General features: G+C 43.3%; 1 protein-coding gene and 1 pseudogene across 1 annotated transcript in view; both read right to left on the minus strand.

Moving 5' to 3' along the window:
* Positions 1 to 26,126: 26,126 nt before the first annotated feature.
* LOC136551378 (uncharacterized) lies at positions 26,127 to 52,950 on the minus strand (annotated as a pseudogene).
* A 13,372-nt stretch (positions 52,951 to 66,322) lies between these two features.
* Positions 66,323 to 72,089, minus strand: part of LOC136549631 (COP1-interacting protein 7-like) — a 12,349-nt gene continuing 6,582 nt past the window's right edge. Inside the window, 3 exon segments of the mRNA XM_066540991.1 lie at positions 66,323 to 67,013; positions 67,561 to 69,038; positions 71,620 to 71,828. Of these exon segments, the coding sequence (XP_066397088.1) occupies positions 66,720 to 67,013; positions 67,561 to 69,038; positions 71,620 to 71,828 (1,981 nt within the window). The 3' untranslated portion in view covers positions 66,323 to 66,719.

Below are 72,089 nucleotides of genomic sequence, written 5' to 3' on the forward strand. Positions count from 1 at the left end.
GTCTCGGTTGGAGACACCAACCGGGACTAAAGGCCTTCTAGTCCCGGAGGCAAAAAAATGCCGAGGCTAATGTCAAATTGGGACATCGTTCTAAAGTATGTTCTCTAGTAGTGTTTGTGGACCCATCACTGATGGCGAAAAACAATAACAGGTAACGGCTATCGACTATTAGTTTTTCCTTTTTTTCTCGACAAAACAAGTATTATATTAGATAATAGGGAATACATCAACACGTTACAAGTAGGGCTGAACAAAATACTCACGGCTCGCCAACTCGCTCGATTCATGTCCGGCACGGCTCGGCTCGGCTCGTTTTAATATTTTCACGAGCTGAGCTGGAAGTCTAGCTCGCTGTTTCAACGAGCCAGCTCGAGCTAGCTCGAGAGCTGCTCACGAGCTCAAACGAGCTGAGGCCTATCAGCCCACGACCATGAATCCAAAAGATGATGATGCTGACATATAAGTGTACTCCTATTCCATTGATACGTAATCCTTATTTTCGGCTGTTTTATATGAATTTTGATTTTATAATTGTTGTGGTACTTAAATGTTGATTTATGGATTGTTTCCCAGGGAGAAGATGATGATGCTGACATTGAATTTGTGGACTTTTCTAAGTCTGTGGTGGCAAGTAACTAGTAAGTATGTTGTAACTGCATGGATCATAGATGGACCAGCTATGTTGCATGGTTCATACTTTTGATGAATCTGATATAGATTAATCATGTATGGTTGCATAATGGTAGACGTCACCTTCTGAAATTATTGTGGCATGAACATTATAAACATGTGTGTCCAATTTTTTAGTAGCTCGCGAGCTAAACGAGTCAGCTCGCGCTCGCTAACGAGCCGAGCTGAGCTGCCCCTCTAGCTCGTAATATTAACGAGCCGAGCCAAGATTGCTCGTTAGCCTAACGAGCCAGCTCGTGCTGGACCGAGCCGTGCCGAGCTGGCTCGATATCCAGCCCTAGTTACAAGCACTCTAGATTACACAAATGTCTAAAAACTGATTTTTATCTAAATTATACCCACGCTGTGAATAGCTCTAGATCTTAAAACGAAACTTTCATGACTCTTTGCAGTATGGATGATCACACAGGCAAACACTCGGCAAAAGGCATACCAACAGATACCCAACAAACGACGACTATCAACATTCATATAGGTGGAGTTGAGAAACTTCTTTTTTCTAGTGTCTTCCTTCTTCTTCTTTCTACCACCGAAGAATGAGGAAGACTGATCTAAAACTTATTCTCCTAGTCCTTCATCGTGGCCAGATCTAACCACAATAAAACGGAGAAGAGACTGGAGAAAATTATTCCACGGCGCGATACCATCTCTGCCTTGATGTCACTGTCCGAAAATAAAAGTCTCCATGTCATCATACTGGTGAGGATACTACGTAGTTGTTGCCCCCATCTTCAGCAGAGCCACCATGGAGAAAATGATTCCATCCTACCCTCTGGCCATCGTCGGAGAGGAGGAGATAAATCCCCCAAACCTAAAAGCTTAGCATGGAGAGACCTAAACCCTAAGAACTCGATCTACTGGCAAAACGTATTAAAAATGATGGATCCCTGTCGACAGAATATCGTCGGCAGTCCTCCGAGGGGTATCCCATGAAGGTAGATTGATCGGCAGAGAGCGTGAGATCAAGAACAAGAAGGCAACAGAGACACACAAGTTAGACAGGTTCAGGCCATCAGTATGACGTAATACCTTACTCCCGTGGTCTGTTGGTTTGTATTAGCTACCGTATGATATGCCGTGATTTTAGAGGGGGTCCCTGCCCGCCTTATATAGTCCGGGAGGCAAGGTTACAAGTCGGTTAGATCTGAGAGATAACCAGAAAGTAATAACTGATTACAGGAATCTTGAGATCATACATATCCTAACAGATCTCGTAGTATCTTCAGAATATCTTCCCGATGTCTTGCGGAAGGCGTCGAGCAGAGTCGTGCCCCACAAGGCTTCTTCTTGTGGGCTAGGCCACCCCTGGGGGCGCAGCCCATGTGGTCTGCCGTGGGTATCCGGGGTCGTACACCCCACAGCTAGTCCCCGAGCGCCTTGTACCCATTGTGCAACATCGTCTTAAGCTTTGTCCGAGCAGGTGCGAACAACGCCGAGCAGTCAAGCTTATGGTCCAACCACCATGCTGAACTGCTGAGCTGCGTGAGTCGTTGCTGAGCAGTGTGAACCGTTGCCGAGCAGCATAACCTGTCGCCGAGCAGCACGACATGTCGCCGAGCACCGTGAACCATCGTCGAGCAGGATGACCAAAGTATGGCTTGCCATAAGGGTGTAAGGAGCTCATGTTTAGAATCAAAAATTTATCCGCAGTGGACCAAGTGTGCCCACTTAGAGTCCGAACAAAGTTGTAGGAGTCAATCTTCCTCTATAGGCGTGTAGTCTACTAGAAAAAACCCCGCACACTCACCGCGAGGTGAAGTGTGCCCACTTAGTCCCCAAGCCTGACAGCAGATGATGTAGTCATATGGTGCTAGGGTCAGAAATTTGAAGAATAGTAGAAAACCAGCCGAGCAGGAAGCCAATCCCCAGGCGTGCCCCAGAAAGAGACAACGCACATTCATCGCAAGGTGAAGTGTGCCCACTTAGTCCCCGAGCCTGATAGTAGGTGATGCAGTCATGTGGTGCCAGGGTCAGAAACATAAAAACAAATAAAGACCAACGGAGCAGGCCGCTAGTCCCCATGCTGCAGGCAGAGTTATCGGAGGAACCGAATCATGGAGAAAAAACCAGAGTAACGGTTGTACAGTGTCAGTTACTGAACCTTAATAAATGGCGGAGTATTCGGCGATATTTCAGCGAGGAAACAACTGACAGTAGCAACAAACTAGCGACGTGGGCTGAGGTTGTGCGAAAATCCTAGAATGGCCCATTAAGCCACAGCGGAGAATTCGGAGCAGCGTAGATCGCGGGAACGGTTTCCCAAAAACCCTTTAGTCGTAAAAGTGGGGAAGACCCTATATAATAGTGCCTCCACAGACCCCTTTCCCACCTTTTCCACTTTGTCTTCCTCCTCATCTCTCGTGTCGCCGAATCCGCAACCATAGTTTCCTCCGCCACCGAAAACCTAACCGGATCTGAGAGATGGCGCCGAAGAGAGGAGCTACGAAACCAAAGAAGACGAGTCCCAAGAAGGCCGATGCCATGGCCCGACGCGATGAGGAGTGGGTGCTGTCATGAATGGGAGAAGCTGAGCTGAACCAATTGGTGGAAGCCGGCGTTCTCCCCGACCGTGCGACCACCGGATGGCGGCCAGCTTCCGGTGAGTCCTTTCCCACGCCTCACACTGACGAAGCAGTAGTATTCGAAGACTATTTATGGCACGGGTTAGGGTTTTCTGTGCACCCATTTCTGAGGGATCTATTGGAGCTCTGGGGGGTTACTCTGTGCAATCTCCACCCCAATACCATTCTGCACATCTCTATCTTCATCCACTTTTGTGAGGCATACCTTGGCATCCTACCCCACTTCAATCTTTTCCGTCACCTATTCTGGCTGAAGAAGAGAGGCGGCGCTGGTTCCAAGGTGGTCGGCAGGGTGTATCTCCAACTTTGGGATGGGATGGCGAGTGAATATCTTACCATAATGTTGAACACATCGCTGAAGGGGTGGAACACCATATGGCTCTACATGAGACAAAGCCACCCAGCGATGCGTTGTAACGCCGACCACATCCCAAAAAGCCAGAGGAGTTGGTCGAAGCTACTGAGCAAGGATGACATGGAGCAAGTGAATGAACTCCTCGGCTTGATAAAGGGTGTGAAGACCAATGGCGAATTGGTAGCGGCGAGTTTCATAGTGCGCCGCATACAACCCTATAAAGAGAGGGTGCACCCAGGCTTTGAATTCAAAGGCGAGACCGACGGGACTCGAGAGAGGACAGAAATACTATCCAGGAGCGACGTCGAAGAGCGAACTGCTGAGCTGTTCGCTCTGCTATCCTCCTTCAGGCTATCAGGGTATACGAAGCCCTTCAATTGCAAGAATTTGCCTCCTCATGTGAATGTCCCGACTATATGTTTCCCAGTAGTTTATTTATACTGCCAAGCAATAAATTGATCCTACTCATGTGAAGACTCATTCGCAGGACAGGGCGGTGTATTTCTCAGGCGTGCCGAGAAATGATTGGCCACCGTCAGTAGATGTACGGTGACCTATTCAAATTGAAGAAAGCTCCGTCGGTGTCTCCTCGGAATCTAGAGGAATGGACACTGGTCGGACGGAGAGTCCTCCCCCGGTGTCGGTGAAAACTAGGGGGAAGAGGCTGGCGGAAGATGAGCTGGCCCAGAAGAAGAGGAAAACAGCCGCGACTGCTCCCCGCAAATCAGGTGGGATCTCTCTGGATGATGACTAGACCAATCGAACACGAAGGACTACAGTGTTCGATTGGTCTGACGACGACGAGATTCTCATGAACCCTCTCCCGAGCATGAAAGAGCCTCCGTGCAACCCACGCGCTGAACAACAAACCGGGGTAGGCGAAGAAGTCCGTGAGGTGCCAACAAGGAGAGTCCCCGAGCATCGAGCGGAGGGAGTTGCTGTGTAGCAGACGTCGGAAATCCCTATAGAGCAGGCAACGGAGATCCCAGAGCAACAAAAAGCAGCAGCCCCAGAGGAGCAGGTGGAACCAAGGTTGACCGAGGAAGAGCCAAGAATTCCCCCGCCGAGCACAGGAGTCGACCCCGCAGTTGCGCCCGAAGGCTCAGGCCGGCACCATCGGTTCAAGAAATTGAACCGTTAGACCAAACCGTAAGTGTCCTTGTGCTGACGTTACTTCGCTGTATTTCCCTTACTTCTATTATGACTGAATAACTGATTTGGTACAGTGCAAAGCCAACAACTGATCTAGCCCCACCTGCTCAGACTGAGCAACAACCAGTAACTAGCCTTGGAGCGGTGGAGATGCCAGTAGACCACATCTAGGAGTCCCTGAGTGTTCAGGAGCCAATTGCTACCCCTGGTGGGCTTGATAACCGTGAGCGAATGCCTACTACGGCGAACGAGTCAGCGACAGCGCCTTCGGCCACTAAGGAATCAATAGCAGAAGAGCATTCGACACCGAAGGAGCAAACGGCAATCCTTGATACTTCGGAGGGTGTGGTCGGACCTGCTATCCGACCACCGAGCCCCAAGGTGGTCCCCCGGCTACAATGGAAGAAGACGAGGTGGAAGAGATCGTGCGTGACGAACCTCGACCCCAAGCAGTCCGGATTCTTCGAAAGCGTGGCAATGAAATAGTTGTTGTCGAAGAGGAGGACACCACCAAGGAGTTCATGAGACTATAGACTTCTCTTAGTGGTGTGATGAAACAGATTAAGGTGAATACTTTGTCTAGAAAGATCCTGGTTGTTTATTGGAATTGGTTAACTATATTGTCATCATTCATTTTGCAGGAGATATCTTGAGTTGCTGAGCAGCGCCGCCAGCTGATAAAACGAATGGAGCCCCTTGCTGCGAAGAACGAAAAACTCAAAGAGGCTAGGAACCTCTTGGAGAAAAATATCCAGAGGGCCCAACGCGAATGAGATCTTGTAGAGTCAAACGTGTAGGACCTAGAATACCAGAAGGGGGTCCTTACCAAAAAGCTGGCGGCTATGTCTGAGCAAGTGCGGAGCCAGTCCGAGCAGCTTGCCGCTATCTCCGACTAACTAAGAAGTGCTTCCGAGCAGCTGGAGAGGAAAAGCGAATAGCTCAACATTATATCCAAACAGAAAGTAGGTACGGTGCATCAACGAATGTACTTTGGTATTGCTGAACAGCTGCATGTCCATTAACAACTGTTGTTCTTATAGAGCAAGACGTTGAGCTCGGACAGATGCGCCAGGCCGTCGATCAAATTCACCAGGAGAAAGCAAAAGAAGTAGAGCGGGCGGACAAACTTGCTGAGGAGCTGAAAGGTGAATTCCTCCTGGTCGGAATTATTGTTGGAGTAGCTTCCTTGTATAATGGATCATTGTAACTCTCACAGGCTATCGTCATAAAGCCAAAGCGTAGTTCGACGTGCTGGTGCAGGAGGCCAAGGTGCAAAAGGAGAATTATGATGCTGTAATCGCTGCAATTAAGCCAGTGCTTGATTGCGTCGATCTAGAAACGGCTACTCAGCACGACGACAGGCGTCAACGTCCCAACACCATAATCCAGAGGTGTAAGGCAGCATGGGAGAACTTCAAGACTTTCAACCACGACGCCATTACAACCGTCGTGACCCATGTCCTTGTGGTTGTTTGGTCCCATTACCCTACCATCGACCTTCAGTCGATAGGGGGTGGGTTTGTCGAAGGACTGGACAACGCGGGGACACAGCAGCTAGAGGATGAAGTGGAGGACGCAGCGAAGATGCTGGCCAGCGATATAGACCTGTTTGGTGAAATGGATGGTAACAGCGAAGCTCAGTGATCAACTCATAAATTATCATCTGTAAAGGCCTGATAGTGTAATTAGAAAGCGCGAAAGCATAAGAAACAATTATTCATCAAATAAATGCTTTAAGGTGCATGTATATGTAATATATGCAGTTTGCTTGTAGTTCGGCGAAATAATCTTCGAAGTTTCAAACCTGACGCGATTATGCGTAGTTCAATTAACATCCGACTAGTTGGTCTGCTATTGATCCCTATGGCCTTGGCCAGCCCATAGTCCATAACGTCGAGCGCGGAGCCCATGCATGTGTAGGAGTAACAGACATGACCCAGGAACCGCAGCCGATCACCCATGACATAGAGCGCAGAGCCCGTGGCACGTGTAGGGAAAAATTGGTGGCTGAGTCTTTTTCCATAAAAAACAGCGCTGAACGTGTTCTGGTCGGCAGTTGTTATACGAACTTGGAGATAAAGGCAACATAGGCGGCGTTCGAGCAATGTATTCTATGTTCAACTCTCGGCCTTGGCTGACCCATAATCCATAACATCGAGCGCGGAGCCTGTAGACATGTAGGAAAAATAGGTGTGACCAAGGAACCACAGCCGACCACCCATAATGCAGAGCGCGGAGCCCATAGCACATGTAGGGAGAAATCGAAGACTGGGTCGTCTTCGAAGAGAACAGAAAAGAAAGAATGTTGCTCTCTGATCAAAGAATGTTTTCACTATATGGGGAAATCGTGTTCGGCGATTTAGAGAAATCGTGTTTGGTGATTTGGAGAAATCGTGTTTGACGATTTAGAGAAATTGTGTTCGGCGATTTGGAAAAATCGTGTTCGGTGATTTGGAGAAACGTGTTTGGTGATTTGGAGAAATCGTGTTTGGCGATTTGGAGAAACGTGGTCGGCGCAGTTACGGCGAGTACGTATTGGAGTTCGTCATGAAATAACATATAGTTCGGCGACCACAAAAGGATGTTAAACCACAAAAGAGACAAAACGGTGACACGTTATGGAGACCAAAAACATATTTGAATATAAAATTGTAAAGTAAATATCTGTAGTGTTTCAAGGATAGAAACGTATAAGGTGTTTGATGTGCCATGAGTTGGGAACATCGAGTCCTTCTAAGTCACTTAGGCGATAAGAACCTGGTCGAGTAACTTCTTTGACGACATAAGGCCCTTCCTAGGGGGAAGAGAGCTTGTGCAACCCTTCAGTCTTTTGTTTTCTACGAAGAACGAGATCGCCAACAACGAATGAACGTCCTTTGACGTTTCGGTTGTAGTACCTCCGCAAGCCTTCTAGATATTTAGCTGTACGGACATAGGTGATTAGGCGCTCTTCCTCGGCTCTATCGACGTCCTCAGACCGAACAGCCTCGGCCTGCTTTTCATCATAGTTTTCCACTCTAGGTGCTCAGAAAGTAACATCTGCTGGTAGTATGGCTTCTAGGCCATAGACCAGAAAGTATGGAGTTACGCTAGTGCTGCGTCTAGCTTGAGTACGCAGTCCCCAGACTACAGCTGGAAGCTCCTTGAGCCATCTGCCCGGGTGTTTTTCTTCTTTCTAATACAATTGCTTTTTTAGGGCATCAAGGATCATACCGTTCGCCCGTTTGACTTGGCCATTGGCTCTTGGATGGGCAACGAAAACATATTTGATGGAGATGCAACGGTCTTCGCAGAAGTCCTAGAAGTGATGTCCAGTAAACATAGTTTCGAGATCGGTGATGATGCTATTTGGTAGACCAAATCTGTGGATGATATCTTCAAAGAGCTCTACTGCCTTCTTTGCAGTAGCCGAGACGAGCGGTTTATATTCAATCCACTTGGAGAACTTGTCAATGGCGACATACATGTACCAGAAACCACCTGGTGCTAGCTTGAAAGGCCTGATCATGTCCAGTCCCTAGCATGCAAAGGGCCAGGAAGCTAGAATGGTTTGCAGCTCTTGCGCCGGCATGTGTATTTGCTTAGCGAAGAATTGGCATCCTTCACAATGTCGGACAAGATCTTCTGCATCAGTGATGGCTATGGGCCAATAAAAACTAGCCCGGAAAGCCTTGCCAACCAATGTTCTCGAGGCCACATGGTTGCCTCAGGAACCAGAGCTTCACTCCCTCCTCTTGGGTGATGCATTTCTACAGTATCCTTTCCTTGGCACTTTTCCTCATCAAGTTGTTGTCCACCAGCACGTAAAGCTTGCTCCGACAAACTAGGCGTTCAGTTTCAGTCTTGTCTACGGGTACCTCGGTGCTGGTGAGGTACTTGATGAATTGCTCCCTCCAATCGGCGACCGGCGAAGGTACCGCAAGCACCAACTGCTTGGTAGGGGGAACTTCTTCAACTTCCTTATCTTCTTTGATGGATGGCGCCAGGAGATCTTGAACAAAGACCCCTAGTGGGATCATTGCGCGAGAAGAACCTAGTTTGGATAAGTGGTCGGCGAGTTGATTTTGGTCACATACCACATGGTGATACTCGATGCCATAGAATTTTCCTCCAAGCTTTCTAATTTCAGCGCAGTAAGCATCCATCTTCTCATTGGAACAGGACCAGTCTTTGTTGAGCTGGTTGATAACCAGTGTGGAGTCCCCATACACCATGAGGCGTTTGACGCCGAGCTCGACGGCTATATGAAGACCATGAAGACATGCTTTGTATTCCATAGCGTTGTTGGAGGCCAGGATGTGTATCCGCAAAACATAATGTAGCTTATCCTTGGTCGACGTAATGAACAGAATGCCTGCACCAGCACCATTGATGTTAAGGGTGCTGTCAAAGTACATCACCCAGTGTTTGGGGCAAGCAGTGGCGATTGGCTCTTAAATCTCGGTCCATTCAGCGATGAAGTCGGTGAGCGCCTGTGACTTAATGGTAGGTCTGCTTCTAAATTCGATGGAATAGGTGCCGAGCTCAACAGCCCATTTAATGATGCGGCCATTGGCCTCTTTGTTGCGAAGAATGTCCCCCAAAGGGAACTCAGTGACCACGGCGATCTTGTAGTATTCGAAGTAGTGCAGGAGTTTGCATGATGTAATAAGAATGGTGTACAACAGCTTTTGTACCTGAGGGTAACGAGTTTTGGGCTCATTAAGTACCTCGCTGATGAAGTAAACCGGACGTTGTACTTTATAGGCATGCCCAACCTCTTCACGTTCGACCACAATAGCTGTGCTCACGACGCGGGAAGTGGTGGTGATGTATATTAACAGTGTCTCATCTGGCCTTGGCGCTGTCATGATCGGCGACTTTGTTAACAACAACTTGAGCTGCTCGAAAGCTGAGTCTGCCTCCTCTGACCAGGAAAAGCGCTCGAAGGCCTTGAGGAGCTTGAAGAAAGGCAACCCTTTTTCACCGAGGCGTGATATGAAGCGGCTTAAAGTAGCCATGCAATCTGTAAGCTTCTATATATCCTTGACGCATGTTGGCTGTTTCATATTGGTGATGGCGGAGACCTTGTCAGGATTAGGCTTGATTCCTCGAGCACTGATGATGTAGCCCAGCAGTATACCGGATGGAACTCCAAAGATGCACTTTGAAGGGTTCAGCTTCCATCGGTACTTGTTTAGGTTGGCAAAGGTTTCTTCGAGGTCGGTAATAAGGTTGTCGGTTGTCTTGGTCTTGACGACCACATCATCGATTTAGGCTTCGATGTTGCAGCCGATCTGTTGGTCGAGGCACATCTGAATGGCCCTTTGATAGGTAGCCCCGACGTTCTTGAGTCCGAAGGACATAGTTTTGTAGCAGTATGCACCGAAAGGTGTAATGAACGATGTCTTTATCTGATCTTCTTCCTTGATGGAGATCTGATGATAGCTGGAGTAACAGTCAAGGAAGGATAGTAGTTTGTAGCCGACAGTAGAGTCCACAACCTTGTCTATCCGAGGCAAGCTGAAGGGGTCTTTAGGGCAGTGTTTGTTAAGATCAGTATAATCAATGCACATTCTCCATTCTTTATTCTTTTTTCGAACGAGAACAGCGTTTGCTAACCAATCTGGATGATACACTTCTTTTATAAACCCGACAGCTAAGAGCCATTTTATTTCTACCCTAATAGCCTCCTTCTTGTCTGGCGCGAATCGGCGGAGTTTCTGCTTGATCGGTTTGGCGGTCGGCGAGACATTCAAGGAGTGCTCGATCTTCTCCCGTGGTACCCCCAGCATGTCTGCAGGTTTCCAAGCAAACACATCGGCGTTGGCACATAGGAAGGAGACGAGTGCGCTTTCCTATTTGGGGTCAAGGTGAGCCCCAATCTTCATGGTCTTGGAGGCGTCGTTGAGGCCGAGGCCGACCTCCTTGACTTCCTTGGACTTGGTGGAGGCACAGGGAAGCTCTAGCTCCAGAATCTCCATGTCATCGGCTGGTGCTATCTTGGCTTCGGCGACCACGCTAGCCATCTGGATGGAGAGGTTGGTGGCTTCGGTGAGAGCGAGACTCTCTGTCTCGCAGGCGTAGGCAACGGAGAGGTTGGCCCGTAGAGACAGGACTCCTATAGGCAAAGGCATCTTCAACACCAGATACGTGTAGTGTGGTACGGCCATGAATTTGGCCAGAGCTAGCCGACCAAGTATGGCGTGGTAGGCGGTGTCGAAGTCGGCGACATAGAAGTTGATATGCTCAACGCGGTAGTTGCTTGCCGTGCCGAACTATACTGGCAGGGTGATCTCTCCAAGTGGTCTAGATGCCCTTCCAGGTACCACACCCTAGAAGGAGGAGTCCGAGGGTGTGAGATCTGATATCGCAAGGCCCAACTCCCTTAGGGCCCCGGCGAAGAGTAGGTTCAAAGCACTGCCACCATCAACAAGGACTTTTCTGAAGAGCACCTTCTGGATGATTGCGTCGAGGATGAGGGGGAAACGCCCTATGTAGGGTATGTTTGTCCACTGGTCGGCCCTACTAAAGGTGATGGGGACCTCGGACCATGGGCGATAGCTAGGGTCGGTGGTGGTTTCTTCTGAAGCGACGGTGAGCACTCATCGGGCGGCAAGCTTCCATTCCCTTCTACTCTCAGTGGAGGCAAGGCCCCCAAAGATGGTGGCAACCACCTTATCATGGTCCTAAAAGGCGTTGTTGTTGTTCCTAGGTGGTCGGCGACCTCCGGCCCCATTGTTGGCGTCGTCATCGTTCCTCTTGTCCTAGAACTCCCTGGCCAGACCAATGCAGTCCTTCATCTTGTGTTTAGCGTTCCTGTGAAGAGGGCATGGGCCATCGAGGATCTTTCGGTACTGCTTGTCGTAGTTACGCTTGGCGCGAGGGTGACTAACAGTGGTGAAGATGTGTTCTGGCCGGCGGTGGCGATTTTGGCTAGGCCTGTGTCCTCCTGTTCGATCACGGCCACTATCACGATGATAGCTGTGGTCGTCGGGGCGGCGGTCGCTATGACGTCGGTCATCAGGACGATCATCGTAGCGGTGAAGCGGTCGCTGAGTGCCTGCATCCTCGTTGAGGCGCACCTCGGCATCGGCGTACTGGTTGGCGGTAGTTATCATTTCGTCGATACCGGTCGGCGGCTTACGGTTGAATTTGGAGCGAAGCTCATGATGGTGGAGTCCTCGGATAAAGGTGGTGATGACTTCAGCTTCCGTGATGTTGGGGATAGAATTCCTCATCTCAGAGAAACGCCAGATATAGCTGTGGAGGAGCTCGGATGGCTTCTGGTTGATGCGGCTGAGATCATGCTTTGTGCCGGGTCAAGTACACGTGGCCATATAGTTGTCGGTGAAAACTTTCTTCAACTCTTCCCATGAGCCGATGGAGTCCGGCGCAAGGCTAGTGAACCAGCTCATGGCAGGTGGCGTGAGCATGATGGGGAGATAATTTACCATGATGCTGGTGTCTCCTCCCGCAGCACAGACGGCAGTGGCGTAAGCCTACAGCCACTGAGTTGGGTTCATTCTTCCTTCATAGGGCTCGACCCCGGTGATCTTAAAACCACGGGGCCATCGAAGCATTCGGAGTGCCCTTGTGAAAGCCGAAGGCCCCTCAGGGTTGTCGACACCATCGTCTGTGGCGTTGTGGTCGGGGATAGGCTCGAGGGTTGAGTCCGGATTGTCGTACTCCTTTTCATAGTCCTAGCGACGACGCACTTCGTCTTTGTGGCGACTAAAACGACGTTGCTCGATACGCCGCCGCGCATCTCGGAGGTTGCTAAGGTGTACTCTGGCATCCTATTTGACCTCCTAGTCGTGCTGGCAATGGTGTTTGGCGCGATGCCCCCCGGGTCCCCCCTGGAGATGTAGTGACTGGTCAACGAAACGGCTTTGACTGGGACGGCGAATGGACCTTGGTGCAGCTGATCGGTGAATCATGCTCATAGAGCACGAAGGTCTCTGATCCTTGTGGATCTCATTAACCTGACAGTGAGCCGCTTTAAGCATGGCGGCGATCTTGGTGAGCTCGGGCATTTGAGGGAAACGAACGAGCTCGTTGGCGGCTATTGCTAAATTGGTGCTTAGAGTCTTGAAGACGTCGTGGCCATCGACGCGGAGAAATTCTTCATCGAGGTCGTGGTGGAGCAGGAGCGGTCTTCCTTGGGAGTCAAGCTGATTATTCCGAGCAGCCTCGGCCCTCGCGATGGCTGCCTTGTTTTCTCGCCACTGCGCGCGGTTGACGTTCTGGTTCTCCCGAGCAACGCGCTACTCCTCAGTTTTGCCATTCCGAGGAGGGTTGTCGATGCTGACATTGAAGATCGCTCCACCTCGGAAGGGTGGAAGGAGGAATTGATCGAAGAAAGTTTCGGCGAGGGTCTCCGTAGAGCCCTAAGACTCGGAGCCCGAAGTTTCTTCCGGGATGGTCTGGAGGTGCGCCCCGGGGCTCCGGCCTAAGTGTAGCGTGTTGATGGCTGGCGAAAGCTGGATGGCGACATGGTCGGTGAGTTTGCTCCTTAGGGCATGTTGGTAAGTGGCGGCGGTGTTGGAGAATCCGAAGGGTAGGGCCGTAACCCCTACAGTTTCTCGAGCAGCCTCTGATAGATCTAGATCGGAGGGTGGTCGGCGCTGAACCAGAGTGTCTAGTGCTGATTCGGCGACGGAGAGACAATCGGCGAGCTTCAGTCCAACCCAGTCGATGGATTCGATCAGATCGTCGTTGTTGATCGGCCTCCTCTAGTAGCGAGGAAGTGGACGGCGAGTCGTCACTGAGGGAGACCTCAGAATCGGCTCTGAGATCAGATCTGCGGTTGTAGGTGTGGGGGTGACCAGCGCAGAACCGATCTGCCCTGGCTCGAGGAGCTCTCTGACTCCGTCAGCGTTGATGACCCACGAGATGGATCCAACCATGAAGATCTAGCCGGGCTACAGAAGGGATGAAGAGCCTGTGGAAAAAGCCATCTTGTTCAATAAGGAAACAGCACGTACACCCCTACCTGGTGCGTCAACTGTCGACAGAATATCATCGGCAGTCCTCCGAGGGGTATCCCACGAAAGTAGATTGATCGGTAGAGGAGCGTGAGATCAAGAACAAGAAGGCAACAGAGACACACGAGTTAGACAGGTTTAGGCCATCAGTATGACATAATACCTTACTCCTGTGGTCTGTTGGTTTGTATTAGCTATCGTACGATATGCCATGATTTTAGAGGGGGTCCCTGTTCGCCTTATATAGTCTGGGAAGCAGGGTAACAAGTCGGTTAGGTCTGAGAGATAATCAGAAAGTAATAACTGATTACAGGAATCTTGAGATCATACATATCCTAACAGATCTTGTAGTATCTTCAGGATATCTTCCCGATGTCTTGCGAAAGGCGCTGAGCAGAGTCATGCCCTATAAGGCTTCTTCTTGTGGGCTGGGCCACCCCTGGGGGCGTAGCCCATGTGGTCTATCGTGGGTATCCGGGGTCGTACACCCCACAATCCCCACTCCCTCCGGCCAACGGCGATATGCTGGAGGGGGAGGGACGGGGCCAGTGGTGGTGGAGGTGGTGAGTGGTGGCGGCGCTCTAAGTCACGAGTCACCTGGGGCTAGCGGGCGCTGCAGTGCATCGAGCAATCTAGATCTACTATTGTCTTAGTGTTTGCCTCTGACTGACAATTGTTACTTTAAAAATATTATAAGTCTCTGTTTGGATCTAGGGTTTTGGGGCACCCAGGGCGGCGTTTTATAGCCGTGTCGACAATGGCGATGGTGGTGAATAGTGTACGATGGAAGCAGGGTACATGTAGGGCGATGAGAAGGTCTAGGCTAGGGTTCCAAGGCCTCTGCATGCCAACGAGAATTCCGCTAGGGCAGATTAGAGCGGCGCCTGGTCAAAAGAGGCGGGAGTGTTTTGATGATGGTGTCAATAGGGTAGGGCCACGACCAAGGTGTACTCCTAAACCTTGCTTGCGCGGGCGCATCTACACCACGGATCATGGATTTGGTGGGCTAAGTTTGACAAGATCTCTATGAATGGGGTCGATTCAGAATGATTCTTGGGTCTCCTCTGAGCTATATAGTGCTCAGTTTGGCAAGTGTGCACCACACCTAACACATTAGACTCACCTAGGTCAAGCTACTAGTTCATACCCCCCTTCATAGTATGGCCAAAGGAAAAGCATAGTCCTAAACTACCCTAAGTATATCTCAACACCAAATGACACTTAGAACTAGTTCGTCCTTAACCTTGTCCTCCATCCTTTGAAAACCAAAACGATTTCCATCGATAGGGGCATGAAAACCATTGACTGCCTAGAAAATCACCATTATTATGACCTAACTCAAATTGCCTCTATAAAACACACGTTAATCATAATAATCTTATGTCGTTATTAATCATAGAAACCAACTAGGGGCCTAGATGCTTTCAACCATCGTCATCCCCACCATAGCCATCGCCACCGCCACCACCACCTTCTGCAACATCATCTTTTGTACCATCATACATCATGACAAGATGGGCATCGCTATGTTCCCTTACTTCTGGTGTGCAATCACTTCCTGGTTGCTTGCTTCTGTACATCTCTCACCACAATGATCCCAAATCATGTAGTTCTCCATGAAACCCCTTCTTACTAAGTGTGCTTTTATCGTATTTGGATCGTGACATACTATACGGTTCCGACGGTCACAACAAGAATAATATATATCTTTTGTCTGCTTAATCAAAGCATGTCTTTTAGCGGTTTCCATAAAACCATTCACATCTTATACGTAGGAAGCTTCATGTCTTCATTTTGTGTACATCCATGACCTATCCATATGTGGTCTTTGAAAAGAAAAGGTATATTTTCATCAAGATATTATTTCGCATATAAATCTTGAAGGAATTGTCTAATTTTTTGTACAAATATTATATTATTCTAGACCTAGAGCTTAAAAATAATATAAAAAATCTATGAACCAAAAATGACAAAGTAAATATACAAATTAACCAGAGTTCATGTGAGCCAAGTAAGTTGGGCAAAAAATCAATCTAAATTGCTATGAAAAATAAAAAAAAATCAAACATCATGCATATCTCTCTAGATCTACATGAGAACAGAAAATCTGTGAAAGAAATGTATAAGTAAAGTTTGAAAAGAGTTTAGGGATGCCACAAACTCACCTCTCAAACCCAACTCCTTTAATGGTTCAAAGGGCAAAACCTCCCCCTCTATTTTTGCTATTTCTCGCCTCCAAGTAAGCTCAATAATGATGCTCAACAGCACTGTCGCAAGGAGGAAGAAGCATATTTAAGGGGGTTCTTTTTAAGGGCGGTTGACTAAGAGCACCGCCCCTATTTTTGAATTTGAGACGCGGTTCTCTTAAGAGAACCGTCTTAATTTGATAATCTCTTTTAGAGATGGTTTTGTAAAGAGGGGCGGTTTTCTTAACAGAACTGCACATAGAAATGGATACATTTCTAGAGCTGGTTTTTTTCCTAAGTCGGCCGCCTCTATTAGAAAAGGGAGATGTCTATAAAAATCATTAGGAGAATTATGTGTTTAGCACCGAAACAAATCGGTCTTCCGCATTTGGCACTAAAAATTTTGAACTTTCTTATTTGGTACCAGGTTGAAATTTCCTTCCCTAGATAGCACTACCCATTTGGGCTAGTAAGGGCGTCAAGTGGCTGGTAAAATAACATGAATGCCCTTCTTTGTAGCAGAGATACATGATGCTAAATAGGGAAATAATAGATGGACAGGCTGTCAAATAAGAAAATTATAAATATCATAAATATATTGTGAACTAAAACATGGGATTTTGATAATCGAAGTCTGCAAATAAATAAATAATAAATTTCAAATTCTAAGGCAAGAGCAGGTCCCGCTAGGGTAGGCTTAGCATGGGAGGGATTTGCCCTGTCTAGTTAGCTTGGTCAGAATTTTTTTGATATAGTTTAGCAGCTCGCTCATCTCAGTTTGGTCAGTCCAATATTCTTGACAGATCATCGCAAGACATTAAGACAACAGCAAATAGATATTTCTCCATAAATACTTAGAATAGTACAGGTTTGAGCATCTGGTGTCAAAGCTAGCCAATCATCTAGAGTTCTCCACAGTTGAACATCAGAAGTATACAAGTACTCATATTTCTCGCTCAATCACCGAAACTACGATTACTCGTCCCTAAATGTTTGTCGTCATGATTTGCGTGCCGATAACTTTGACTCGATTTATAAAAATACATATAATATTTCTATCTCCAAATATATTTATTAAAAAACTAAATTTAAATATCTATCCAATGATACTAATTATGTATCATAACTATTAATGTTTTTTAATATATATTTAGCCAAAGTTGTTTTTTGAGAAGCGAAAACGACTGACATTTAGGGACGGAGGGAGTATTCAATAAAGGATTTCGCTGGGGGCACTGCTTGTCTTCCCAAGCTTTTGGATATGTAGCCGGGGTTAGCACAAAAAAAGCATTGCAAATCTTAGAAATAACAAGTGCAAGAAAACTCTATCATGTTCCATATCCAAGAACATGCTGTTAGCAACCTGTAGCTGGACTGTAGAGAATAGAGGGGAATTAGAAGAACAGCAGTAGGAGCTCAGGGATTTGGGAGGAAGATGAACAGTGGAGAGAGGACTCGAGAGGAAGGAAACATGTTTGTATTCTGTTGTTTGATGATCTTTCCAGTTGGTGCTCCTGCGCTCTTGTAGGTGACGGCCTGTGGTCCAGGCCAATGCTCGACTATGCCAAGGCCAAGGCCCATTACCCATATGACGGACTATCCATGAGTAATCCCTGACATTCCCCTTCTTAAGCTTTGGCTTGCCCCCAAGCCGATGGAGAAGATCGGAACCACCGGGATCCCAAGGAAACTAGACGATCATGTGTTTCTTCAATTCCTTCTAATGAACAGTGGAGTACCAAAAAGATCATGATACAAACACTCGACAACTCTGCTCATGTGTATGTTCCAAATCAAGCAGCCAAGCCCCACCTCCTTATCAAAAGTTACAGGCCAGTACAAGCTGAATAATGCCAGAATGCACTGCAAGTTCCGGTACCCATAGACAGAAGCAATAGCCAAAAAGAGAACCCATGGAATTCCATGGCCTGATGATCGATCAACCAACTCCCATATTCTCACTAGAGTCCCATCGATCAATTTTACTATGATGAGTTCAGTAGCACGAAGAAGACGAGGAACATGTTCAGAAGATTGATCGACTAGTTTCAATGTTGTCATCATCGTGACATGAACAGAAATCTCATTCTAGGGCTTGAATCCTTGCCCTGCCACTACTTTAGTTTGGTAGGAATAGAACAATTTCCTTGTTACTACTCCCAGATCACCACCACCACTGATTAGCCGTCGAACTGAAGGTAAGCATTGGGGTGTCCAAGTCCATGGGGGCTTCCAAGGAAAACAGAAATACCAAATCATCCAATAACCATCAACCATACTGAAGAACAACCAAGGCAGTAGAGACAAAATATGCATGTCGTTCAATAGCAGAAGTAGCAGAGGTGGAGGCCCTGGTTGACGCTAGAAAAGCACTAGACATCCAAAAGCTTCATCAATATCCCTTAGCCAATTACCTTCAAGCAAGAAACACCGACACTTGCCACCACACTTCCGCTGTACTAGCTCTGGAATCAGTGCATAGCCAACCATACTCATTGATAGCACCAATATACATGTCAGAAGCTCCTTGTTGAACTTGTCTACTTGCCCTACAGGTTTGAGTAATTCAGGGCAATGTTGCCCACATTGGACCACACGCTCAATAATTTTCCATTTAAAATACTTGTGTGGTAAAGATGGCTCTGTGAGCTGCCAAAATTGACTGAAACACAACTGATGAGTATTCAACAAGAGCCCCCCTAATACTGTGTTACTGACACTCAACTCAAACACCACCAAAAAATTAGCTGCACATGAGGAATGTTGTATTGCCTTACCAAACAGTTGGAACCAGGTACTTTCCATAACAGGGGCAAGCAGTATACTAGCACCATTATGTAAGAGAAAATTCATGTTATGTACAGTCCCACAAACACATGCATGTAGTGGCCAATGGACCTTGAACCAGATACAGTCCCAGTTCATCACCAGCATACTAACTCTTCTAGCTGTAATGAGATGCAAACGAAAGAGAGGTCCTGCAACTGTGCACTCTGAATTGTAGCAAAGCCACTTGATAAGGTCTGCCACTTGAACTGTATTACCAATGAAACATGGCCAGGGTGTTAGCCTAAGTTGAACTCCATTGCCCTGCATCCCAAACTGCTACAGTGGCAGCCATGGTTGCCTATGCGGCACTGCATCCCGGCTACGACAGGATAGAGGCGAGAAACAGCTCTGTATGCTCTTGTCAACTAAGGATTGAGCTGAGGGTACACAGTCAGTACATAGCATGTTTGACATATGCACCTAATCTGGCCTGGGGAGGCTGCCTTGTGGCCTGTGCGCCGGGAGCCGCCGCCGCGCTGCCTCTGCCATGCTGCTAGCTGGCCGGAGGGGCCGCGCCGCCTCCACCATGCCGAGGGCTGGCCGGAGCGTCGGCCCCGCCGCCACGACCGCGCCATGACCTGGCTCCACCGGGTGAGGTCACCCTGCCAGAGGGCACGCGCAGCTGGTGCTGGGCGTCGCCGGCCACAACATCCTCTGCTCCATCATCCTCTCCTCCTCCTTCCATCAATCTAGGGTTTGGTGTTTTTTCGGGGAAGAAGGTCACGGACTCACGGGAGACAGGAGCGCTCGGTCGCTCGGGAAGTCCAGGGAGAAATTGGATGCGTGAGCAACAGAGGGTATGTTGGTCACACTAAGAAAAAACTGACACGGTCAAAATAGTCAACTAACAGATGAATGGATGAAATGGACGGTAGTGCCATATAGAGAAGAAAATTTTAACTTGGTGTCAGATAAGAAAGTTTAAATTTTAAGTGTCAAATACGAAAGACTGATTTGTTTCAGTGCCAAATACATAATTCTCTCAAAATTATTTCTGTGCTAAGTAAATGGGGCCCTGATTTAGGGTGTACTGTTTGGGACTGGAGTTGAGAAATTGAACCTGCAAAAGACAGCTTCTTATTAACATCCAACCTAGTCAGTAAAGCTATCATGAGTTAAGTCGTTTTGCACCCGCCATGTCCTTCAATTCACAACAGTAGTAATAACTTTCGCCCTGTTCGTTTGGGTTTGTTTGGCTGATAAATCATGGCTGAAAGTACTGTTGGCTGATTTGGTATAAGAGAAAAATACTGTTTGTTGACTGAAAAAGTACGACTTATAAGCCAAACAAGCCCAAACGAACAGGATGAACAGGGCGTTTGCCCTCCCATTAACATCCAACTTAGTCACTAAATCTATCAAGCTGTCCGGTGTTTCAGATTAAACTAGATTTGTATTATACAATTCAGAAAATATAAAATAACCTTTAACATGAGCTAGACGGTCAAGCTTGCCTAGTTTTCACAGTTTTGATGATCAATGATATCTGATTGAGTTTTTTTTTTTTTTTGACAACAAACGATTTTATTTCAACAGCATCTTGCTTGTACAGATTTTGAGTTGAGGGCTAGTTGGAAGGTCAAATATATATGAAGACTTAAAAAATTATTGAGGAAGCCTAGTTGAAAACAAGTTCAACGTTTTATGTGTTTTTTTTTAAGTTGCATCTCAAGACAGCGGTTACGAAAGATAAAACCGACAACCACTAGTGAATCCGCAAAATATTATTATAATAGGATTTCGTATATGGAAACTTGCAAGTCATAAGATTAAGATTTTACAAAACGTCAGCCTAGTAAAGGTATTTTCCCTGGCTGTGGTACTACTAGTACAGGGAACACAGAGTGGGCACAATCTGCTTTATAAATTCAAAGAAATAACACTTCAATACAGTCGACGCTGCAATTACCTGAATAAACTGCACGATATTGTGCACAGGTATAATAATAAAAGTGAGAGGCAACGCTGCAATTACCCGAGAGTCAGAAACTTGGGGAATTCCGATGGAAGGAAGTGTCCGAAGTATTTCAGTTTTGTCTTGACCAGGTCAGCATCATGAGTTGAAAGATCATTCTTCGACTTTGGCTCCGTTCGCTTCGCTGAAAAAATAAGCCAAAATACTGTTGTAACTAAAAAAATACGATTATAAGACAAACGAACAACCGATACGTGCACTTGATTGTCAGAAGTCAACCGCAACTAGCGAGATGCTGCAAATCACCCAATCGAACAACACGAGGTGCACAACATTGGGCATATCCAAACTCAGCAGCGGGACCATCATAACCTCGTGTGGGAGACGACACACATGGGGGTTTGCAGCATCCTCGATCTGTCGTCGTTCTGGGTTGCCGCCAATGTCCCCAAGGTTACATTGCAACCAGTGCCGGACGCCACGGGGCCGAAACCCTTCCCGTCATTGCGTGCAAAGTCAGCGAGTACCAGCCGGCGGCCACCTTCGGTACTAGCCAAATTTGATAAGAGCACACAAATTTGAGATGTTTTAAATCTAAAAAAATTAGATTGATTTATAATTTAGAACGAAAGGAGTAGTTCATTAGTTAATGAAAAGAGGTGTTAATGGATGGTAACAGTTGATATACACCTCTAGCCAACTATCCAATCACCTATTGTCCCGTTCGCTTCGCTGAAAAAACAAGCCAAAACACTGATCTGGCTGATTTGTTGTAAGAAAAAAAACACCGATCCGGCTAAAAAAACAAACTAAAAAAGACGGATTATAAGATAAGCAAACAGAGCCATTAGGAGGTACTAAATCCGTTCTAAATTATAGTTCGTTTGATTTTTTTGACCCTAAGTTTGACCACTTGTCTTATTTAAAAATTTATGCAAAATATCACTTCTTTTATTGTGACTTGCTTTATTAACAAAAGTTCTTCAAGAATGACTTAAATTTGACTATGTTTACACAATTTTTTAAAATAAGTCGAGTTGTCAAACTTGACGTCAAAAAAGTCAAATGAACTTGTAACACTCTAAAATTTTCACTTTTGAAAATATGATTAAAAATGATTTATTTGTGAATTTTTGTGCACATGAAAATATAGGAAACTAAAAATTTTCATTAATTTAAAATTTATCATAAAATAGAAACGTGTTTGTTGCATTCATGCCGGTCGCACCTTGTGTTTCTATGTGCAAAATGTGTGTTTTTATACGTTTAGTAGACGAATATCTATCTCTAGGAATTTTTCAACTTCTTCCTAGAATTCAATTCCTACCTCCTTCACCTTAATCTTTATGTTCCAAGTTCTCAACAATTTTTTTATGATCTCCAAATACTTTATTTTGGTTCATCATATTCCAAAGTGTCTCTGAGAATTTTTCCTAAATTTTCGGAGGTCTCGGAGTATTTTTCGTGGCTTAAATATCAATTCTGGACTTTTCTAGAATTATTTTATCCACGAAATTAATCAATTCCGAAAATAAAATATCTTGTTTTCCCACCAATGCTCAAAGCCCATGTGCAATAATCCTCATAAATCCTAATGGCCCATGCATTTATTTACTCATGGGCTTTAATGATTATTTAGGTCCATTAGTAAATGTGGAGGGTGCAATATCAACTAGTACCATATTGATAGTTGATGTTGATGTGGGGAGTTTTTCTTCTAATAAATATGTATCAATCCTTGGGCAAAGCACACCAAAACTACCATAAGGAGATCCCTTAGTTTGGAAAATCCCTCGTATAGTAAATTAGATTTTTCTCCTTTTTCTCCTTTTTCTCTCGTCGTCGCCATTGCGTCAGGAGAGGCCAATGGAGAACCATACCACCGTCTCAAGACTTCAGACGCTGCTGGTGGCCATTGTCTAACCCATGCCAGAAACTCGCCACATCACGAGAAGGCCATGTCGTGGTCATCTTCTACATGTCCGACTCTGCTCTCCATCAAACGTCTTCCGCGTCTGACGCTGATGAGCCTATATCCATCATTCTGTCTCCTCTAATAATTCTCATATGTCAACTCCCGACCACGTGTGTGTTCCCGTAATCTTTGCACGAGATCGTCGTAACTACCCTATGCATATTGAGCCGATCAACCTTGTCCGCTTGTCCATCCATGCATCTTGAAGGAAGCTAGCACGGACATGCTAGATCTTGCCGAGCTAACCTTCCTACCCGTCAAAGCCAAGAGCTTCATTACGACAATTGCTAGCACTCAATGCCGACCATCCTTGTGGGTGCAGCAAGCCGACCGAATCTTTGGTCAGGTACGTGAGCACAGATCATGTGGAGAAACTTCGTAACTTTCTATCCATTCAATAAGTCTTTCCGGACAAATCCAGATCCTTGTAGTCCAGTCTTAGCATCTTTGATCCCAAGTTATTTATCTGTTCTAGCTCTGACTCGATCGATCCGTTCTTTCTGTCGTGTGCTTTTGCCAACGTGAGATATATATTAGCAGCTACACTGAGCATGCCACGTATTTCTGAATTTTACATTAAAAATACGTTTTCATTTATTTAAAGATTTGTCATTGATTTTGTTTTAGCCATAACTTCTCTGTTTTAACTCTGATTTGATCCGTTCAACTTGCGTTAGGTTCATAATTTCATAATCTACATGTTCATACTACTGTTAGGTATATTTTCAACTTTTAAAATTTGAGGTTAGATTTAATCTATTATTTTAATAAAGGAAATCTTATTTAAATCATATCTTCTACGTTTTAGCTCCGAATTGACCCGTTCAAGTTGTGCTAGATTCATCACGACGAGATCTACGCGTTAGTAACAGTGGTTACCAAGTCACTATTTCTGGAATTTCATTGTTTTAACTCTAATTTGAATAATAATTATGCAACTGGGTTTTATAAATAAAATATGATTTGTTCTACTTTACTTTTATAATTTAAATCTAAAATTAACTTAATTCGATTTATAATATTTATAAAATATATTATATATATGAATTTATATAGTTAAAACAAATGAAGCCTATAGTTTTTTTCCACGTATAAAGCAAATCTTTCAGTAGATGTATCTTTTTCACCGTAGCTCCGATTAGAGTGCTTTTTTGCGTCTGTGTGTTCATAGCAAGACGTAGATTCGTTTTACAAACTTTTCATCCTGATTTCATGTTTGGTGTACTGTTCTAATTTAGATCTATTGTTTGCTTTGTGTATGATTGCATAGATGCTTGTGTGGTGCTTTATGATTTCGTCCAGTCGATGAGATATACGTGGTGAATCAAGAAGCAGATCTTTGAAGTTTTGGACTTGAATAAGGATCTAAGTTTAAGGCAAGTATAGCATGGGATCTTCTTTGTTGTCCTATTCACTTTAATCATTTAATTCAAGCTGCATGTGTCTACCTTGATTACCACTAAAGATTTCCTAGTACTTTGTACCTTGTGCCTTGATACCTATGGGGTATTGCATTGGGTAGCATGATGCTAGTGCTCAACTGCAACCATGATCTTGTAACTTGACTAATGGAATATGCAATAAACACTAAAAGATGTTTTTTAGCAACATGGAACAAGGGGTAGAGCATTGGGCTATTTTTATGGTGCTCTAGATTTCTCTCTCTAAGGACTTATCTTTAAGTGAACATCAGGAACTTACAGTACAGCTATGAGGGCTACATGGCTCTGGCTTTAGCTCAGTATGAGTATCTTTTCTAGCTTGTTAGTGGTTACCTTTATAGCGCATGAGGGGCTCCGATAGGTATGATCTCGGCCTGCGAAGAGGGTGCACTTTGGTTTCTTTGGTATTTTGTTAGTCACTCCTTGGAGGTGGTTCATGCTTATCGATGGAAAAACCTTAGCGGCCCTAACTTGTTAGACGAACCTTTGAAAGACTTCATAGTGAACCCTACCTACTTTCCTTGGTAGTGGGTCTAGAGGTTGGCTGCCTCGGACGAAAGGGTAAATCATGACTCACAGTGAAAGTGTACAACCTCTGCAGAGTGTAAAACTGGTATATCAGCCGTGCTCACGGTCACGAACGGCCTTGGACCCTTACGGAATAGATGATGAACACTGATGATACTGATGATAAAGATACTCATTAATGGTTAATTGTTTATGCTATTCATTATTCATGTTTACCCGATCATGTATTTATGGGCTTGTGATAAACTTATTGCTACTCAATTGCTAAAATCATGACTTATTAAAAGCTAATCGTAGTTAAACCAGTGTTAGCCTTTTGACCCTCATTAACCCCATGTTATATTTGTTGAGTACGACATGTACTTACGCTTGCTTTATTTTTCAATTATTTGGATAAAAATCCTGGATGGGTACCAGATTGCTAGAGTTTGGAGGAATTAGGCATGTGATCAGCCAGTTAGTTGTCCCTGTGGATTTGGAGTCTTCGCCTGAAGATCGGAGTTGACTTTCCGCTATCTCTACTCTGAGGTTATAATCTTTATACTAATACGTTATATATTTAAGCATTGTCTTTTGATATTACCTTTAATTGTAGCTATATGTGAGATTTAACTTCCTAGGCTCACAAATGGTGTGTATCTGGTTTTGTCTTTAAAACCAGGTGCTATAGAACTATAATTTGGAACAAAAGGAGTAGATCCAAACAACGCACATTGTTAACTATTAGCTAATAGTTAGTAGCTGTTAGCTAACTAACTTTTAGTAATCCAGATCCAAACAAGGCCTAATCATTGTATTTAACTATTTAGATATGATTTTGTGTGCTCAACTTTCAACATTTTGAAAGAAAGAGTTTCAAAAATTCAAAATGTGTTTCAGGTTTTTCTAAAGTTGTTCACATTTTGTAAATAATGCTGGAATGTTATATTTGAGATGTTGCAATAGCATTATGGAAGCCCATGAAAAGTACTCGTTTCAAAATACTATATGAACAAATAACTGTACAGATCTGTGTGCTAAACAACATTGTCATGAATATTAGGGTAACACAGCATTATGTACGTTTTCTGTAAAACAATGTACAAAGTCCGGCTCACTGTCAGAGGTACACCTAGGGATGAAAACGGTACGAATATTTTCCGACCGTATTCAAAACCGAATCCGTTTAGAGGGGTTGAGATCTATCCGTATCCGAGTTCGGATATCCAACATCCGATACCATATCCGTATCCAAATACTCAAATCGTATATTTATGATGTTGATATCCAATCGTATTCTATCCGACATAGTTGACACTATCCGTATTCGAATCCGAATTCGAACAGAAATATGAAAACAAATGTAATATCGGTGATATCCGTCCGTATCCGATCCGTTTTCATCCCCCCACATAACTGCAAAGCCTGAACAGAATATGGCACCCATTCCACACTCAACATTTTCTTACATGAGGTGCTCCCTAAACACGCATTGGACAAGAGTGAGATACAAGTGCTACCGTCACATCAACAATCCCAGTTAATTACAGTGTTTCCAAAACAACCGTGCTTGGGTGTCATCTTTCTAACGCTATCCTGGAGAAATTGGAACGTGCCTGGAGAAATGTGAGCTCTGTCCATTGTATTTACCTTCGGCGCCTCCCGTATTGACCTTGGAGGCGACAAGGCCCACTGCATTGCCCAGATTGCAAGGGGGCGCATATATATCAGTGACCTGTAGTGACCGTCAATTGTCCATGCTTCTGGAGTTTGGAACCAGTACCTGAATTTGTTTCAAGGAAATTGATTATTAATTATTAGCAGAATAGATCGAATGAAGTGGCTCCATTTCTGTTATAAGATAGATTGATGACTCTACCAAATCCAAGAAAGTGTGGTACCCATAAAAGAACTAAATCTATTGCCAAGAACAAACAGAACATTACAATAAGTGACCAGTTTTACTTAAGGACTGGAGGGAAGCTATGATTTTGAGATTTAAACAGCTATTTGAAGAAACAAAAATAGGCTTTATATAATGACTCTCGAACATCATATACCAAAGGAGAATGCACAATAACATCAAAACCCTTTATGACTATGTCACACATTACTTGACATTTGGATATCTCAAAGAAACTATGTGAGAATCCATTCACATTACTGTACATCTCATGTACTCCCTCCACGCAAAAAAGAGTGCAATTCTAGCTTTTTCCAAAGTCAATCAGTCTCAAGTATGACTGAATCGATAAAAAAAATATTTCATTAGATTAATCATGGAATATGTTTTCATAGTAGAGACATATTGTTGATACTATTTTCAATAAACTTAAGAAAATTTTACAAGCCAACCCTAGAATTGTACTTTTTTTAGACTGAGGGAGTATTGGGAAAAGAAGCATTACCCATAGCCCTCTTCAGACCATCCTGCTATATAAATGCCTTCTGCAGTAGTGAAGGCCTGATGCTCCATTCCATGGAGAAGCATCGTTGCTGCTAAACTATATGTTACTCCTGTCCAGATTTCTCTTGACTGCATACAGGTTTCATCTACCTTCCCATTTGGATGCATACCATTCACGGCTCCCATAGGTCCTCCTTTCACCCTCATCACATTATAGTCAAATATTTTCTGAAGCGTGCATTTTATCCTATCCTCATCAAATAGAGGTAAACCTGACGATGCTGTATACCATTGTCCAGCCAGCTGATCTGCCTGGATGGAACGGCTATTATAACTTGTACCACTGTCATAATTGAAGTATGAACCACTCCATAACCTGGCTTCAAATACAGATTTAGCTTTTGCAAATCTTGTCATGCACCTCTCAGCACAATCATCATGTCCAAGGCTTCGGGCCACTGCCGCTGCAGCTTGAAGGGCAGCAAGCCAGAGGCAACCACAATACCCACTTACTCCTTGAACTGTCCAAGCATCGTAAGCTTGATCAGGAAATCCATCATTTTCAATCATACCATCACCATCATGATCAAATTGTTCCATGTATTCCATAGCAGTACAGACTGCAGGCCAGACATCCTTGTCAAATGACTTATCACCTGTTGCAGCAAAATCCCTGTAAATCTGAAGCACGAACTTGGGATTAAGATCTCCATCTACTTGTGTCATGTATGTTGTAAGCATTCAATTCATGCCAAGGATCATGTGCTCCAAGATCATGGGCGACAGCACCGATTACTTTACGAATACCCCAGGTACCATCAGCAAGAAATCTGACTCTTCTGTTATCTTCCCGCAAAACAGCTCTAGCAAAATCACGTTGAATGTTCGATGCAATCTTAGGAAACAGATCCAAAAGAGCAAAGGAGGCATAGAAGTGTACATCATAGGTGCACCACATGAAGTATTCTATTCCTTCAAGGTACAAAAACTTCCCAACATTTTCTTTGTCATCGATCTCATGTGGATCAAAACCGATGAGTGGAACTGTAGAATTGCATGTGCTATCATGAAATGGTAAATTACTGTCTTCTGGGGGACTTGGATTCAACTTGTTATCAGCATCAGACACCAAAGATTCACTATCTGTTATGTACAGAAAAAAAAATGATTCACCATCTGTGAGTAACAAATACAGATACCAAAATTGTAAAAAGAAGACCAAAATATTAGTAGTTGTAAAAAATGAATATGTAAAAAAATTAATCATTTTTTGTATTATCACCTTCTAAGAGAGAAGATATAATCAGACCAAAAATTGACCATCCAAAATATCAGAACAATGGGACTTGTATGCTCAGTGTGCTCTTGGATCAATCTAATATTATGTTCTTCATTTCTTTGTCCAAAAGCAATTTGATCTTTAAAAACGACAAAATTTACAAGCAACGCTTTCATTGTTACAGAATGTTTTTTTGGTGAACATGGATCAATGAAGAAAACGCAATTCACATATTGCCTGTCAATTTTATACTGTTGTCCAAAAGACACCACTCAAACAGAAGGTAAACGGAGGATGATTTCTTAGAAAATACTAGGTTAATTATTGCCGAAATCCAGTAATGTGTATACCAATATCATTCAAGCTCATTGTGTTACTTGCAGACCTAAATATGGCGAATAGGACAAAATTGGAAGGGAAAAGTGTAACAATATGCAGAGATTAGTACCAATCCAAACGGTTCCACCGGCAACTAGGAAGTACAGCTCATTAAAGAGCGTAATCTTGTACCTGCAAGAGTTAAAGATGATAAAGTACATACATCTTACCATGCAGATCAAAATCTAATAATACCAAACTAAATCATATGGTCTCTACAGAAAATATAAAGTACAAGCATGAATTTCACATAATTGATAATCAGGAAGTACAAATATGTCAGAAGCAATCAAACCAGTGCAAGTCATGCACAGCACAAGCACGTACCATTCTGGAAGCCTCTCATCTCGGAGAATCGGGGTCTGCCACTTATCAATGGTTTCTTCCCAATGCTTATACTCTGAAAGTCACATTAATATCGAGTAAGAAAATAACTAGTAGAGAAATAAATACACCACAAATTAAAGGAAGCAGTAGAATTAATGAATGAATCAAACCAGAATATTCAAATATGAGAGGAAAGCTAAAAGGTATAATCATATATGTTAAATTCATGACACGACTTGGGAACAAAAGTATATGTTGTGCAATATATGTTTACAGGAAACATACTCATCAAAGCGTCCTCTACCAAATCGACGGCTGATCTTGGAGAAGTTCCATAGAACTTTGTATATCTCCTGTTAGCCAGCATGAACTAAATCTTATTTGTAACACCCTAAAAATTGCTCTTTTTGAAATAGGGTTAAAAAAATTTAATTTGGTATTTTTGTGCTCATAAAAACATAGAAAATAATAATTTTCATTAAATTAAAATTTATCATAAGGCTTAACAACATTTTTGTACATTCATGCAGGCCCATATGTTTTATTGTACTACGTGGATTTGACCAAAGCTAAAATTATTTCAAACTAAGTTTGGAAATGGATTTGAAAATAGAATTCATAAAAAGAAAAGAAATAAAAAGAAAAAACTCTCCCTCCTTCATTTCTGGCCCGAGCGGTCCAGTTCTCCCCCTCTCTGTTCTCGGCCCAGCAAACCGGCCCGCTCTAGTTGTTCCGCCGCGGCCCGCTTCCCTCTCTCCGCAACGGGCCGGCCCAAGCCGCGCGCAACGGCCCAGCGAGCCCGCGCCGCGCCCACCTCTCCGCTTTTCTCTCTCCCTCGCTGACAGGCGAACCCCACCGGTCAGCGTCTTTATCTCCAAGTCGCCTTCGTCTTCCCCACGCGTATCCGAGCCGGAGTCCACCGCCCGACTCCGCTGCCGCCACGCCTCGTCTGCCTTGCCATGCGCGCCAAGTCGCCGTGTGCTGCAACCCTAGCCGTCGTCCGTCGCCGCTGACCAGCTTCACCGCGGTTCAATCATTGACCAGAACTGTTCCCAAAGCTGTGCATGACGGTAAGCAAGACGCCCATGCAGTCCGTGCCCTTCCTCTCTATCACTTTCACGTTTTAGAGCTCGTCGGAGTACCACCGTAGTTTCCGAGCCGCCTCATCGTCGTCACCACCGTCTCCAGTGCCTTAACTCCTTCGTCGACCTCACAGATGAGTTCGCAGTAGCCTCCGCCGTCGTCCTATGTTTTTCCTGTGGCTTTTGGATGTCTAGTTTGGAAACCCGAGTGTCGCCGGTGACTCCCTCGCCGTCGACCATGGCGCGCCGCCATGACAGAGCGCCGCCCCGGCGACCATCTCTCCCCGTATGCCGCAGCCGTCCATCTCTCCACCGACGGCTCGGATTAGATCGATGCGTACCGGTTCATCTCCGGTGCACAGCACACTATGGACCAAGCGCACCATCCGCGTTAGCAGGCCACATCAGCGGTTCACCGTAGACCAGCCACTCAGAGACCGCCACCTGTCACCACGTGTGCGCCACGCCAGCAACCGCGCTGACTGTGCAGACATTTTGCTAAAGAGACCCCAGCTTTTACAGAAATCAACCCGCCGTCCTGAGTAGTTCAAAAGTAATTAAAGTATGCCCCTGTTTTATCTGTTTTGACTCCTGGACTTTTCCAAAAACAACGCCCGGTCCACAGGACTGTTTTAATTCGGTTTTTAAATATTTTTAATACGGAATTGATTTCAAAATATTTACAGAATTGTCATTGATCTTATTTTATGCGTAGTTTCTCCGTTTTAACTCCGATTTGATCCATTTGAGTTGTGTTAGATTCGTAATTGAGTAATCAACATGTTCGAGCTACTCTTAAACATGTTTTCAACTTTTAGAATTCGAAGTTAGATTTAATCTATTATTTTATTAAAGAAAATCTTGTTTAATTCATAACATCTTCGTTATAGCTCCGATTAGAGTGTTTTTTGCGTCTGTGTGTGCGTAGTAACGTATAGAACATCTTTAAAATCTTTTTACTTGTTGTTTATTATGTTTGTTGTACTGCTCTAATTTAGATCTATTGTTTGCTTCGTGTATGATTGCATGGATGCTTATGTGGTGCTTTATGATCATGTCCAGTCGATGAGCTTTGCGTTGGTGATATAAAAGAAGTTGGTGATTCAGAAGAAGTCCTTTGAAGGTTACAATTCAATAGAAGAAGGATCTGAGTTTAAGGCAAGTATAGCATGGGATCTTCTTTGTTGTCCTATACACCTTTAATCATTTAATTCATATTGCATGTGTCTACTTTGACTACCACTAAGAATTTCCTAGTACTTTGTACCTTGTGCCTTATACCTATGAGGTATTGCATTGGTTAGTATGATGCTAGTGCTCAACTACAACCATGATCTTATAACTTGACTAATGGCATATGCAATAAACACTAAAAGATGCTTTTTAGCAACATAGAACAAGGGGGCTAGAGTATTGGATTGTTTTTATGGTGCTCTAGATTCCTCTCCCTAAGGACTTATCTGTAAACGAACATCCGGGACATACAGTACAGCTGTAAGGGCTACATGGCTCTGGCTTTAGCTCAGTTTGAGGACATTTTCTAGCTTGTTAGTGGTTACCTTTATTGGCGTAAGAATGGCTTGACGAATCGGGTATAGTGCGGCCTATGTCCCCTTGTGTATAGGTTGCATGTCATTGTGCCATCAGGAAGGGGGCTTTACATCTGTTTGCTGAGTGAATCTAATGGCCCTAACTTGTTAGACGAACCTTTAAAAGGCTTTATAGTGAATCATGCCGACCTTCTTTGGTAGTGGGTCAAGAGGCTTATCATCTCGGGCGAAAGGGTAAATCACGACACACAGTAAAAGTGTACAACCTCTGCAGAGTATTGAAAGGATCAAGATGCCCAAGAGGAGGGGTGAATTGGGCTAATTCTAAATTTCTTTGCAATAATTAAATCATATAGTTAGTCCAATTAACCCCTTGTGCCTAAAAAGTGTATCTAATTGTTCTACCGCACAAAAGACTTGCAACCAAAGTTCCAATCCTACTCTAGCATGGCAATTCTAAGAATGTAAAGACATAAATTGAATTGCTCAAAGTAAATGCTCAAGGTAAATGCTCAAAGTAAATAGAGAAGGAGAAACGCGGCGATGTTTTGCTGAGGTATCGGAGAGTCGCCACTCCCCACAAGTCCTCGTTGGAGCACCCGCGTAAGGGTGTAGCTCCCCCTTGATCCGCGCAAGGATTAAGTGCTCTCTACAGGTTGATTCTTCGACACTCTGTCATAGTGAATCACCCACAACCGCTCACAACTTGAGTTGGGTCACCCACAAGCTTCGTCGGGTGATCACCAAACTCCCAATCACTACCAAGCCGTCTAGGTGATGGCGATCACCAAGAGTAACAAGCATGAACTCTCACTTGACCACGACAAGCCTAATGAGAAGGTGGATGCACACTATGCTACTCTTGATCTTCACTAATAAGGGCTCTCTTTTGGATTCTCAAATCTCAATCACCTCACTAGGACCTTGCTCTTCTTGACACTCTCTAAGGTGTTTCTCAGCTGTTGGAATGAGCAAAAGTACCCCCACACACGAGTGGAGGTTGTATTTATAGCACCGGCTGAAAAACGAACCGTTAAGTGCCTCTGCGGGGTGACCGAACGCTTCGGTCATGTTGACCGGACGCTCCGGTCAGTATACCCCTCGCTCCAATGGTTATGAGTTGACCGGACGCTGGCAGCGTCCGATCAACACTGATCGGACGCGTCCGGTCACGTTTTTCCCTCTCTGGAACCTTACTGGAGTCGACCGGACGCTGGCCGTCAGCGTCCGGTACCATGACCTCGCAGCGTCCGGTCACTTCCAGATGCTTTTACCTTGGTCAAATGAACTGACCGGACCCTGAGCCAGCGTCCGGTCAGTATTTGACCCTCCATTCACTTCCAACTCTCGAACATATGTGAATGAAGTTTGCTCTATTGGATCAAAGGGCTGTTATGGAGCTACCTAGTGCTAGTTTTAACAAGTGTGCACCACACCTAACTCACTAGTCTCACCTAGGTCAAGCTACCCATTCATACCCCCCTTAATAGTACGGCCAAAAGAAAAACAATGTCCTAAACTATTCTAAGTGTCTCTCCAACTCCAATCGACACTTAGAACTAGTCCATCCTTAACCTTGTCGTCCATCCTTTGAAAACCGAAATGATTTCCATCATAGGGGCATGACAACCATGATTGTCCAATCGATCTCCATTACTGTGACCTAACTCAATTGTTTCTACAAAACACACGTTAGTCACAGTAATCACGTATTGTTATTAATCAATGAAACCCAACAAGGGGCCTAGATGCTTTCAATCTCCCCATTTTTGATGATTGATGACAATACTACCTCGAGTATGTGAAAGAGATGAGGTTTTTAACATGCTTGGTTCATATAAGCTTTTGGCAATAAGAACAAAGGTGTTAGACAAGCTTATATGGCCCAAGCCAACATGATGTACTCAAAAGATATGAAATAAACATGAGTACAAGTAATAAAGCTCATTTGCATCGGAGTAAAACGCGGAAGCAAAGACAAATGAGCAAAACACAAGTGATATGACATACAAAGAATTCAAAGTAGAGAGCACACATGTCATATATCACGATCACGTAGATATCACTGTCACATAAATATAGTAAACATGAATGCATAATGTATCTCACACATAAAAACTCCAAATGTAAGTAGATAAGCTAATATAATAACTAAGCTCACCCTAGATAAGTAGCTCCCTCTAAGCCTAACATACTCGAACCCTCTCCCCCTTTGGCGTCAAACACCAAAACCTACGGGTCGGTCGGTGGGGCTGCAGCGGACGAGCCGGGCGCTGAGGTACGAGGAGCAAGGTGGAACTAGGTGCCATCATCGTCTGATCCTGAGCTCTGGGCTGCCTGACTCTCTAAAGCTGAAAGTGATCCTGAAGCAATCTGGGTCGGATCAGGAACTGGTGCTGCTGTAGGCTGAGCTGGTATAACTAAAGCAACTGGCTCTGATGATGCCACGGAGGAGGGGAGCGTCTCTGTCGTCGCTGTGATAGGTGCAACCATAAAAGGACCTGGAACATGCAGGTATGGAGGAGTGGGCTGCCCTATCAACTCACTGAAGGAGGCTCTAAGACTCCTGGAGACTGAAGTGTCTGGCTCAAGAAGCGACAACGTCTATGCCGGTGTGAAGCCCGTCCGAAGTGGTGTGAACTGCGGGGCTACCACTGGCGAAGCGAACCACTGGGACACCTGCTCTATTGGTAAAGCATACTGTGCTGGTGGCTGTCCCTGACTCTGAAGCCCACTAGGCTGTAACGCTAGAGTCATCGAAGTGGTAGCAGGCTGACCAAGCTAGGGCGTAGGCTATGGCGGTGGGGCCCCAATCGCTTGCACTACATGCTGCATGAACCCGAGAAGCTACTGCTGCATGAGTATCTGCTACTGATGCATAGCCTGCTACTGCTACTGTAGTGCCTGGGTCTGCTGCTGAATAACAAGCTGCTGGCGTTGGAACTCGTCCTGCCGAGTCTGGAACTGTGCAAGTGTAGCAGCTGTCTCCTGAGCCTGTCTGGCCTGGTCCTGCCTCATCCGCTCAAGTATAGCCAGAAGAACGGGGTCAGTCTGTGGGGCAGGTGGTGCTGAACTAGAGCTACCGGCCTCAGCATCATGTCGTCGTGGAGGCATCTGTGGAATGGGATGGTTATCATCATCAGAACTATCACTGGGCTCGCTAGTGACCAACCCCGCCTACTGAGCAAGTTCCTCCTCCTCTATAGCTGCAATACCCCTGATGATATCATCCTGCTGGGCTACAGTCTCTGGCACCTCTGGACGATGGCATGGCTAACTCGGTGCCTGTGGTGTACTGTGGCGAATCATCTGAGATAGGTTATAAGCAGGGAACTCTGTCGTGGCACCACTATACTCAGTAATCATCTCAGGCGACTTAACAGAAACAGCTCTATGGATAAGGAATGTAACCCAGTGAGCATAGGGTAGCTGCCTGTGACCTCTGAAACCCTCAGCTATAGTGTCCTCCATCTCTGACAGAAGAAGATCCCAGATGTCAAAGATTGTCTGCTGCATCAGAGAGTTGAGAAGCCATAGCTAAATCTGAGTCAATCCCTCTCTGTATCCCTTCCTCGGGAGTAAAGTCCTCCTCATAACAGCCTCAAGCACGTGAGCAATGGGCGTGAGATCACTGGGGTTCCTCCTCGACCCCTCGCCAAAGGGCTCTGTAAAGCAGTGACGTACCAAGTCTGTAGGGGGTACCATGCCACCATGAGGATGTCTGGGGGGTGCAGTCTATCCATAGCACACCTTATGGAGCCTGACTGGCTGCTCCTAAAGCATGAGAATCTCCCTGACCCTGGTACTCATCAACCGATAGTCTCTGCCACCAAATGCAAAGTGAATGAACCTATGGTGGGGGTCAATCCAGAGAGATGCGTAGAACTGACGAACCTAAGATGGAACATATAATCTGGTCCGTCCAATCAGATCTATCAGCCCCGGCAGATATGCAAGGTAGGGGCGAATGTGCTCTCCAACTGCTGCAACAATAGACTCTATGTTGCATACTCTCTGTGGTCTGAAGACTGCTCCACTGTTCAGATAGGCATTGTAGAAGTCCTCCTACATGGGTGTATAGAATCCTCTGATGCTCTCTCATCCCTCCTGGGTGGAAACCACACCTCAAAGTCAACAAACCGTAGCTGCTGCACTTGCTTGGCCGTGGCAGCCCTCAGGTCAAGATGGGTCACTAGAGGTGGACCCTATGGTCGAGGCGGTGGACAAGAACCCCTCCGCTGAGTGACTGGCCTCGGTGAAATTGGGACACAAGTACGACCAGAGCGGCGTAACTGTGGCTGTGGTGCCGTCTCTGTCTCCTCGGCCTGCTGGACCTACTCACCCTCCTGAGACGGCTGTGTCTGTTGTGGCTCCTTAGTCTGCTGAGCTGGTTGAGGCTCCTGAGTTTGCTGTGCTGGCTAAGGCTGCTGTTGTGGCTCTCCCTGAGGCTAAACCTCATCAATGGCAACACGTCGTCCTCCAATCATGAGGGTCCCAGCTGGACCACCATGAAGATGCTCAACATGCTGAAGTGAAGCCATCGCCTCTGGTGAAAGCGGATCAGCAATCCGAACTCCACTGCGAGTGCCTCCTCTCTCGGCACGCTCTGCGGCCTCTGCAACTACGGCGGCTCTCGCTGTATCTGTATCTGGATACTTGTGCTTCCTGACTGCCAGCTTCTTGGTCACTTTGCCTTTAGGTTCTATAGGCTGGCGAGGCGGGGGCCTCGGATCCTCGTCACTGGGACCACCACCGACATTCTTCGTCCGAGCCATCTGATGGATCAAAGAAGAATCAACTACCCCTGACAAAGAAACAACTATCGCTGACACTTTCGAGGCTTGGTCTCGATCTGTACTCATGAGCTTGGCCCCGAGTTGACTGACAACTGCCACTGACACCTCAACGGAACCGACTCGCTGCATGATGGAATAGAAAAGATATACAAATAAATACAATACATCTAAAGATGCGAAACCCTAGGAAGCAAGCAATTTAGATACGAAATTGAAACGACTGGCTTGCTACCTTACGAACCGGTGAAACAACGAGAAGAGGAACGGATCGGGGGACACCGAATCGGCTAGGGTTGCTGGTCGGCGAGGATCGGCAATGCGTGGTGAATCGACAGCCGAGAGTAGCAGTAGCTAGGGCACTAGAATAGGGGCTCAACGGCGTTAGGGCTACGCGGCAGTGGCGAGTAGAGAGGCATGGGGAGGCGCTACAGGCAGTGGCGAGGCACATGACAGCGCTGGTGGCGCAGCAAGGAGGCGCTGCAGGCAGCGGCACTAATGAGGGGCCGGCAGCGGCGTGCGAACGAGCAGCGGCGGTGCGCGGTGCGGCGGCGTGGCGCTCGGGCGCGAGGGGCACGGCGTGGGAGGATGCGGCGGCGGAGGAGAGCTTGGTGGCGCAGGGAAGACGGTGGAGGTCTAAGCGGATGCGGGGAAAAGCTGTACAGCGGCTCAGGTTATAAAGGGATCCCCGCGGATCAGAAAAGGAAACGGAGAAGAATCCTGAAACCGCACGAAATCTACTGATCGGACGCTCCAGTGGCAGCGACCGGACGCTGCCACCCAACGTCCGATCGATTCCAGAGAGGTCCAATTCCTCTAGAATCGCAACCGGACGCGTCCGGTGGACACCGATCGGACGCAATGAGAGTCCGGTCACCTAGCCTTGACATCTTCATGATCGACCGGACGCTGAAGCTCCTTCTGACCGGACGTTGGGAAAACAATGTTTCAGCGTCTGGTCACTCCTGCTCGACAGCTGTTCACCTCCTGTGAACTGACCGGATGCTAGACTCTAGAGTCCGGTGCAGTGTCCGGTCACTCCTTCTTCAGCAAATCTTCAAGGTCCTTCGCGCTGCCTGTTCCCAATCAAGTCCCAACTTGAATAAGATCCAAATAAACACCAATTGGGACTTATGTGAGTGACCTCTCTCAAACCCTCAAGTTTTTCAAAATATTTTGCCTTAGGCTATAATTCTTTTTAAGAAATTAGGCAATAAGAGGGCAATTTGAAGACAAACGACAAACAACAACCATGCATATGCAATGCAATACTTGAAAGTAAATCTAGTTGCTTATCAAGTTTGATCCAAGGTTAAGCTTCTTCACACGCTTTTCGGCAGTTATCTTAACCATGTTAGACAAGCCCTATATGCATTATAAAGCATTAAACATGTTGTATATTACAATGCAATGCAAGGGACAACACAAGCTCAATTTTTAGTGAAGTTACTAAAATCAAACACATTGAGCTCATTCCGTAATCTACAAAAAGTTGACTCATCTAGCGGTTTAGTAAAGATATCCATCAATTGATTCTCGGTCCTTACACCTTCAAGTGATATACTCCCTCCGTTCCTTAATATAAGCCATATAGATTTTTAAAGAAAATTCCAAAATATAGGTACGTATCAGCTCCCACGCCGATTAGTTTGGAAACCTTCCCACCATACATAGCACATGCCCCAACCAATCCCTTAGATTTAGGAAGTAATCTGATTGGGAGAGGGAAGATGGTCTGATTTTCCTTTTTTTTCCTCGGTCTCACATCCTTTCCCAAACTGTGCGTTAATATTGGTGCTAAAAACTATATGGCTTATATTAAGGAACAAAGGGAGTATCATTTTTAGCAACATGATCTCTAAGAAAGTGATGAAGGATATCTATGTGCTTGGTGCGAGAGTGTTGAACCGGATTATTTACAAGTTTTACTGCACTTTCATTGTCGCACAAAAGAGTTACTTTATCTAGAACTACACCATAGTCTAGCAAAGTTTGTTTCATGTAAAGTATTTGTGCACAACAAGCACCAGCGGCAATGTATTCCGCTTCGGCGGTGGACAAAGCTACACTATTTTGTTTCTTGGAGGACCAAAACACAAGTGATCTACCAAGCAAATGGCACCCTCCGGATGTGCTCTTTCTATCAACTTTGCAACTGGCATAATCCGAATCGGAATAGCCAACTAATTCAAATAAAGCTTCTTTGGGATACCAAAGGCCAATGCTTGGTGTGTGCTTAAGATACCTAAGGATTCTTTTTACAGCAATTAAATGAGTTTCCTTAGGATTAGCTTGAAACCTAGCACACATACACACACTAAACATGATGTCGGGCCTAGATGCGATCAAGTATAACAAGCTACTAATCATAGAGCGGTAGAGAGTTTGATCAACTGGGTTACCTCCCTCATCTAGGTCGAGATGTCCATTGGTTGGTATTGGTGTCTTGATTGGCTTACATTCATCCATCTTGAATCTCTTGAGAAGGTCATTAGTGTATTTCTCTTGAGAGATGAAAATCTCTTCTCTCATTTGCTTGACTTGAAAATCAAGAAAGAATGTAAGCTCTCCAATCATTGACATCTCAAACTCCTTCGACATCAATTCACCAAACTCTTTGTATGAATCTTCATTTGATGATCCAAAGATGATATCATCAACATACATTTGACAAATGAAGATATGCCCATCAAGCTTCTTGGTGAATAGTGTGGTTTTGACTTTTCCAATGATGAAGACCTTCTCAATGAGGAAGTCCCGAAGGCGCTCATACCAAGCTCTTGGGGCTTGCTTAAGCCCATATAGTGCCTTGGACAACCTATAAACATGATTAGGATATCTAGGGTCTTCAAACCCAGAAGGTTGATCCACATAGACTAGTTCATTAATAAAGCCATTTAAAAATGCACTTTTCACATCCATTTGATAAAGTTTTATTTCATGATGTGATGCATATGCAAGGAGGATACGGATGGCTTCTAATCTTGCAACCGGGGCAAAGGTCTCTCCAAAATCCAAACCTTCAACTTGAGAGAACCCCTTTGTAACTAGTCTTGCCTTGTTCCTCACTACAACACCTTGATCATCTTGCTTGTTTCAGAACACCCACTTTGTTCCAATGACTCTTGCACCTTTTGGCCGCTCTTCAAGAGTCCAAACTTCATTGCGGGTGAAGTTGTTCAACTCTTCATGCATGGAATTTATCCAATCCGGATGTTGAAGAGCTTCTTCTACCTTAGTAGGCTCAAAGCAAGAGATAAAAGAGTGATGAGCAATAAATGAAGCAAGTTTTTGAGATCGAGTCATTACACCCTTTGATGGACTCCCTATGATGAGATCTTATGGATGAGTGTCTTCATTTTCTACTCTCCCATCCTTTTCATCGTCTTGTGGCACATTTGATGAAGAAGGTGGATCAATCACTTGTATATCATCTTCATCATCTTTAGGCTTGATGTCTTCAACCGGAATGTTCTTCATAGCCTCCCTCAATGGTTCATCACCTACATCATGAAGATTCTCATGTGCTCCTTGGGAGCCGTTAGATTCATCAAATTCCACATCATATGTTTCTTCAACCAAGTCGGTGGCATGACTAAATACTCTATATGCTTTGGACTTTGATGAGTAACCAACAAGAAAACTAATATTACAACGTCTTTGAAACTTCCCTAGGTGTTACCGCTTCTTGTAGATGTAGCATTTGCAACCAAACACCCTAAACAAGGAGACGTCCGGCTTCTTCCTATTGAGCAACTTATAAGGTGTCTTGCCAAGGAACTTTTGAAGGAATAGGCGGTTGGATGCATAGCATGCGGTGTTAATTGCTTCCGCCCATAGAGCTTTATGGGTGTTGTACTCATCAAGCATTGTTCTTGCAAGAGTGATCAATGTCCGGTTCTTCCCCTCAACTATACCATTTTATTGAGGAGTATATGTTGCGGAGACTTCATGTTTGATTCCAACTTCATCACAATAAGCTTTTATGTTTGTGTTGTTAAACTCTTTCCCATTGTCACTTCTTATCTTCTTGAGCTTCCCTTCAAATTCATTTTGTGCTCTCTTGGCAAATTTCTTGAAGCAAGATGCAACTTCGGATTTGTCATTAAGGAAGAATACCCATGTATACCTTGAATAATCATCAACAATCACAAGACAATAAAGATTTCCTCCCAAACTCTTGTATGTTGTTGGTCCAAATAAATCCATGTGAAGGAGTTCTAGCACTCTTGCGGTTGACATGAAAGCTTTTGTTGGATGGGTATTTGCAACTTGCTTGCGGGCTTGACATGCACTACAAAGCTTGTCCTTCTCAAACTTCACATCCTTCAACCCTCTCACCAAATCATTCTTCATAAGCTTCTTAAGTGAGCTCATCCCAACATGAGCAAGTCTTCTATGCCATAGCCACCCAAATCTTGTTTTGGTAAATAGGCATGTCTTCAAGTTTGCATCTTTGGAGATAAAGTCCACTAGATATAGGTTGTTGTATCTAAATCCTTTGAATATCACATGATCATCATCCTTCTTGGATACAACAACCTCCTTCTCGGTAAACAAGCATTGGAAGCCAAGATCACACAATTGTCCAATGGATAGCAAGTTGAAACTCAATGAAGCAATATATAGTACATTGGAGATGGAATGATCATTTGATATTGCCACTTTGCCCAATCCTTTGACCTTGCCCTTTGAGTTATCTCCAAATGTGATTCTTTCTTGCCCATCTACTTCTACATCAAGTGAGGTGAACATACGAGGATCACCGGTCATATGTTATGTGCAACCACTATCAATAACACAATGACTTCCACCGGTCTTGTAGTTCACCTACACACAAGAGATCAAGCTTTAGGAACCCAAACTTATTGAGGGCCCTTCACCTTCTCAACAAGTGACTTTACAACCCAAATTTTCTTAGGCCTATTCTTATTTGGAGGTCCTAAGAACATCACTTTCATCTTTCCACTAGAATCCTTTCTAAGCATATAGTGAGCATTGAAGGCAAAGGGTCTAGCATGCTTAGGCAAGGGTTGTGGTGGTGGAGTTTGGCACTCATGAGCAAAGTGGCCTTCTTGTCTACACTCAAAGCATCTCTTTGACTTTGGCTTTGGCTTTGATTGTTGTTGTTGAGCTTGAGCCTTCTTCTCTTTGTTCGCCATGTACCCAATGCCACTTCTATCCATCTTCATGACGGTGTTCATTAGAAGCTCACTTTGAAGATACTTGCCTCTAGTGAACTTGCTCAATCCAATCTTGAGATATTCTTTTTCCAACTTGAGCTTCTTGTTCTCTTCCTTGAGTGCATCACTACTTTTATCTTCCTTGAGTGCAACATTATTTCTCTCTTCCTTGAGTTTCTTGTTTTCTTCTTTTAGCTTCTCATTCTTAAGAATCAAGTCACCATCATGCTTGTGCTTTGTGCATTGGTGAGCTAGATGACCAAGTTCTCCATAATTGTAGCAATTCATCTCGAAGATTGGCTTCCTTCTAGAACTAGTGAAGAACTTCTTCTTCTTGCCATCAAACTTGATGCCACTCTTGTTTAGCTTCTTTAACATCTTGACGGTCTTCTTCATTCATCTTCACTTGAGCTCTCATACTCAAGTCTTGCTTTGCCCTTCTCTTGGCTAGCTTTGAATGCTAAATCCTTATCTTTCTTCTTGGTAGAGGATGAGCATCTTGTGGCGTGATGTGCACGTACATCTCATGAGCATTGATCTTTTCCAAGATTTGTATCGGTGTAGCGGTGGAAAGATCACCTTGATATAGCACGGTCACAATATGCCCATATTTTTCAATGGTGAGGACACTCAAGATCTTTCTTACAACATCGGATGGTTGTATTTGAGTGAGTCCAAGCCCATTGACTTCCTCTACAAGAACATTCAAACGTGAATACATTTCATTAGCACATTCTTTAGGAAGTATTTCAAAAGAGTTGAGCTTTTTCATGACAAGATGATAGCGTTCCTCACGCTCACTCTTAGTTCCCTCATAGAGCGCACAAACGTCCGACCATAGTGCATGGGCGTCTTTGTGGTTCCTCACACGATTAAACACATCTTTGCAAAGGCCTCTAAAGATGGTGTTTTGAGCCTTTGCATTCCACTTCTCGTAATTCACCTCATAGCCTTATAGGTTAGTAGCCTCCTAAGGTATTGGGAAGCCTTGTGAGGCGGCTCTAAGTATACCAACATCTAGAGCCTCTAGATATGCCTCCCTGCAAATTTTTCAATAAGGAAAGTCATCTCTCTCAAAGATAGGAGGAGGTCCATCCCTGTGAGACATCTTGCTCTAGGTGGTTAAGCCTAAATACGTGAGCACGAGGCTCCGATACCAATTGAAAGGATCAAGATGCCCAAGAGGAGGGGTGAATTGGGCTAATTCTAAATTTTTTTGTAATGATTAAATCCTATGGTTAGCCCAATTAACCCCTTGTGCCTAAAAAGTATATCTAATTGTTCTACCACACAAAAGACTTGCAACCTAAGTTCCAATCCTACTCTAGCATGGCAATTCTAAGAATGTAAAGACATAAATTGAATTGCTCAAAGTAAATGCTCAAGGCAAATGCTCAAAGTAAATAGAGAAGGAGAAACGCGATGATGTTTTGCCGAGGTATCGGAGAGTCGCCACTCCCCACTAGTCCTCATTGGAGCACCCGCGCAAGGGTGTAGCTCCCCCTTGATCCGCGCAAGGATCAAGTGCTCTCTACGGGTTGATTCTTCAATACTCTGTCGCGGTGAATCACCCACAACCGCTCACAACTTGAGTTGGGTCACCCACAAGCTCCACCGGGTGATCACCAAACTCCCAATCACCACCAAGCCGTCTAGATGATGGCGATCAACAAGAGTAACAAGCACGAACTCTCACTTGACCACGACAAGTCTAATGAGAAGGTGGATGCACACTATGCTACTCTTGATCTTCACTAATGAGGGCTCTCTTTTGGATTCTCAAATCTTAATCACCTCACTAGGACCTTGCTCTTCTTGGCACTTTCTAAGATGTTTCTCAACTGTTGGAATGAACAAAAGTACCCCCACACACGAGTGGAGGTTGTATTTATAATACCGGCTGAAAAACGAACCGTTAAGTGCCTCTGCGGGGTGACCGGATGCTCCGGTCATGTTGACCGGACGCTCCGGTCAGTATACCCCAAGCTCCAGTGGTTATGAGTTGACCGGACGCGTCCGGTCATGTTTTTCCCTCTCTAGAACCTTACTGGAGTCGACCGGACGCTAGCCCTCAGCGTTTGGTACCATGACCTCGCAGCGTCCGATCACTTCCAGACGCTTTCACCTTGGTCAAATGAACTGACCGGACCCTGAGCCAGCGTCCGGCCACACCGGAGCCAGCATCCGGTCAGTATTTGATCCTCCATTCACTTCCAACTCTCGAACATATGTGAATGAAGTTTGCTCCATTGGATCAAAGGGTTGTTATGGAGCTACCTAGTGCTAGTTTTAACAAGTGTGCACCACACCTAACTCACTAGTCTCACCTAGGTCAAGCTACCCATTCATACCCCCCTTAATAGTACGGTCAAAGGAAAAACAAAGTCCTAAACTATTCTAAGTGTCTCTCCAACTCCAATCAACACTTAGAACTAGTCCATCCTTAACCTCGTCGTCCATCCTTTGAAAACCCAAATGATTTCCATCGTAGGGGCATGACAACCATGATTGCCCAATCGATCTCCATTACCATGACCTAACTCAATTGTTTCTGTAAAACACATGTTAGTCACAGTAATCACGTATTGTCATTAATCACCGAAACCCAACAAGGGGCCTAGATGCTTTCAAGTATAAAACTGGTATATTAGCTGTGCTCACAGTCACGAGCAGCCTTGGACCCTTACGGAATAGATGATGAACACTGATGATACTGATGATAAAGATGATCACTAATTATTACTGTTTATGCTGTTCATTATTCATGTTTACCTGATCATGTGTTTATATGGGCTTATGAATAAACTTGTTGCCACCCAATTGCTAAAAGATGACTCATTAAAAGCTAATCGCAGTTAAACCAGTGTCAGTCTTTTGAGCCCCATGAACCCCATAATATATTTGTTGAGTACGACATGTACTTATGCTTGCTTTACTTTTTAAATCTTTGGAAAAATTCTGGATGGGTACTAGATTGCTAGAGTTTGAAGTTTGGCTTGTGATCAACCAGTCAGTTGTCCCTGTGGAATTTGAGTCTTCACCCGAAGATCGGAGTTGTCTTTTCGCTGTTTGCTATCTAAGGTTATATTCTTTATACTAAGTATGTTATATATTGAGCATTGTCTATTGATATTACCCTTATTTGTAGCTATATGTGAGATTTGACTTTCTGGGCTCACATATGGTGTGTATCTGGTTTTATTCTTAAAATCGGTTGCTACATTATTAAAGTAGCAGAAAGCTAGGAATCCAGGAGTTTTGCTATCAATAATACAAACCACATCACTACAGATACCTTAATGAAAGATAGAAGTGTTTAGCTCATAGAAGTATTATCAATGTTTAGCTCTTGTCAAAAGATAAGCTGATTAACAGACTATTTAGTATTTAGAGTCTATGCACTGCATAGTAAAAGCTGAATGGCAAATGGAGGAAAAGATTAACAGAGTGCAAAGACTATTCCCATTTGCATTGCCCAACAACTTCAAGGTTTGAATGAAAGGAATCATAAAGTGTTTTTAACAAGTGCTCTGAGTTGTGTCGATCTTGGATGCGTCATGATTAACAGTTGTCACCAAATAAAAGTTAGGAATAAAGAACTTACCTGTAGTATGTACTCCCCTTTTTAAACTTAACCTTAGGAGAAGACCAAGCCAATGCAAATACAACTGTACATCTTCCATGTGGTTCAACCCAGGTGAAAGCAGAAACTGCTGCACAAACTGTATCGCCCAGCAAACAAGGCATGCTGGGACCAGCATTGAAATTATCTCGGTCAAAGGAACCATCCTTTAAACAATTAAACAATCAGATGGTAAGATATGCACCCACAGTCATCGAAATGGCAAACATTTGGTTATTTCAAAACAGTTCCACAGAAGGTTAGCCTTCTATGCATACAATAATCTTATCTAAAACAGGGAATTACAGGCAGGGAAAAACAAGGAAGAAAAGTCAAGATCACCTGGACCATTGTGCCCCACATTTCCCTAGCAGTAACAGAACTTTCTCCAGAAAGCCCAAAAACAGGCAATACTGTGACATTTACATTTTGATTTTCACATGCCGCAATTGCAAATGTAACAGGAGGATTGTTATTGGCTGTCCTGCGATGTTATTAATAGAGAATCAATGCTAGTCTTTAAGTAACAAAAAAATCATGCTGGAAAATATATGCTGAAAACACCATGTATTGAGCCATAGTTTCTTTATTTTTTAGGCAGAGAGTATGCATGACTTTAGATCAGCTATAAGTGCTTAGTTTCAAGATTGGACTAATCTGAAATATCCAAGGAAGTTCGCCAAAAGAAGAATAGAAAAGGAGTGATCAGTTGTTGACTTGCTTGTGATGTAGAAGAACACCAGAAACTCCATTTTTTCCTCTGCATGTCAAACAGAACACAAATCATTTCACTACATGGAGCACTGGCAATAGAGAACATATTAAGCTTTTGTGACATCATACTAACATGAATGGCTCATTTACGTGACCCCCAGAATGATGTGAAAGTCCTCCTATAGAATTCTAGCATAGCATCAAGAATAGAACATGATCAGATCCAACATATCATAAAATAAAAATTTGGTGCAAACACCCAAGGAAAAGTAGTAGTTAGTACCGCCCAAGTCATCAATAGGCTAACTTTTGCCCTTTCCTTTCCAGTATTCACTAGCTGCAAAATATCAGTAAGAAAAGTAAGAATGATGCCCTTGCTCGAATTGGAAGCTAGATCTTGGAGGCTGCTGTTCGTAGCTCGAGGTCATGTGTGTTTGTTTGTTAAACTGTGAGTGTGCTGGGCTTGTACAGGTTCTAAAACCCTTTCTTCTTTATATAATGATACATAGCCTGCGTGCTCGAGAAAAAAAAAGGTGAAAAACTACAGTTAATATTAAAAAATATTTGATCAAGGGGAGAGATATCCCCTTGACTTTAGTCTTAAGAAGGGGCCCACCGAACCTGGGAAACAGGCAGGAACCTCACGCGCGCACGCTTCTTTGGCGGCCGCGGAACCATCTGCGTTGTTTCAACCAGGGAGGTGGCAGGGATCAAACCCTGGTGGGGACCTCCACACCTCATGTGCTCAATCACTGCGCTATCAGCACGTCTAACTACAGTTAATAATGCAACAATAGTCACAGTTTAGTGACAATGCCAGTATGCCTCAGTGATTAAAGAGAGTTATGGATACTCTCACCGGCTCCATAAACATAAATAAGTTGGTATGCAGAGAAACATAGGACTATTTAGAGCAAATATTTTAGATTCACAGCTATATGCAGCCTGTTCGCTTGCTCGTAAACGATCGTAAATTTCCAGCCGGGAACAGTGTTTTTCTCTCACACCAAACCAGCCAGCAGTAAATAATCCACGATACGATACGGCCTCCCGAACAGGCTGATGAAACATAAGGTCAATGTTGTATTTTCATCAAATTTACTTTGGAAAAGAAAATGAAGACTTGCAGTATATACAAAAACAGAGGTAGGAAGACTGCTCTCTTGGTAATCATGGGGAATAAATGGAGATATTTGACGGCAGGATACTTTCAGTTCAGGATCTGGCTCGCCTTTAAACCAAAAGAATAATAACATGTGAACCTCATTGCATGTTTGCAATATTTTAAATGGTGTGCTACTTATTGAAGTAGTTAGCAATTATTCATCCTTGCCCAAATGAATATTTTTACAAATCTTTAGAAGTATCCTTCAAAAGTGACCACTGGATGTTCTGGGTCTGTTTCAGGAATTATTTTTATCTTTCCAATTTTCAATAATGTTTACTTTTTCTATTTTTCTGTACGTCTGAATTTTTGTGCGCAATTAGTATTGACCTAGTGGGAATGGCCGAAAAAACGAATATAGATGGAGCAGTGGTAAAAGAGATGGTGGAAATTTTGTGATAGTGTGAATGAGATTAGATCTCAAACTAATAGCAAAAGAAATATTTTCTCAGAAATAATAAGCATCATTACCATCATAAACAGTCCATGCTCGAGGAAACAAAGCATGATATGTTGAACGATCGCCCTTTAATTTCCAGTCCCAGGACGATATACCATCATCAGTAGATTTCCTAAGGACCAGAAAATTGAATAGAGGATAATTTCAGGTTGAATTGGTACTAGAAAAAGGAAGAAAGAAAAAGAAAGCTGGATGAACTCAGGAAAGTATAAATTAACTGAATATATACAGTGATAAGACTAGAGCAATTCTCTTTCAAAAAAATAAGACCAGAGCAATAACTTGATATCCTACCATGGACGATTCATACACCCATCCAGTCCTATGCATAGAAATATCATGTACAAACATGTGGGCCATACCACCACTAAAGCGGAAGAATATTGTTTGTGTGTTTGTCTCTAAGTGCTAGAGCCTGGCTATTGTGTGGGTGTGCAAGTGTGTCATGTCTTTGTACTGAACTTCTCTTCTTCTTCATTGAGCGGCAGACCTCCTGCCTTTTCGTTCAAAAAAAATCCACCATAAAGCAGAAGAATACCCTTCTCCCATAAAATCCTGGACAAACCATATATTTCCTCACCAAACTCTAGTTTTCTCAAGCACCCCATAAAAATCTCTAACAAAAATCCACCACCCACAATAAACACATTAACTTATAATGATTGTTAGTCCTACAATTCTCCATTTTTCCTAGCAGAACTTTTACCTACATCTAATATAAATACTTTCCATGGTTTCATGCCATTCCCTATTCATCTGCTAGTCAACACCACCAAACAAAGCTACAGAAGGCTATTGCATAATCAGGCTTGGTCACTGCCTAACGAGGCCACTTTTCCCTATCTCAATTTGGCCATAAGCAGCACATATGAGCTCAGCAAAATAAGCCATCTGTGTGGCAACGCAGCATGCCACGCAGTGGCATGGCCAACAGCATGGATGCATGGTATAGACCAAACATATTGACATGAGAGAGGAACTATGCGGATCAGGGCACAGCTTAATCAGGTGGAAATTTAAAGCAGACATTGCAATACAAGAGGAGCTCAAGAATTGCTGCTCAGCATGCAGGGTAATGATACGTCCAGTCAACAATATATGACATTTCAGACCAAGAAAACAAGCTGTTCATATATTGTTGACTTGAGGTAGTATAAATATTTTAATCCGTAGAAAATCTGAAAGTATTTACCCTAAGAAAAATAAAACACAATGGTGGCACATTAGAAAATGTCATATCCTTCTTGCAAATAGAAATGCTAATTAAGATTACAAATATGATAAATGAATAGTACATACATCACTTGCACATATATTCTTAGTTGTGAAAAATGAAGAGAACATTCCAGAGTTATGTCTATTTTGGGGAAAAATACCAAGCATAAGACAATATAAATTAAATAAACGTGGAAAATAAGATTATGGTGCCCGCAATGAGAAGGATAAATAAGAACATCATACTTCAAACCACCAAGTTGACCAGGGGCCAAAACTGAAGCGTATTTCTTGAAAAAAAAATCCTCCGCGAGTGACAAAGATCTGCAATAATAAGAAAAACATAATGAATAAACATGATATGCTTGTCAGTCAAAATTTAGACTTCATAGCAAAAACCTGCACCAGTTGATTATATATACAAGCAGCAACTTAAGCTGGAGATAATAGTAACATCAGGAAGCTTAGTCAATACTCCAGACAGTAAAGTGATAATGCTTAGATTTCAAACTGCTTTGATATTTTTGAAGGATCTCAACAAAACAGATTTTTTTTTCGAGATAACAAAACAGAATTGTGATGTACTGATGTCTCTTTTCAATGAGTTCATAATCTATAAGGACCAGTTTGGCAGAGCTCCCAGAGCAGTTTACAGGCTGAATCCAGGAGAAGCTCTGCCAAATAGTTTTTTACTAAGAAGTGATTCTTTACTGAAGTGATTCTCTAAAATGAACTAAGGGGCTGAGAACTGAAAAAACTAGCTTCTTCCGATTCACTTCACGAACAAAATCACTCTATGCACATAGTTTATCGTAGAGAATCATAGGGAATCAATTTCAGTCAAAGAATCACTTCTCACAGAGAATCAGCTTCCATAGAGCATCTAAAGCAGGAAGAGCTCTACCAAACTGGCCCTTAGTATTGTTATTTTTATCCAGAAGTGATATGCCAGTCTTGCAGTACAATGAGATTGTTGGCAGGAGTGACCAATCATTTCAGGAATACTAGAAGATTCAAATCAGCAATTTGATAATGGGAAGAGAACTAAAGGAACAATTACCACAAAGCCTCATTTCAAAAGTACCGCCTACTTCTTTCTACTAAAGTATCAATGGAACAAGGAGGGGCATCTTGTGAAAACAAGCTAAGTGTTGAAAATCAAGTTTGAAGGCTTCAAAAATTAGCAAAGAAACTGTCTGGTGAGTCCATCTTTCTATACCCAATCAAAAGTTTCAAGGCGGAATGCTAGTCTGTTTGCAGAAAGTCTGAAAGGACACACTCTGCATGAAAAAAGTTCACCAAATCTATTTCGTATAATGAGCCAAAATGGTTGGGTTTGAGCATGCCCTCTGCTAAAATTAGTATTTTTTTCTGAGAACTTGTTTTCACAAGCTTTCATTGTAGAATATATATTTTGATTGAGCTTCTACCAAGAACCTCTAGTTAGAAAAATCTAAAGATACAGCAAAAGTGTGACAAAGTTCCGGAGTTACCGAAAATTGGTTGGCCATCACAGGTGACATTTCACAAGAACCAGGAGTTATCTGCCAATGCTTGAATTCTCCTCTAAAGCCTCTTGAAATGCTACCACTCCTGCAGAAGGGAATGAATGTACACACTAAATGTTCATGAAAACAGAATGACACAAAGGCTGGCTGTAAACCAATAATCACACACCCCATCCCACCAAGAGGTACTCCTTGTGAGGCTGAGGGTCTGTTGCCCTCTCTAGTGAATGGATCGATTGGTGCTTTCTGCCAATTGGTAAGTTGTCAAGCTAAAAGTGAACTCTCAGAATAAAAGATCAACTGTAAAAGAAGAGTAACTTATAAAGTACATATGGATATATGAAATGTGAAGGGTGGGCCTGGTGCAAGCGGTAGAGTCTTACCGCCGGTGACCGGAAGGTCCCGGGTTCGAGTCGCGGTCTCCTCGCATTGCACAGGCGAGGGTAAGGCTTGCCACTGACACCCTTCCCCAGACCCCGCACAGAGCGGGAGCTCTCTGCACGAAATGTGAAATCTACATATTACCCTTCCATGAGAAGCTTCTTCCCGAATGTATGACCAAAGTCGGAGACCAAGTTTCATCTAACAATCAGGGGGGAAACACATCATTTATAATGTTGACTCCCCATGCATCACTTGAAGACTTCAGCAGGCTTAAGTAACAGAGAAGACAGGTACAACTTCCATTAACAAGGAAAGCTGAAAGCTGCATTTTTCCATACCATTCTAATTGCTTCTCTGAATGTGACATTGAACTCCTTCAATCTATTAGCATGACTACTTAGTTTCCTTCTCCATGCATGCTCCGGTGGTGAGCCATCATCAAAGTCCAGCTGAGCATTCCCAAAAGCAATGATCAATAAGAAATAATAAAGGTAGTCACAGCAGAATTCCACACCATACCCTGGACTACTCATATATTTTACTCAAAATTTAACCAAATCAAATGGGAAAATTTCTTCACGATCTTGTGATGCTTTCAACAAATACAAATGGTTAAGCAATTTGCAGTTTAATTTGGTAAGCCAATAAAATTCTTAATACAGCTATTAATGATGGAGAAAAATACAACTTTTTATCTGCAACAGTCAGTTAAACAACTCAGCATATTCATCGAGCACAACTTCCGAGCCTTTTTTAAAAAAAGGGTTAAGTCCAATTTACACCCTCCAACTTGCAGCAAAGTTCGGATTTCAACCTCGAACTTCAAAACCGGACAACTTTGGCCCTCCAACTCTCGAAAAAGTTCAACTTTCAACCTACTGGGCGGTTTTGCGGGTAAACAGTAACTTTTGATATTTTTGGGTGACGTCGAAATTTTATATTATTTTTTCAAGCATGTTAACGTCCTCAAATGAAAAAACTCAAAACTACAAAGTTGTAGATCTCGTCGAGGTCTACAATTTACATATAAAAATTATCTTCATCCGATATCGTATTGAAGGGTTTTCTATTTTTTGAAATTTGAGTCTCATCACGCGAGAAAATATGGTGCTGAAATTTTATATTATTTTTTAGAGCATCTTACTGTCCTCAAATGAAAAAACTCAAAACTATAAAGTTGTAAATCTCATCGAGGTCTACAATTTATATATAAAAATTATCTTCATCCGACATCGTATTGAAGGGTTTTATATTTTTTAAAATTTGAGTCTCATCACGCGATAAAATATGGTGCTGAAATTTTATATTATTTTTTCGAGCATCTTACTGTCCTCAAATAAAAAAACTCAAAACTACAAAGTTGTAGATCTCATCAAGGTTTACAATTTATATATAAAAATTATCTTCATCCGACATCGTATTGAAGGGTTTTCTATTTTTTAAAATTTGAGTCTCATCACGCGACAAAATTGTTTCACGCGTGATGAGACTCAAATTTCAAAAAATAGAAAACCCTTCAATACGATGTCGGATGAAGATAATTTTTATATATAAATTGTAGACCTCGATGAGATCTATAACTTTTTAGTTTTGAGTTTTTTCATTTGAAGACAGTAAGATGCTCGAAAAAATAATATAAAATTTCAGCACCATATTTTATCGCGTGATGAGACTCAAATTTCAAAAAATAGAAAACCCTTCAATACGATGTCGGATAAATATAATTTTTATATGTAAATTGTAGACCTCGATGAGATCTACAACTTTGTAGTTTTGAGTTTTTTCATTGGAGGAAGTTAAGATGCTCGAAAAAATAATATAAAATTCCGATGCTCCAAAAGGTTGAAAGTTGAACTTTTTCGAGAGTTGGAGGGCCAAAGTTGTCCGGTTTTGAAGTTCGAGGTTGAAATCCGAACTTTGCTGCAAGTTGGAGGGTGTAAATTAGACTTAACCCTTAAAAAAAACATTTCAGAAGACCCTGTATATTAACAATCACCATAAGCAGCAAGATAGCAGAAAGAAGATATCACAAATAGATTAGCTCACTAGAATCAGCTTTATCCATCAAATCCTCTATGCTACCAAATTTAGTACCAAGGCAGATATTACAGTTTTGTCATCACTTTCCAATAGGCGAGGCAATGTCTGCAGGCACTAGCGGTTTCAGGACCAATTAAAGGAAGAGGAGGCAGAAGGATCTTACCAATTGCAGCGTGCTCCGCCTCACGAACTCATCGGCACGCCACGAGCGCTTCCTCCGGTAGAGCAGATTCCCGCTCAGCATTCCGATGGGCCCGCTGAAACACCAAGTTTAGGGTCCCGGCTAAGCACAGAGCCGAGCTCCAACTTGAAGAAACACTTGGAAATTACTCAAAGTTGGGAGAAAAATCGTGTTTTTTTTCTTTTTGGTGTGTATAGAGAGAACGACACGAAGAAAGAAGCAACAATGTTTGACCCAGGAGAGTAAGATGGTAACACCCTAAAATTTGTCTCTTTTGAAAATAGGTTTAAAATAATTTAATTTTATATTTTTGTGCTCATGAAATATAGAAAAATAAAAAAAAAATTATTAAATTAAAATTCATCATAAGGTTTAACAACATGTTTGTGCATACATGCCGGTGCATTTGTTTCTTTGAACTGTGTGGATTTGATTCAAATTGAACATATTCAAAATGCATTTGAAAAATAAATTTGAAAATGGCTTTGAAGTAAAAGAAAAGAAAGAAAAGAGAATTAGAAAATAAAAGAATTTAAAAAGTTATAAAAATTTATTTATGAAAACTTATCAAAATTGCTCACTTTTATTTGAGTTGAAAAGTATACTTGAAACTACATCGGCATTCGATTTGGTTTATGTTTTAAATTTTGGTTTGAATTAAGAAAAGAAAATGAAAAGATATTTGGAAAAAGAGAACTCCATTCTCCTTTTCTCTCGTGGCCTAGCCGGCCTGTTTTTTTCACGTGGCCCAACTTCTCTTCTTCCCCCTCCTTTCTCATTTTTCCTCGGCCCAGCTCCCTTCTTGTTTTCCCTTTGGCCCAGCTGCGCGCGCAGGCCTGCTTTCTCCTCCGCGTGGCCCAGCGGCGTGCCCCGCATGCCCACTCCCGCGACCGGCCCAGCATGCCGCCTCCCTTCTTCCCCTTCCGCGCTCACCGATAGCCTGGGCCCACGGGTCAGGTCTTCCTCCTACTTCGTGACCCGCTCGGACTCAACCGATGCCGCCGCCGCCCGAGAGTCCTGCGTCGCTCCGCACGGCCCAGGTCGCGCCGCACCCCGCGCGAGCTCCCTCCACCCCGCTAACGCGTCGGGCCCGCCTGTGGGGTGCATCTCCTTCCCCGCGTCGTGCTCCAGTCGGACACCTCTGTGTCGCCATCGTCCGTGTCTGCTATGCCTCGGTGTCATGCCGCCCAAGCCGCCTCGACCCCCATAAATACCGACCGAGCCGCGCCGCCTCCCTACTCCGCCCTCGAACGCCCGCAGCCACCTTCGCCGAGCTGCCTTTGCCCTAGCGAGCTCACGCCGCCGTCCGCCGCCGCCAGCCAAGCACAGCGCCCGCCTTGCTCCTTCTCCGCCGTCGAGGTATCCCTAGGTGATCTCACCTCGACCTCCTCTCCTCTCCCATGTTCTTCCCATCGAAAATCGTTCACCGTAGGTCGTGTTCCGAGTTTCGCCGCTGAGCTCCCTTTGCCAGCCATGGCGCCGCCACCGTCTGTGTCACCACTGGCAACGTCATCTCCCCGATCCAATTTCAACCGTCCGATCTGAGATCTGTGGCCCCGATTAGAACATACCTTTTCGTTGGCACTTTTATTAAAGAGCCCCTCGGTTTATTCAAAATAGAACCCGCAGTCTAAAACGGTTTTCCCGATTCCGTTTTCTTCTTTTGAAAGTGTACTTTGTTTCGGTTAGATTGAAAATACGTTTTCACTTATTTACAGATTTGCCACTAATTTTGTTTTAGTCATAACTTCTCTGTTTTAACTCTGATTTGATCCGTTCAACTTGCGTTAGGTTCTTATTTACGTTGTCTGCATGTTTATACCACTGTTAGATATGTTTTCAACTTTTAAAATTTAAGGTTAGATTTAATCTATTATTTTAATAAAGGAAATCTTGTTTAAATCATATCTTCTGCGTTTTAGATCCGTTTTGACCCATTCAAGTTGCATTAGATTCGTAGCGACGAGATCTACGCGTTAGTAACAGTGGTTACCATGTCAATATTTCTAGAATTTTATGGTTTAAACTCTAATTTGAATAATAATTATGCAATTGGGTTTTATAAATAAAATATGATTTGTTTTACTTTAGTATTATAATTCAAACTTAAACTTGACTTAAATTATAGTACCTATAAAATATCTTATATATGTTTTTATATAATTAAAACACATGAAGCTAATAGTTTTATATTTTTTCCTATGAGTAAATCTTTCGATAGATGTATGTTTTTTACCGTAGCTCCGATTAGCGTGCTTTTCACGTCTGTGTGTTCGTAGCGAGATGTAGATTCGTTTTACAAACTTTTCATCTTGATTTTATGTTTGATGTACTGTTCTAATTTAGATCTATTATTTGCTTCGTGTATGATTGCCTGGATGCTTATGTGGTGCTTTATGATCATGTCCAGTCGGTAAGATATACGTGGTGATCAAGAAGAAGAAGAAGAACGTTGAAGATTAAAGCTTACTGAAGGATCAGTGTTTAAGGCAAGTATAGCATGGGATCATCCTTGTTGTCCTATACACCTTTAATCATTTAATTCATACTGCATGTGTCTACCTTTACTACCACTAAGGATGTCCTAGTATTTTATACCTTGTGCCTTGATACCTATGGGAAATTGCATTGGGTAGCTTGGCTAGTGCTCAACTACAACCATGATCTTGTAACTTGACTAATGGTATATGCAATAAACACTAAAAGATGTTTTTTAGCAACACGGAATAAGGGGGCTAGAGCATTGGGCTATTTTATAGTGCTCTAGATTCCTCTCCCTAAGGACTTATGTGTAAGTGATTATTCGGGACTTACAGTACAACTGTGAAGGCTATGGCTCTGGCTTTATCTTAGTATGAGGACATTTTCTAGCTTGTTAGAGGTTACCTTTATTGGCATAAGAATGGCTTGACGAATCGGGTATAGGACAGCCTCTACTCTTATGTGTATAGGCTGCGTGTCATTGTGCCATTCGACAGGGGTTCCTATATCTGTTTGCCGAATGAATCTAATGGCCCTAACTTGTTAGATGAACCTTTGAAAGGAATCATAGTGAACCCTGCCGACCTTCCTTGGTAGTGGGTCAAGAGGTTGGTCACCTCGGGTGAAAGGGTAAATCACGACTCACAGTGAAAGTATATAATCTCTCTAGAGTGTAAAACTGGTATATCAGCCGTGCTCATGGTCACGAGCGGCCTTGGAACCCTTACGGAATAGATGATGAACATTGATGATACTAATGATAAAGATGCTCATTAATGATTACTGTTTATGCTATTCATTATTCATGTTTACCTGATCATGTGTTTATGGGCATGTGATGAACTTGTTACCAGCCAATTACTAAAAGATGACTCATTAAAAGCTAACCGTAGTTAAACCAGTGTCAGCCTTTTGAGCCTCATGAACCCCATGTTATATTTGTTGAGTACGACATGTACTTACGCTTGCTTTACTTTATAAATCTTTGGAAAAATCTTGAATAGGTACCAGATTGCTAGAGTTTGGAGGAATTAGGCTTGTGATCAACTAGTTAGTTGTCCCTGTGGATTTGGAGTCTTCACCTAAAGATCGAAGTTGTCTTTCCGCTGTCTATACTCTGAGGTTATATTCTTTATACTAATACACTATGTATTTAAGCATTGTCTTTCGATATTAACATTATTTGTAGCTATATGTGAGATTTGACTTCCTGGGCTCACATATGGTGTGTATCTGGTTTTGTTCTTAAAACCGAGTGCTACAAAGTGGTATCAAAGCAATGCTGACTGTAGGACACAAGCCTAGTAGAAACTGGTCATTTTAAGGTTTAGAAGTTGCTACAAAAACCCTTGCTCTATGAGCCTTGATATTTTCTTCTCTACTATATCTCTACCCTTGCTATTCATCTCTACCTTGGTGCTTATTTTAAAGTCTTTGTTCTCATCTCCACTCCTTGATTTGATATGCTTTTAGAACTGTTCCTCACCATCTTCTTGCGTAATCTGAAGATGAGTCTTTGGATTATTACCCTAGTACAATGAGGATGATAGTATCGCAAGTTGAGTCAATGATTGAATTGTGCACCTTTATTGCTTGTTGAATTGTCATTGTGCTTATGATTGTTTTGCATCTTCGTAATAATTGCAATGATCTTGTTGGTTGTTCCTACAATTTCATTTAGTTTATAGGCCTAAGGTATAAGGATTAATAAAATAAATAGTTGGGTTATGGTTTTCTTCTGTTCTCCCTATCATGTCTTAATATTAGTTTGCTCATCTAGAAGGAGATGCAAGCTATACTTTGGTGTCCCCTAGTTTATCTTTTCTTAAGGAGGATAGCCAAGTTGAAGAATTTATGAAGGGGACCGTGACGCCTAAGAGGGAGGTGAATTAGGCAACTTAAAAATTCTAAACTCTAAACTATGGCCTCTTTTTCTAACCTTAGCAAAACTTATGTGAAAGATAAACTATCTAAATGTGCAATTGTGATTTTGCTAGTGTGTTGCTATCTCTACCGCAAAAGAAGTAAAGCAATCAATGTAAATGCGGAAGCTAAAGAGCAAGGTAAAGATATGCAAACTCCCATCGACGACTCTGGTATTTTTACCAAGGTGTCGAGAAGCACATAAGCTTCCCCCTAGTCCTCGTTGGAGCCCATCACAAGGAATCCCTCGCAAGGGCCAAGCTCCTAGTCGGGTAACTCCGTGGATAGCCTTGGGCCTTCCCCACACACAAGTGGGTCTCCGATGTGCCTTCCGGCAAGCCTCTCCTGGAATGCTCTCTATCGTCTTCACTATCAAGCTTCCGGCCGAAACACCGTGGGCCTTGTTCCCTTCGGTATACGGTGGCGGCCACACCACAAACTCGGTTGGTGTGATCTCGCAAGACTACAAGCCCCTCCGATATACAACAATGGTGCTCGCAAGCACCGAGTGATAAGAGGTATGCAAACCTCATTAAACACTAGGCCTAAACCTAGAGCAAGCGCATAAGTGGTGGTCTAATCAACCTAAGCACTTCGCAAAACACCTACGCTAATCACCTAATAAAACACTAATCACTATGCAAGTGGAGATCACTAAAATGGTGTATCAACACCCTTGGTATGTTTTCTTAGCTCCACTCATCTCAAATGGCCGGTTGGGGGTCTATTTATAAGCCCACTGAGAAAGTAGCCATTGGGGATGAAATCCTGCTTTTCTGCTACTGACCGGACTCTGACCAGCGTCCGGTCAGTACTGACCGGACACGTCCGGTTATGAAAACGGCTCTCTAGAACCTTACTGATGTTGATCGGACTCTGGCACCCAACATCTGGTCACTTTGCTGCTCAGCGTCAGGTCTAGCATCCGATCACCTCTGTGAGCTATCTAGCATCCGGTCCAGCGTCTAGTCACCTCTGTGAGCTATCAAGCGTCCGGTCACCTTTGTGAGCTCGTTTCTTCGTGATCTTGCGTCCGGCTTGGTTCCTATCTTCGTGCTTGGACTTTGCTTGATATCTTGGGTCTTCTCTTTTGCTTCTAAGGTCTTGCTTATGGTGTTGATCATCATATCATCATGTCACCTTTGTCCAAGTCACGTCTTGCATCCTATTGAACTACAAAACAATCACTTGCAAATTCATTAGTCCAATTTGGTTGTGTTGGTCATCAAACACCAAAATCTAAAGTAAATAGGTCAAGGGTCCATTTTCCTTATAGTTTGCAAGGTGAAGTATCCTACATGCTAGTTTGCGCAACAGAAGCGTGGTGGTACCCAAAGATGCGTGAGTAAGAAAAGTAGTGGTTTATTCATTAAGTCAACTAAGGAAGCATGAGTTGAACTACTTAACATGTTATCTAGAGTTATCCATTATGGAGCATGGAAGTACTAACTTTTTGAAAGTAAAAGTGACTCTAAGTGGATCACAAGTGAAAGGATCAAGATGCCCAAGAGGGTGGTGAATTGGGCTAATTCTAAATTTTCTTGCAATAATCAAATCCTACGGATAGCCCAATTAACCCCTTGTGCCTAGAAAAGTGTTTCTATCAAACTAACGCACAAAGGACTTGCAACCTATGTTCCAAAATTACTCTAGCATGACAATTCTATGAATGTAAAGACAAGTATTGAATTGCTCAAAGTAAATACTCAACGTAAATGCTCAAAGTAAAGAGAGAGAGGAACGCGGCGATGTTTTGCCGAGGTATCGGAGAGTCGCCACTCCCCACTAGTCCTCGTTGGAGCACCCGCGCAAGGGTGTAGCTCCCCCTTGATCTGTGCAAGGATCAAGTGCTCTCTACAGGATGATTCTTTGACACTCCGTCACGGCGAATCACCCAAAGCCACTCACAACTTGAGTTGGGTCACCCACAAGCTCCACCGGGTGATCACCAAGCTCTCAATCACCACCAAGCCGTCTAGGTGATGGTGATCACCAAGAGTAACAAGCACGAACTCTCACTTGACCACGCGAAGCCTAATGAGAAGATGGATGCACGCTTTGCTACTCTTGATTTACTAATGAGGCTACTCTCTTGGATTCTCAAATCTCAATCACCTCACTAGGACCTTGCTCTTCTTGGCACTCATAAACGTATTTCTCAGCTGTTGGAATGAGCAAAAGTGACTCCACACATGAGTGGAGCTTCTATTTATAAGGCAGCCTGAAAAACAAACCATTATGAGCTTCTGCGGGGTGACCGGACGCTCCAGTCAGTTCAACCCGTGAGCCAGTGAGAATGTATTGACCGAACGCTGGCAGGGTCCGGACGCATCCGGTCGCATGAAACCCTCACTGGATGCTTACTGGACTCGACCGAATGTTAAACCCTCAGGGTTCGGTCAGTACTGACCGGACGCGTCTGGTCATAGATTCCCTTCTCTAGAACCTTACTGGAGTCGACCGGACGCTGCCTCTCAGCGTCCGGTCACTTGACCTCTCCAGCGTCCGGTCGCACCGAACGCTGTTTGTTGATCAAATGAACTGACCGGACCCTGCGGCCAGCGTCTGGTCGCACCGGAGCCAGCGTTCGATCAGCATTTGACCCTCCATTCACTTCCAACTTTCGATCATATGTGAATAAAGTTTGCTCCAAAGGATCTTAGGCATTCATAGGAGCTACCTAGAGCTAGTTTTAACAAGTGTGCACCACACCTAACTCACTAGACTCATCTAGGTCAAGCTACCCATCCATACCCCCCTTAATAGTATGGCCAAAGGAAAAACAAAGTCCTAAACTACTCTAAGTGTCACTCCAACTCCAATCGACACTTAGAACTAGTCATCCTTAACCTTGTCGTCTATCCTTTGAAAACCGAAACGATTTCCATCGTAGGGGCATGACCATCTCGATTGCCCAATCAATCTATATTACCATGACCTAACTTAATTTCCTCTACAAAACACACGTTAGTCATAGTAATATTATATTGACATTAATCACCAAAATCCAACTAGGGGCCTAGATGCTTTCAACAAGAATCTACAGGATATCTTCACGAAGTTGGCCTTGAGCTTGTGATATCCTCGTTGGAATGAAATTGATTATGACTTGGAAAAGTGCTATCACATGGAGAAGTAGAAGTCGCAGCCGATGCCCTTAGCAATGGAGAATTATGCTAAAAAGGTTTAGGTGACACCAAGGACTAAGAATTATATTCCCAGATCGAGCAACTTAGCCAGAAACATTAATGTTTTGAAGATTGATGGCAGATTCTCCTTCTGACCAAGAGGTTCGTCAGGCTTCCTCGGAAGGTGGATATTTTAAGAAAGAGAATTGATATTATAGGAAGGTGGCCTAGTGATTGGAGTTACCTGAGAATTGTTCAAGGTATCTATCAGAATCTTAGAATTAGTTTGGCAAGTTACTTAGAGAATGATTAACTGGTATGCAAAGTAAAGTGGGATCCTTATCAAGACGATGGAACTACACGAGGAAGTAAAGAAGAGTCTAAAGACGAAGTATTCCTATCTCCTAGTCGACGTCGTTCGAATCTCGGGGACGAGATTCATCTTAAAGGGGGTAGAAATGTAACACCCTAAAATTTGCCTCTTTTGAAAATAGGTTTAAAATAATTTAATTCTATATTTTTGTGCTCATGGAATATAGGAAAATAAAATTTTTCATTAAATTAAAATTCATCATAAGATTTAACAACATGTTTGTGCATATATGCCAGTGCATTTGTTTCTTTGAACTGTGTGGATTTGATTCAAATTGAACACATTCAAAATGCTTTTGAAAAATAAATTTAAAAATGGCTTTGAAGTAAAAGAATAGAAAGAAAATAGAATTAGAAAATAAAAGAATTTAAAAAGTTGTAAAATTTATTTATGAAAACTTATCAAAATTGCTCACTTTTATTTGAGTTGAAAAGTATACTTGAAACTACATCGGCATTCGATTTGGTTTATGTTTTAAAATTTGGTTTGAATTAAGAAAGGAAAATGGAAAGATATTTGGAAAAAGAAAACTCCATTCTCCTTTTCTCCCTTGGCCTAGGCGGCCTATTTTTTTCCCATGGCCCATCTTCTCTTCTTCCCCCTCCTTTCTCATTTTCCCTCGGCCCAGCTCCCTTCTTGTTTTTCCTTTGGCCCAGCTGTGCGCGCAGGCCTGCTTTCTCCTCCACGCGGCCCAGCGGCTTGCCCCGCATGCCCACTCCCACGACCGGCCCAGCACGGACGTCGCCTCCCTTCTTCCCCTTCAGCGCTCACCGACAGCTCGGGCCCACGGGTCGGGTCTTCCTCCTACCTCGTGACCCACTCGGACTCAACCGCCACCGTCGCCGCCCGGGAGTCCCGTGCCGCTCTGCACGGCCCAGCTACGCTTGGCCAAGGTTGCGCCGCGCCCCGCGCGAGCTCCCTCCACCCCGCTGACGTGTCGGGCCCGCCTGTCGGGTGCATCTCCTCCCCCGCGTCGTGCTCCAATCGAACACCTCCGCGTCACCGCCGTTCGTGTCCGCTACGCCTCGGTGTCGTGCCGCCCAAGCCGCCTCGACCCCCATAAATATCGACCGAGCCACACCGCCTCCCTACTCCGCCCTCGAGCACCCGCAGCCACCTTCGCCGAGCCTTTGCCCTAGCGAGCTCGCGCCGCCGTCCGCCGTCGCCAGCCAAGCACAGCGTTCGCCTTGCTCCTTCGCCACCGTCGAGGTATCCCTAGGTGAGCTCGCCTTGATCTCCTCTCCTCTCCCGTGTTCTTCCCATCGAAAATCGTGCACTGTAGGTCATGTTCTGAGTTTTGCCACCGAGCTCCCTTTGCCGGCCATGGCGCCGCCGCCATCTGTGTCACCGCCGGCGACATCATCTCCCCGATCCAATTTCAACCGTCCGATCTGAGATCTATGGCCCCAATTAGAAGATACCTTTTTATTGGCACTTTTATTAAAGAGCCCCTCGGTTTATTCAAAATAGAACCCGCAGTCCAAAACGGGTTTTCCGATTCTGTTTTCTTCTTTTGAAAGCGTATTTTGTTTCGGTTAGATTGAAAATACGTTTTCACTTATTTACATATTTGCCACTAATTTTGTTTGTCATAACTTCTCCGTTTTAACTTCGATTTGATCTGTTCAACTTGCGTTAGGTTCATATTTACGTTGTCTACATGTTTATACTATTGTTAGATATGTTTTTAATTTTTTAAATTCAAGGTTAGATTTAATCTATTATTTTAATAAAGAAAATATTGTTTAAATCATATCTTCTACGTTTTAGATCCGTTTTGACCCATTCAAGTTACGTTAGATTCATAGCGACGAGATCTACGCGTTAGTAACAGTGGTTACCATGTCAATATTTCTGAAATTTCATGGTTTAAACTCTAATTTGAATAATAATTATGCAATTGGGTTTTATAAATAAAATATGATTTGTTTTACTTTAGTATTATAATTCAAACTTAAACTTGACTTAAATTATATTACCTATAAAATATCTTATATATGTTTTTATATAATTAAAACACATGAAGCTAATAGTTTTATATTTTCTCCTATAAGTAAATCTTTCGGTAGATATATCTTTTTCACCGTAGCTCCGATTAGCGTGCTTTTTCGCGTCTGTGTGTTCGTAGCGAGACGTAGATTCGTTTTACAAACTTTTCATCTTGATTTTATGTTTGATGTACTGTTCTAATTTAGATCTATTGTTTGCTTCATTTATGATTGCATGGATGCTTGTGTGGTGCTTTATGATCATGTCCAGTCTGTGAGATATACGTGGTGATCAAGAAGAAGAAGAAGAACGCTGAATATTAAAGCTTACCGAAGGATCGGTGTTTAAGGCAAGTATAGCATGTGATCATCTTTATTGTCCTATACACCTTTAATCATTTAATTCATACTGCATGTGTTTATCTTGACTACCACTAAGGATGTCCTAGTACTTTGTACCATGTGCCTTGATACCTATGGGGTATTACATTGGGTAGCTTGGCTAGTGCTCAACTACAACCATGATCTTGTAACTTGACTAATGGTATATGCAATAAACACTAAAAGATGCTTTTTAGCAACATGAAATAAGAGGGCTAGAGCATTTTACTATTTTATGGTGCTCTAGATTCCTCTCCCTAAGACCTTATCTATAAGTGATCATCCAGGACTTACAGTACAACTGTAAGGGCTATATGGCTCTGGCTTTAGCTCAGTATGATGACATTTTCTAGCTTGTTAGAGGTTACCTTTATTGACGTAAGAATGGCTTGACGAATCGGGTATAGGACAACCTCTACTCTTATGTGTATAGGGTGTGTGTCATTGTGTCATTCGACAGGGGGTTCTTATATCTATTTGCCGAGTGAATCTAATGGCCCTAACTTGTTAGGCGAACCTTTGAAAGACTTCATAGTAAACCCTGCCGACCTTCCTTGATAGTGGGTTAAGAGGCTGATCATCTCGGGCGAAAGGGTAAATCACGACTCATAGTGAAAGTGTATAACCTCTACAGAGTGTAAAACTGGTATATCAGCCGTGCTCACGGTCATGAGCGGCCTTGGAACCCTTACAGAATAGATGATGAACACTGATGATACTGATGATAAAGATGCTCATTAATGATTACTGTTTATGCTATTCATTATTCATGTTTACCTGATCATGTGTTTATGGGCTTGTGATGAACTTGTCACCCAATTGCTAAAAGATGACTCATTAAAAGCTAATCGCAGTTAAACTAGTGTCAATCTTTTAAGTCTCATGAACCCCATGTTATATTTGTTGAGTACGACATGTACTTACTCTTGCTTTACTTTTTAAATCTTTGAAAAAATCTTGGATGGGTACTAGATTGCTAGAGTTTGGAGGAATTAGGCTTGTGATTAACTAGTCAGTTGTCCCTGTGGATTTGGAGTCTTCGCCTAAAGATCGGAATTGTCTTTTCGCTGTCTATACTATGAGGTTATATTCTTTATGCTAATACGCTATATATTTAAGCATTGTCTTTCGATATTAACATTATTTGTAGTTATATGTAAAATTTGACTTTCTAGACTCACATATGTGTGCATCTGATTTTACTGTTAAAACTAGGTGCTACCACGATCCCCCTAATATGGACCCGAAGTGACCAAAGTTCCAAACAGATTTGATACCAGGAGGAAAGGGAACGACTGTAGCTGAGCTTGTGCTATTAATAGCCCCAAAATCGTACCAATAAAACAAAAAAAAACCGGCAAAACCAGCAAGAGGAAATCAGCTGCCCGCCAGAGACGAGGTGCCTACAGCTCGACGGAATTAATGGCTCACCGGCGACAGGAGAATCGCCGGTTTGTCCAGGGGAGGCTACGAGCAAGCTTTAACCTTTATCTTTATTTCTTTTCTATCTAGAAGAAGACCGTATAGGCTGATTAACAATCCGGCGGTCGCTGTCGCTGCAGTTCTCCTTGCTGAGTCGTCGGGCCGGGCCGGGACGGCTAGTCTATTATCCAGCGACGTAGCGAGTGGACGGCGGCGCCAGATCAGCAGCGCAGGTGTCCTCTCCTTGTTCTTTGCAAAGCGAAATCTTTGTTTCCCCTTTGACCCTTTCCGCCGGGTGGTTTGGTTCGATGAAAAGAGAGCAAAGCAGACGTCTCCTCGCCGGCCGGCGGCGACGACGTGGCCAATTGAAACGGCTGTCGGCGGACGGCAAATGTGCCTTGTGTAGTTGTGTTCGTCGTTGGGATACGCTGTCGGCGGACGGCAAATGTTGTTGCACGGCGAGCAAGGAAGACATATGTTCCTGCAGTATGCCGAGGGGAGGAAGTTGCTTCTTGTATCATAAGAAACGAGTGTACCTGCCTTACGTGTCATATTAGCTTGGTTCCAAGTTAAACATTATTATCTTTAATAACTATTTATTTAGAAATCTTTATTTACAAATTAACAATATATGAATTATATATTATAAAAGTATTTTTATAGTAAATCTAAAAACATAAATCTTATGTCTTAACTCTATTAATGATCAAAGATACAAATATTTGATTTAGGACCGAGCTAATGACAAATAAAAAAAAAGTCCACGGCAGGGTACTAGATTTCATTAATGTCTGTCACCAGTGTCTGGAGCTATCGGATGCTCACTATCGAGGCATCCTCGGTGCAACAACGTAGTTGAGTCAAAACTCATCCATTTGTGCGCCTGCCACTATATATGCTTAAAAGATTAGGTGATTAGCAAAAGTGCTAGGATTAGTGCTTATGCTAGTTAAAGGTCATGTTTTGTGTTTGCTCTATGTTTAGGCTTAATGTTGAGGTTTGTATACTTTCAAGCTATCGATGCTTGCGCATATAAAGAGATATATACACGGACGTGTAATCTTGCGAGATCATATCAATTTGTGCTTGTGGTGTGGCTGCCATTATATGAGGGGCGTGAGGCCTTGACGTTTTGGCCTAAGCTCACCTGTGAAGATGGATGGAAGCCGTCTCGGAGAGACCACACGAAGATCACTTGTGAATGAGGACTCATGGGTTATCTACGGAGTTACCCAACCGAGCACTTTGGCCTTTGCGAGGAGCTCCAACGAAGATTAGCTGAAAGTTTAAAGTTTTCTATACCTCAATAAAAAATAGCATTGTGAGGAAGTGTACATTCCCTGACTATTTTCTTGCATTTTTTGGTTGTGTACTTTTACTTTTCAATTCTAACTTACTACTTTAGTTGGTAGAATTAGAACCTAGGGAGTAAAATTATTAGACGTTAGAGATAGGAGCACTTAGAACCTAATGCACATATAGATAGAATTTACGTAGGGTTTTATAACTGGGTTATTAACCTAGTTTTCAAATGGCCTAATTCACTTCCTCATATCATTGAACTGTCATCAGTAGTGTCCACAAGCGCAGTGTTTTTTTTTAAAGGAGATCATGCGCCTTTATTGAAGGCAAGTAGCAATCACTTGATCTGCTCCTTGGGCCTTCGATACAGAGCTCTGAATACGGTCATCCAACTGTAGCATACTATGCTACTGCCGTACAAATTGGATGGGCCCAACTCGTCCAATCCAAAGTCAATTGACATTTATACACTGTAATAAATACCACAATACATCTCAAACACCGATCAATCCGTTCCATAAATACACCCAGGTTTACAGCTATTGAGCGCGTTCGGCTGGCTAGCCGGCTGGGGCTGGGCTAGCCAGCGCTTTCACAGTGGCACCCTCAATTAAAGAATGAAATAATTATGTTAAAATTGAAAGTATAACGCCATGCCATTGAAAGATAACTTGATTTTCCATCACAAACCTTGGAAGCAGGCAATGCTACAGACCAGCCATTTCCTTTTTCTGTACAAAGAAGCCTTTTGAGATGCCATTCATGGTTCTAGTAAGTAGGTTACTGGGCTAGCGAGTGGCACGATGGATTATCGGTTCTCCATCTCACGTCAACTCATGCCATACTTCTTCGTGAATGGTCTGCACCAGTTGACTTTGGATTCAAGGAATGCTCTGCCCCAGCAATGCTTTTGGGTTCAGAAAGCCTCTTCAGTCGATCGCTGAGTGATTCAGTTGTTCCATTTTTCTCCTTTTTCAACCCAGTGAAGTTTGGAACTGATTTACTAAGTCCATTCATACCATTCGCTTTAGGAGCGTCATTCCCTGGACCCTTTCCATTACCTCTTGCGGCGATCCTCTTTTGCCTCTCCAATTTAAGCCTCTCCAATCGCTTTATTTGCTCTTCTTCCTGAAAATAAGAAAAGTTACTAGCAATTCAACTACACAGATGATATCATTGTACAGTTTGTCAATCAGATTTAGAAACATGCCCTAAGAATGAAACAAACTCTGACAAACTCAGCTGCAAATATATGCGTGGGAAAGTAATCGCGTGCTCGGTTTTCTTAAGCTTTTTCCAACAATGATAAAACATCAACTAGGCAGATTATCATATTAAAAAATTAAAAAGTATTGTAATACAAAGTTATGGAGTAGGATATATATATATATATCCCCTCTTTTTTTCTGGATGCAGAGTACATTATACATAAAACTCATAAGATTTCTGAAATAGGGAAACTATTGCTGAGGTTAACTATTTGAAATTCTGCCTTACAAGAACTGCTAGCAGGCATTGTAATATTTCAAGAAACTGTACTGCATTGTGTTTAAACTTAGCTAGTTGGCCATTTGAAAGGGTGATCGCAAAACAATAAAGCCTTTTATCCCAAGCAAGCTGGTGTAGGCTATAAATGGAACCCACGGAAGGGAAAATGGAATGAAATGTGAAATACCTGTTCTTTCTTCAGTTTCTGAAGGTCTGCTTTATATGCACGCAGGTTCTGTGCACGTTTTTGTGCATCATTCAGTGGGGTCCTTGGCGCTGATAGCCTCCTCAATAAGGCATCTTTCCTTCGTTTATCTGAACCATCCTTTGCATTCCTTGGCTTCTCTTTCTCTACCTTCTGTACATCACCCTCAGTAACTGGCACGACATCCTCTGTTTTTGCATCTTCCACCTTCACAGCAATCTGCATGTGGCTATCATAATCCATTGCTGGATCATATCCAAATGAAACATCTTCAAATCCACGCTCTGGCACCAATTCATCAGGTTCGTAAAAAAGCTGATGCCCAGCCTTTTCATCTGATGCTTTCTGAATTCTAGAAGGAAGCTCAACATCTATGTCAATAGTAGTTCTGCTTTCTGCTCCGATATTATCCTGTGAGCTGGACCTAAGAGGAATCATAAAGGACTCATCCGCCACACCATTCCTATTCTTGTCCTGCTGAACAGGATTCTTGTACTGGGCCTCTGCAAGAGGATCCAACAAACTACGTCTGTCTATCTGACTTCCCTGACCATAAACCATGAAGTCATCACCTGTCCCTCTCTTGTACCTTCCTCCACCCGCTTCAATCTCCTTTATTTCACCATCCATATAGCTTCTCCCTTCTCCAGACATAATAAGTTCATCATTGGACATGATCCGGATAGCTCTAGTCCTCCCATTGGCTGAATCAAAGCCTACTTTGTTCCGCTCATAGACATTGCCACCATCTCTATCAGCTAAAAGAATAGGATCTGCTGTGTTTACATTCTGTTTTCTCCTTGATGGGGGTTCTTTCTCACCAGCAAACAGGTCTGCATCACTAGATCTTGTTTTTTCTTCTGCTCTCAACAAGAAATTTTGGAATGCACTCCAGTTACCTTGTTCAGCATCGTGGCCATTTGATGTTTCATCCTTGCTATACTCATCTCCCGAGTCAAAAGTAGTTCTCCTACCCTCCTTTTTCTTTGAACTTGTGCTTTTATGCTTCCTTTCTCTTGATTTGGAGTGTGAATTGTCACTGTCCGCAGACTCAACTTCAGAACTTGATTGTGATTCACTCTCTGATGAGCCATGCTTTTTAGATGTTACATTCACATTCTTGATAACAACTACACTAGGCTTCTTCTTTCCAGATCTCTTCCCCTTTCTATGTGACTTGCGACCATGAGAACTTCCTCTATCTGAACTGCTATGGTCACTTTCAACATCAAGAGTTTCTGAGTCCTTACTATCCGAGGAGTGCTTCCTCGAAGATTTCCTTCCTGAGTAGTGGTACCTGGGATCATCCACTGGAGGATATGGAGGGTAGTATGGATTCACCCCAGGATAGAAAGGCATGCCTTGCATAGGATAAGGTGGGTAAACAACTGCACCAGATGGATGCATTGCCCATGGAGGATATGTAGCATGAGATCCCATCTGCTGGCTTGCCTTCTGATCTGCAAAGCAGAAAGAAAATATTTTCTCAAAAATGGGCAGTAAGGGAAAATCTAAAGTGCTTAACAGAGTGACAAGAAATGAACTAAATCCATGATTGCACAACATTTAAGTATAATTCTGCTTACTATTTAAATGATTTTTCTGAGTGTTTGAAATAACTTGGTTAAAACAAAGCTGGATAAGCAACCAAGAGAAAACTACAATCTGGTTCATTCTTGAATAAGAAAAGTAGGATAGCACATCCACCTTAAAACAGGAATATAAATAATAAAACTATAAATGAAATGTTGATATTTCAAAATATTTATTTTTCCCCTTCCCACAAATAGAAGGAAACTAGAAACATACAAGATGGCAACCAACATTCGGAAGGTAGCCTCAGAGGTGTGTGGAGTAACCAAAGGAAGGGGACGTGAGGCTAAAGATACTTGGTGGTGGAATGAGGAAGTCCAAAGGGCTATTAAGGAGAAGAAAGAATGCTATAGACGCTTGTACCATGACAGGAGTGTGGACAATATAGAGAAGTATAAGGTGGCAAAGAAGACTGCAAAGCGAGCTGTAAGTGTGGCAAAGGGTAGAGCGTACGAGGATCTTTACCAACATTTGAGTACGAAGGAAGGAGAGAAGGACATTTATAGGATGGCTAGGGTTCGTGAGAGAAAGACACGGGACTTCAACCAAGTTAAGTGCATTAAGGATGAAAGAGAGCATCTCTTGGTAAAGGAGGATGAGATCCGACATCGATGGCAAGAGTATTTTGACAAATTGTTCAATTGTGAGAATATGGACACAACCTTTCAGTTGGATGACTCTTTTGATGACACCAATAGGCGCTTTGTGCGGAGAATCCAAGAATCTGAGGTCAGAGAGGCGTTGAAAAGGATGAAAGGAGGTAAGGCGATGAGACCGGATGGTATCCCAATCGAGGTGTGGAGATGCCTCGGGGACATAGCTGTAGTATGGTTAACCAAGCTGTTCAACCATATTTTTCGATCGAACAAGATGCCTGATGAGTGGAGGAGAAGTATATTGGTACCGATCTACAAGAATAAAGGGGATATTCAAAGTTGTACAAATTACCGAGGAATTAAGTTGATGAGCCATACTATGAAGCTATGGGAGAGAGTTATCGAGCATCGCTTGAGAGCAAGAACGCGGGTCTCTATGAACCAATTTGGTTTCATGCCCGAAAGGTCAACCATGGAAGCCATTTTCTTAATAAGACAAGTTATGGAGCGGTATAGGGAGAAGAAGAAGGACCTACACATGGTTTTTATTGACTTGGAGAAGGCTTATGATAAAATACCAAGGAATGTTATGTGGTGGGCGTTGGACAAACATAAAGTCCCAACGAAGTACGTCGGGCTCATTAAGGACATGTACAGCAATGTTGTGACTAGAGTTCGAACAAGTGATGGAGACACGGATGACTTCCCGATTAGGATAGGACTACATCAAGGGTCAGCTTTGAGCCCTTATTTGTTTGCTTTAGTGATGGATGAGGTCACAAGGGACATACAAGGGGACATCCCTTGGTGTATGCTTTTCGCGGACGATGTAGTGCTAGTTGATGAAAGCCGGACATGAGTGAATCAGAAACTGGAGTTATGGCGGGAGACTTTGGAGTCCAAAGGTTTTAGACTTAGTAGAACTAAGACTGAATATATGAGATGTGACTTCGGCACTACTACTCGGGAGGAGGAAGATGTTAGTTTGGAAGGTCAAGTAGTGCCTAGGAAGGATACCTTTCGATATTTAGGATCAATGCTACAGAGGGACGGGGATATTGATGAAGATGTTAGCCATAGAATCAAAGCAGGGTGGATGAAGTGGCGGCAAGCGTCTGGTGTCCTATGTGACAAAAGGGTACCACAGAAGCTAAAAGGCAAGTTTTATAGGACGGCGATTAGACCTGCTATGTTGTATGGTGCAGAATGTTGGCCTACGAAAAGACGACATATTCAACAGCTAAGTGTCGCGGAAATGCGTATGTTGCGTTGGATTTGCGGTCATACAAGAAGGGATCGAGTTCGGAACGATGATATACGTGAGAGATTAGGGGTAGCGCCAATTGAAGAAAAGCTTGTCCAACACCGGTTGAGATGGTTTGGACATGTGCAACGGAGACCTCCAGATGCACCGGTGCATAGTGGAATCCTAAGTCAGGACAGTAACGTGAAGAGAGGCAGAGGAAGACCGTAGTTGACTTGGGTAGAGGCAATAAAAGGAGACTTGAAAGGATGGAATATACCCAAAGACTTAGCCTTAGATAGGAGTGCTTGGAAGACAGCTATTCACGTGCCTGAACCTTGATTGCTTCTGTTGGGTTTCAACTCTAGCCTACCCCAACTTGTTTGGGACTTAAAGGCTTTGTTGTTGTTGTTGTTGTTGTTGTTGTAGAAACATAGAAGAATATTGTTTTTTCTTTACTAGTAATGTTAGTGGTGCTTCATTGGTAGCATTCTTAGCTTAAAAGAAAAGATATTCTTTTGTGTGGGTGGGTGGGGGGGGGGGTACTTTCATTCAATGTTCAAAATTCAAATGCCATGCTTTCTTTTGGGAAAACGCAACAACTTATACCAGCTTTAGCTCCATCCTCGCCATTTGCCTCTCCATTAATAGACCCTGATTCCAGGTTTGGCTTCATGTTGTCTCCCATGAACACAATGCCAGATGCATTAAATGGAGGAAATTCAGAGCGTGTAGACATTGCTTCAGGTTCAACTTCAATCCATTGTCCAGTTTCATGCTTCTGCTTCCACAGTTCGATGAAATGTGAACATGCCTTCCTGCTCAGTTAGTGAAATTGAGGCAGTTAAACATGTAAGATCTATTGACAAAATGTTATTAGTTTGATGACAGACAACTGACTAAAACTTGTGCAATAGTATAACTTGATCAACAAAGTTCAATAACACTACCAAGGCAGGGAGCGTGCAATAGTACAGCTGTTCACATCTGGATAAACCAAAACATCTGAGCTATCCACAGTTCCACACTATTCTGATTTTATGACATGCTACAAAATAAAAGTGCCAGAAGATACAAGC

This window comes from Miscanthus floridulus, chromosome 4 (genome assembly GCF_019320115.1).
Source record: "Miscanthus floridulus cultivar M001 chromosome 4, ASM1932011v1, whole genome shotgun sequence".
Lineage (NCBI taxonomy): Eukaryota > Viridiplantae > Streptophyta > Magnoliopsida > Poales > Poaceae > Miscanthus > Miscanthus floridulus.